This window comes from Lagopus leucura, unplaced genomic scaffold (assembly GCF_019238085.1).
Source record: "Lagopus leucura isolate 7727_CA_CO unplaced genomic scaffold, USGS_WTPT01 Super-Scaffold_100001, whole genome shotgun sequence".
Lineage (NCBI taxonomy): Eukaryota > Metazoa > Chordata > Aves > Galliformes > Phasianidae > Lagopus > Lagopus leucura.
Genome location: NW_024962262.1, coordinates 72,353,600 through 72,423,598, shown reverse-complemented (window position 1 = coordinate 72,423,598; position 69,999 = coordinate 72,353,600). Strand labels below are relative to the sequence as shown.

At 39.0% G+C, this 69,999-nt stretch overlaps 1 protein-coding gene across 1 annotated transcript; it reads right to left on the bottom strand.

Moving 5' to 3' along the window:
- Positions 1-9,303: 9,303 nt before the first annotated feature.
- Positions 9,304-47,083, bottom strand: KCNJ6 (potassium inwardly rectifying channel subfamily J member 6). Its single transcript, XM_042866809.1, has 2 exons — positions 46,156-47,083; positions 9,304-9,629 (listed from the first exon to the last, which is right to left on the bottom strand). The coding sequence occupies exons 1-2, from the start codon at positions 47,081-47,083 to the stop codon at positions 9,304-9,306; spliced, it is 1,254 nt and encodes a 417-aa protein (XP_042722743.1).
- Between the last annotated feature and the right edge of the window lie 22,916 nt (positions 47,084-69,999).

Genomic DNA, 69,999 nt, shown 5'->3' with positions numbered 1-69,999 from the left:
TTATCTAAAAAAAGTACTTTAATCTGTGTTCTTCCATTTGCAAGATTAACTGGAAAAAGAAATGGTAACAGTTCTCTCTCAGGCTCTGGCTCTAGCCATTAATGATTTTAAAATATGATGTTACTTATGGGAAACTGCATAGGCTGTTAAAATGCTGTTATTTGGTGGTTCTGATTACAGTTAAAATATAATATTGATATTAAAAATTAAGATTCCTTGATGATTTTTGTAAAGTGGTGGTACTAGAGAACAGAAAAACAGTTTTAGATAGTTTTATGAGTCAAGTGGACATTGCTGATTCATGTCATAGAGATTTTTAGGCTTATGAATTCGAAAATTCTTGGTTTTGTCTTTATTGTAGTCATGTAAGATTTGTTCTGTGTGGTACAGCATGGGAAATGCTAAGTAGAAGCAACTGGTGAGTCAGCTGCCTACCTGCAGTGCTGGTGACTGGATGGCCAGCAAGCTCAGAGGAAAGTGTTCCGTTTTGAGGGCTCAGCCACAGACTGGGATTTCCAAGAAGAGTGCAGAGTATTTGCTGCCAGGTAGTTGAATTGCCAAGAAGAAATCTTGATAACAAATTCAGAATTTATTATTGCTGAATGCTTCTATAAGGTACCCTAAGGTACTGCTGGAATACCCGGGTATTTCCATCTCTACACTCATGTAACCCTCTCCTTTTCACCCATTGCTTAAGGCTGTCAGCTGTGATGATGTCTTAATCATTAATTTCTTGGACAGCTATTCAGTTATTTCAGGTGGACACCTTCTCAGGCACAGCTCCAGTTTCAGTAAGTTACTTTGTTTTTCAACGTGAATTTGGTGGTAAATATGTACAGAACTTTTCAACTCACCTCCTTCCCTCTGTGTGTATAGATATATATAACAGATATGTATATTTAAGAGCTTTTTGGAGTTCACAACAGATTGAACTGATAATTCATAACCCGATGGATAGAAACTGTAGAGGGAGGAAGGAGATCTGGGAAGAGCTTTTGCAATTCCATATTTGAGATTATCTGAGATTAAAAATTTTTGTTAAGAGTCAGTTAGGGAAGGAAGTTGAGTTTACAATTACCAAATCCCAGGTGGGCCCGTGACATTTTGGTATGAACCCTTCACTAGTCAATTTTTATGGAAATGTTCAGAATGCCATATTGGGAAAAGCTTTATTTTAGCTGTAACGGAGTCATGGTAATAACTGACTCATACTGCAAGGGAAAAGATGATGGCAGCTCACTGCACTGCTAGATATCTCCAGCATGGTTTTATTTTATTTTTAAAAAATCTCTTATCTATTTGTTTTTACAGTAAATAAACTGACATTAATGTGATGATCTGAATTTGTTCATTATCAGCAAAGATGTCCAAAAATTTTTTTTAAACCTATTTCCAGAAAATATCCAGCTGAACAAAACATCTTGTTGCACTATCTGAATGCTTTGCTGTGTTATTTTGGAAAAGCAAGAGGAAGAAACTGTGAAAAGACAATTCTCTTCTGATTTATCAAGAAGTCTTTTTTTAATGTTCATGAGTTTTTTCTATTAAGCAGTTCACTGTATTGATCTAGTTCTAATGAATTCTTTTTGAGAGGTCATTTTTTTATGGCCACAGGTTTTTCGTTTGTTTTTAGCAGATCTGAGTGTTGGCACAGAGAATGAACAATCATTAAAAAAGGAAAAGGAGATTCTTGCTTAAATATTTGAATTTGAGCCACATTTGTCTGCCATTATTCAGGAAAATTTCTTTGCAGTTTTTCTTCCATTTCTTCTCTGGCAAATGAGACACAGCAAAGTTTGACTTTTTAGTAACAGTAATGTAGTAGTAGTAATGTAATAGTTATTGTATTATGTGATCTTGCTGGGATTTTTCATGTTCATTCTGACTTAATGTCTCCTAGGGCTAAAAGCTTTTCTAGAATCAATACCATGGGTACTACCAGCACACAGCTGATTTCTTCCTTGTCGCATAAATAAAGGCCAAAGATCCTAAACAAAGTCTTGAAAATGTGCAGTGCCTTTTGTGCATTGAACATCTTCTCCATTTCTTTCGAATTCAGTAAGTTTAAAAGGAATATTGTCTTTTGCTTGTATAATGCATTTCTAAAGAAGTAAGTGATAAATGTGATTCGAGTGACGAATTTTCTCCCTTGTCTTTTCTCATTATACAGATTTCATTTTGATCATATGAGTAGCTTAAAAAAATATTGAACTTTAAAAGCAGTGGTTTTGGTTATGCATTGCTTTACAAGTGATGTTTTATGATTTTATATATATGTATGTGTCTGAATGAGAAAAAGATGCGTATGTATAAAAAATCAAAAAGTGGCAGGTAGCATCATTTAGTTTTCAACATGTGATTCCTGCCCATTGGCCAAGACTTCTGTTGGGTTTCCTCTGTGTACTTATATGTACTCCTTATACTTATTTGTATTCCTTGCATTCCCTTTCCAGGAACTTTTTGTATTTGCTATGAACATCTTCAGCTTTTTGATAAGCGTTAACTTTCTAAGAACACAGATTATTTTCTGTTCTTCTAAAAATGAGCTCATTAGAAATGAGGAAGAACTGTTGACCTTTCTGCTAAGGGCTGAATTACAACTTTCCCTACAAAAGCTGCAGCATAAGTACAAACTGTGCAGCTTACTTTTCTTGCCTCACTGCTATGCCTTAACAACTTTTCAAGAGATCTGCCTTTGTGAGAGCCATGCTGTACTTTGTCCTTGGTGGTAGTGTCTTCAACACTTCCGGTAGTGCTTCAGTGATCTCTAAGTTTCTTAAGAACATGTGCCTAAAACCTACTGCGAAGTGGAAGGATGTAAATAATGTTCCTGTGGCTCTCTTAAGACTTTGGCATGTATTTGATACTGATGGCACGTCACTGAGATGAAAGACCTTGCCTGGATCCATCATCCCCTAGGGAGCCCAAAAGCTGGAACAAAAGGCAGCACAAAGTTCTCATACACTCATCTCAGCAGATGGCCTCTTTTTTTTCTTTTTTTTTTTCTTTTCCAGAGATGCCTCCTCATTTATGCTGATTTTAGTAAGAACTGATATATGTTCAGCATTGCTGAAAAATACATGTAGAGACTTAAGAAATCTGCTGTAGCTCCCTATCCACTTAAACCAAAAATATTTCTGAGAATATGAAATAACTTCTGTTATGGTCTGAGCTAGATGCATTACCTTGATTTCAAAGTGTAGCAGTTTGTGTTCCCCAAATCCAATTTATTACTGATATTTTCAGATTAGAGATTTCTTAGTAAGGTATCTTAATATTTTTCAGAAAATGTTTATTATTATTATTATTAGTAGTAGTAGTAGTAGTAGTAGTAGTAGTAGTAGTATTTTAATGTGAGTTTTATTTGATTAGAATTATGTTCTTGGGAAGATTTCTTTGGTATTTGATGAACTCTGCTAATGATGCAGTTGTCCAGCTCCACTTCTTCAGCTCAACAGAAGGTTGTGCCTGATGTGGATCAAAGTGGGTCCAAAGAAGTGGATCCAACATTCCATACTGCATTGCCATCCTTCCTGAAATACCACCTCATGCACCACATTGTTTATCCTTTAATACAGATATTTCAGGGAGAAATTTGGGTCTTTCAGGTTTCTATGGTGGGGAAGCAGGCAGGGTGGATGGCTGAGAGGATTTGTGCTCATGTGCCACCCTGTGTTTTTGCCCGAGCTGGAAGAAATTCAGAGGACTCCAGTCCAACAGGCTTGAAAACCACATAGGGGAAACTGGTGAAGTAACAGCTCTCTACCAGTCCTTCCAATTTAAACCTTCCAGAAAAGTTATTGCAGTTGTTTGAGTATTTTGAGGAGACTTCAGTGCAAACGGATAGCAAGATGGTGCTCGTAACTTCCAGAGGGATACCCGAGACCTGTAGCAGAGGATTTGGAGCTCCTGCTGCCTTCTGAAATAATAAGAAGAAAAAGAAGAAAAAAGAAAAAGAAATTGAGGAGGCTTCTCCCAGTTTTACTCCAAGAAAAAAACCTCAAAGCAGCTGGTATTATCTGGAAGTCCTGAATTTATATACTGTGTGGATGACACACGTGTTAGAGGGGATGAAAGAAGAACTGTGGTTTATACTTGTGAATTCGCTTGAAATAGAAAACAGATTTCACACTTGAGATGAAATAGCAAGATACACAGGTCTCTTTGGAATACTATCTTTGTGTATGATTTCTATGTGCTGTCTACATGAAACTGCGTTAGAGCACCGGCGTGTGGGCAATAAATGGAAGAGTGGCAAGTGGTAAAATAAGTACTCTGTTACACTGAGGTTAACACAAGATTAACGTTTCTGAAAATCCAGGGAAGCTGAAAAAATAGGAATGAGTGGAAATAATATTGAACCAAATACGTAAAATGAAATGTACTCTAGAATGTGCAATAACACCCCTTCTCTCCAACAGGCTAATCCTAGAAGTTTAAAATTAACTCAGGAAGCATAAAAGAGAATCATTTATTATAAGTAATAAATAGATTTCCTGTCTTGTCTTTATAAATTGGATGGCAGAATGCTGCTTTCCAAGTAATTTCCAAACAACACGTTTATAAGCTGAAGGAACAAGAGTGTAAGAGAAGCCAATGTTTGTTCTTGTTTACTTAAATCTGATTTATAGGCTAAGTAGTGTCTGAATGAGGTAATGTAGTTTTTAACAGGGCTGATATTCTGAAAAGAAGTGTATTTTGGCAGACAAAAATTACAGTAATAGTAAGAAGTGGATGCTTTTTGGTGAGAATCTGCTGTTAGCTAAAGAAGTGTCCTACCCTCTCATTGTCATATAGACATTACATTTTCAGCTTTAAGCCTCTAATTCACTTCAAGTATTAAGAGCAAATGGTATAAATTCACCATTCAGATCTCAACAAGCCAGAAATCCCACGTTCCCCCTACCTCTGCCAGGAAGGTAGTACATCCATCCATCCCTGTAAGCTCTGCACCCGTCTCACAGTGAAGCTGGCATGACATAAAATGACTTGGCTTTCTTCCACCTCCCAGGAAGGCTGCTCAGGTAAGTGGTGTTCAGAATGCATCAAGCCCAGACCTTGCAGGATTTGGGGTCCCAGGAGACGTGCAAGCTACTTGCATTCAGAAGCATAGACAAAGGCTGTGGTGATGCACTTCTGCGGAGAGTGATTGACTGCTGGACAAGGTGAGAAAAGTGAATTGTGTGCCTCCCCTAGCCTGAGGATTGTACCTTTATCTGCCACACAGCCAGGCATTGTCCTGGTCAATAGGATAGAGCCTCATAGGGAGTGAAGAATTTTCCATTCTTTTGTTTAAAATTTATGAAGGAAGGATTTAAACTTTCTTTGGTCTAGTGAAAGAATTCAAGTATCCATCTGACCTTGGCGTGGGTGTTGGGACTTAGCTGTTATTATTATAGCTAGGTTTGTTTCTTGGGAGACATAGGGCAAAGATTTGAATTTCCCTGTTCTGAAGAAGGCACTGAGTCCAGGTCTTCCTTTTCCTCAGTAGTCTAATGCTACACAGTTGAGCAAAATAGGAACTTGTGCCATGTTACTGAAAAGAAGATAGATGTATTCCCTGTCTTTAGAAGGCCTGAGCTTCTTCTTTACCTGGAGCAGAATATGGGCAACACCAGAACTAGGCACCTCTGTGCACCAAAGCTGGGCATGTAAATCCAGAGCCTGTCATGAGGTAATTTCAAACATTCCATCAAACATTTTCCCTTTTGCAAGCACACTGTACTGCTTGATTTAGCAGCTGCCTGCTGGGGACCTTTCTATGTCATAACACGTCCTTCCTCCACGTGGCAAAAGATTCTCAGAGCTCTGCTAACTCAGGGCTGTGTAGTCTATTCTGCATGTGCTGCATGTCTAGAGACGTACAAGCTTGTAGCAAGGCCATTCACAGAAGCTGACATTTCACTTTGACCATCAAAGTTACATTTCTTGGGATGTCTCACATCAGTGGTTGTAGTTTTGTAGAACAAAGATTTAGGGAGATTGAGAAGAAGTAAGAGATGACTCTGCAGTACTATGCATGAAGTCTGTATGGATATCTGCAGCGTTCTTGTTTGTAGAAGGAACCGAGTGCTAAAGTAGATGGCTACAAGTTCACATTTATCTCTGGAAATTCTTTTGATCCTGCAAATTATGAGATACACTGAGACAAAGACATCAACATGTATGAGTGAAGTATATGGAGATATAATGGATCTCGATAAATTATGCAGCCAATTAAATAAAAATATTGCATTACTTATGTTCCTTAAATGTGATTTGCCAACAATATTCCCATGGGGCACTGATATTTCAGAGTATATTGTTTAGGGTTAGGAGATGAAGTTCTCAGGTTGTTATAATGAAAACGCCACTCAGCATATACGGCTTGAAAATCCATTGTTAATTAACAGCATTCAATTCTTAATTGTCTTTTTACCAATTCAGTTGAAATCATTGACACAAAATACATTGGTAAACTGCTTAATCAATCATTGTAGAAAAATAGAGGTGTTTGATAGGGACATTCTAGTACAAAGTTTATGTGAAGCTTCCTCATTGAAAGCTTTGGAGGCTTCTGTTTTTTTAAGCTTATCTTACAAAAATGAGATTTCATAAACTTTACAGTCCGTGCTACATGAATACCAAAGACAGTAAAATACAGAAAGGGAGAGAGAAAAAGACAAACACATACACCTTAAGCTTGAAGTGCCCTATTCACAAAAATATAGCTTACACATGCGCATGCCCCAGTGGCTTAAAATCTATTTTTTTGTGCTAAAGGACACAAAAAAGGTTTCAATAGGGCCCTGAGCTGCTGTTCTAATTAGCACAAACTTTTCTTAAACTGCAGCAATGAATTACGGAGAGGCCCGGTAATATTCCGAGAGCAAAAAGCAGGTTTATCCTCAGAGGAATGGTTTGCTTTCAGCTCATGCACCTTTTGCCAGGACTCCAGACTGACACACATAGGCTCTTGGCTACCCACGTGCTATCACTAGGTTCTCTGCTGCAGAGCTCCTGTCTTCCAGCAGAGCTTTGAGGTGATCCTGCCTTAGAAGCGCTGGGTGATTACGGATAGGTTGTGGTGGGTCAGCAGGAGGACTTGGCTTGTTCTTTTGTTGGGGCAAATGACCAAGCTTTAAAATGTCTGCAGCAAGTGAGTTACATATCTCATGAAACATCGGTGTAAATAACCCTTACCGAGTTGATCAAATCAGCCGTCCTGGGTGGATGGAACAAAGATCCATTGCTTGTGTAATCCTGCTCTGTGGAAGCCTTTACAAAGGATGCTCAGAGCTGAAGCAAGGCTTCCTATTCAGCCTGCCCTGCCCATCCCCAGTGTGCAAACCTTTACCCTTCCCCTGTTCTTCCTCCTTGGCATTAAGCACAGCGGGAGGACCTGCAGAACCCCATGGATTAGCCACACCTGGTGAAAATTAGCAAGGGGCAGTTGTTTAAGCAAGAAATAGGTATGTACTTGAAGTGAAAGCTATATCACAGTGCAAAATTTCCACCTGCCCACTGAGTTTCTCCTGAGGGTTTTGAGTTTTTTTTTTTGTTTTTTGTTTTCATTTTTTTTAAATTTTCTTCCCATTTTAGTGTAAATGTTTCTATACAAAAGACGCTTTGGACTCCCTTCAATATGTTCCTTCTTTCCAGAGTAGGCAGGTATAAAAGTAAAAAAAAACAAACAACCAAACAAACAACAAATTAAGGCTGCAGCTTCCTTTTCCTTCACTGACAGAAATGTAGTTGCGGATGGGCCTGGAGAAAGCCAAATGAGAGCAACATGACCTGCATTGAGCAGGTGGCACTTAGCACACACAGACCTGGCATGACCCACAGATTGAATGGTTTGGCTCTGCTCTGGATGCAGACATTGCAGCGTGAGCTATGCAAGCTGTCTTTGTCCCGTCAATTCTGAAGTCATTAAGTTGGGGTGTATAGGATTTACAGTGGTTTATGGCAGCCAAGGAGCTGACGTAGGGACCCCCCCTCTCCTTAGCACAGGCGGCAGGATCCGTGTGTTTTGCTGAGAAGCCCTGTTGAAGCCTGTCACCCAAAGATGGCACGCGGTTTGTGACTTTTTGGGACCCACTAAGCACCGGTGCTGCTGGCGAGTGAAATTCTTCCAATGCAGCTTCAGCTGTTTCCTTCCTGGCTGGGTAGCTGCCATCTGCATGCGACAGGCCCACTTGGTTTCCAGTGGCCTGCGCTGTTCGTGCATCGAACCGCTTAATTGAAATCCCATGGTTTGAGTGGGGAGAAGGGAGATGTTTCCCTAGATATTGCACATAAAGGCTGATACCTCTGCATGAAACATGCTTGCTAGATTAGGAGCGCGCAGAGAAATTCTTGTTTGCCACAGTCTAAATTTAGGTCGAACTGCTGAGAAAATACCCAGGAACGATTTGCCTTATTTGTAAACATTTTCACAGTATATCAGTAAGTATGTTACAATTTTTCTACCCTGCCCTCTCCCAGACTTATGGCTTTTTAGAGTCAATAAAATGACCTGTTTGGGAAACAGTGAGGTACTCTAAAATAGCTGCCAGTCTGGTACACTGAAGAAGATGTCATGCACTAAAAGAGCCATAGATATAAGGGGGGAATCAATATGACACTCCGGATATTAGAAGAGAAGTGCTTACTCAAGGGGTAGCTTGTATTTGCATCCCAATGTTTCTAGAACTCATTTTCTAAACCTATATTAATTACACATCTATGTACATTATTTAGAAGTTCTTTACTACAGTACTTTTGTACATGCTTTGTTTATTACTAAATGTAAAGAGAAAGTAATTACATAAGGCATATGTACAGTATCATGTTGGGGCGCAGATCCCTCTGCTCACCATCCTCTTAAAGCTGCAAGGCCCGTTTTACAAAGGCTTGTCATCCAGTTTGCAAAGCTGTCCTGAAATGCATAAAAAAGGCCTGGAGCCAAGGCCCATTGCTTTGATGAGCATCAATTAGTCCTTCCTTTTTATTTACCTTGTTTATATTCTGATGGTTTTTTTTGTTACTTTGAGGAAACCTGGAGGTCTGAACTCAGAGAAGTGCAGAGGAAGCCAGCAGTCGTTACCAGGGTGGGGATGGAGATTCCAGTGTATGTAATGGGTATTGCAGCTTTAACCTACATCTTAACTTAGTCTGTGAAACTCTTGAGTTTGAACTGGGCAGGTAGATATTTCACATCTGAACTATTTATTTTCCCAGAATTAATAATGACAAGAAAGAAAAACAAAAACGTGGAAGAAATAAAAGGGGAACATAAAGGGAAAAGATAAAGAAGGTCATGTGGCCCTTACACCTCTGGTTCTACACTTTGGACTCGTTCTCTAGGTTTGCCACATCACCATTTCTTTCATTTTGGTCTTCTTGATTCTTCTCTTCCTCTTCAGTTTCCAGCTCAGCATGCTGGTCCAGCTTGCTGGAAACAGACCAAGTCAGGGGCAGTTCTGCTCGGCTGGCCATCTCTGCCAGCTCTTTGGCACTGTAAACTGGGGTGTTGGTCTCATATGTTTCATGAAAACTATTGTAGTCAACTTCATAAAATCCATCCTCCAGAGTGAGGACAGGGGTGAAACGATAACCCCACAGGATCTCACTTGTAACATATGAACTTCGAGCTTGGCATGTCATTCCTGTAACAGAGAAGGAAGAAGTGCTGTTATAACGACCCACTGCTTTCCCAAAACCTTGATTATTTTTTCAAATAGGCGGAGAAGTGTATGTAAAATGACACATGCCAGAAAAGCATTAGGCTGGACCTCATATGAGGTTGAGCTTAGAAAGTAATTTTTATAGTGTGCAGCCTTCTTCTATGTGCATGTATAATAGCATGCAGTACATCTGTGACCAAAGTCTTAATGTTTTTTATTAAATGCAGTTCTTCTTCCTGTATTTAATCAGTGAATGACTCGCCCACTGCTGAATCTCAGACTGCTTGTTGAGAATGTGTATGGCTTCCTTTTGTCATCCTTTTGTTCCCTGACAGGTGACTGTTGTAACAAACCCACACCACCACACTCAGCAGTTGCCAAGGCTGAGGAGCTTCTGGAAAAAATTTCTCTGTTGGAGCTAAGTCCTGATCCTGTGATCCACAGGTTGACTTGGTTTCCCAAGGGGTTGGAGCAACCTTTTAATTACGTTGCTTTGACATTTGGGCTGGTGGTCAATGTACAAACATCAGCAAAATTCCTGGGGGACATTGTAATAGTATGTGGGGTTGAATTTAGATTAGTGGGGCTATCTTCTCTGTTACCTTCCTATCACAGCTCTGCTGAACATCACTCTGGCAGCTGCTGTAGTGCAACAGATTGGTAAGGTACCAGATTGCATTAAGAGACATGAAGATAGGCAGCTATTCTGAGTTCAAGGTCTAATTCAGGGTGTCTTTTGGCTGAAAAAAAATCTGGACGTGGTGGGGAGCTGTAACTTGGAGAACATGTCCCATCTGAAGCAGACAACTCAGGGAAGCACAACAATAAAATATTGTTGCTCAGTAATGGAGGAGGAAGCTCAGCAGACTAGGAAGAAAGGAATTCATGAAGCAAATGCATATTCTCAACAAAATGTGTTTACATAGGGAGGATGTGATGGCTTTCCTTTAATTATTTGTACATTATTAGCTATGTATTCCTAAGAAAACCTCAGTTAAGTACTGTATGTCAAATACTTATTAAATACTGATATATAACCTCTGGATAAGTCTTCCACACATCAAATATTTAGAAGGTAAACAACAAAATCTTTCATTTTGTGGGTACAGATGACATTCTATATAGATGGATGTTATTTCTCTACCAACTCCAAACAAGGAGAGTTTCAGGAAGAACAAATGTAGGTAGCTTAATGTTTGGTCTTTTTCAGGACTGTATTGATGGCTCTTGGTAATTCTTCCCTCATCCTCTAGAACCATTTCTTCAAACTCAGGTAACTCATTTCTGACGGGTGAAAGCTGCTGTTCTCAGTACTCAAACTTTTGCATTTATACCATTATATTTACAATATTATTTGCTGGCTTTTTCCACGCTGTGGTACTTCTCCAGAACTTCTCTCCACATTGCAGACACTCAGGAGTGGTGACTAAAGCTTTAGCATGAAATCCACCTCACTTTTACTACTTGCTAGAAAAGTGAACATACTTCTGCTATGCTTACCAATCTTAACTTCTCTTTCCCTGACTGGGCTATTCAGGCCTTTGTTTTTCTTGGTTTTGCAGCACAGGTCATGTTTGCATTTCACTTCTCAAATAACACACGAACAGAAATACAAAGGTCTTACCGTTTTACTGTTCATTTCACAGGTGTGTAGGAAGGAAGGACACCGGATGCCGTATGACAGAATTACGCATAGCGAGATTTCCTGTACGATTTTTAGTCTAAAGGAGATCATCTTCCACACAAAATGACAGAGGAACTTGGCAGCTCACAGAGCACTATACAAGACACAAATGCACTAGATGTGCAGCACCTTCCCAAAGCACCATTTCCTTAACCAGAATAGTTAAGGTTGGAAAAGACCTCTAAGGTCATCTAGTCCAACCATCAACCCATCAACCCATCATTACTATGCCCACTAATAATAACGTCCCTGTGCAGAATTCTGGAATGGATGCAGTGTTTGATAGGACCTCCCTGCCTCAGAGATGGTGGCATCACCAGACTGGAGGTGGAGAGGGCTGGGAGCAGCCAGTACTGATGTATTCCTTCTGTCTCAGATCCATCTCTGGTCTGGCTTCCCACCAGATCCTTTGGCATGATGAGACCATTTACACCTGGATGGGTTGTTCTGAAGGAGTGTGTCATTCCTGACATTCATGTGTTTCTAATTCCTTTTCTGGAGAAATTTAACTTTAAAATGAGCAGAAAATCTGGAGTTTTCATTAAAAAGGCAATAAGATTAAATTAAAAAATACCAAAGTGCCTTCGAAACAGTATTACCTTCCTGCATTCTAACCAAGTACACACTGTTCCTGCTGTTTTGCTTAGGAAACGTTAATTTGACCACTGAAGAAGAAGGGAGCAATTTTCTGCAGAAGTCAAGAAGATTAATCAAAATATGCTTGAGTTACAGTTCATTAAAATCTAGCTGAATTTGAAATTTTGATCCATCTCTGCATTTTAATTTAGTCTCCCATTCCCACAGTGATTTAATACCTGTTCATTTTCCATAGCTAGACAAAATAATTTCAGAGCTGGAATGAAAAAGTCAGGACTTTTGAAGCAAGCAAGTTCAAATCAAGAAAAAGACAAAATCAATCAACGGCTGCGTGCATGTGAAAGTCTTTAAAAGCTTAGATTGCAAATACAAAAAAAGTCTCTAAGTGGACCACAGTGATTCCAGAACAAAGTGTCCCACAGTTGCAGAGACCCTTGAAGTAATTGCCAGTGAATCTGCATGCATCTGGAGGCAGAACAAAGATCTTTCTGAAAGGCTATATTGCATGGGTTTACCAGCTTGTGTCTGTGCTGGCCCAGGGTTCCTTAAACTTGTTCCTTTATCATATACTATCAAATACACACATTTTCATTTTATGTCATCATTTTAAACTTTGCTAAAAAAGAAATGTGAGTCTTATGATTTGCTCTAAATTCTGAAGTTTGTGGATGAGGCAACATCTTGCTTGAGGGTGTTTTAAGACTTTAGGCTTACAAGTACTGCGTGGTTTATTCGGTAAGCATGTGGCTTATGTGTAGCCAAAGATCTGGTGTACAATGGATTTAAAAATAACTGTGATTTGACATTTTGACTACTGTTTCACTTCAACTGGATCCCTTCTGGGAAGATGAAAACTGGATGCAGAGACTCTGGAGCTTCTTAGCTCAGCATTAATTGGACTTCTTCAAAATCAGCACGAAAATTAGGAGATCCAAATAATACATTTTAGATTAATTAAAACTCTAACTGGGAGGAGTGGGCTGTTCAAGCAGGAACACTGCAAACCAGTGAAGATCTTGAGACTGGATGCTCAGGCCCTGCTAAGTCCCCATGTCTGAGGGGTGTCAAGTGAAGCCAGTGTGTCTGATGGTGACTGAAGGACAATCTTGGCTGCATGGGGCAGCTGCCAGCCCCTGCAAATCCTTATGAGGCAGCTCCATGGCCTCCTGCTCCATCTGTCTCTGTTCCCTGGCATGGTAGAAATGCAGAAGCAGGATTAGGTTGCACTGCTGTGGGCTTTATCTTGCACCTGTTCATCTAGCTGCACACTGGACTTTCAACACTCTTTGAGCTGATAAGACTTCTGATGGTTCCCCTTGGCTGTCTCACTTCTCTAAACTCAAATAATTGGCCCTTGTATATGTTGAAACTTTCTCTCAGGTCTTAATAGCAGTGTTTTGGTCCATTTATTTAATGTTTACACTGGCTGCAGCATCATAACTGAGTGTTGTCAGGCAAATTACCTCTGAAGTAAAATTAATAGCCATATTACATCATTATGATGATTATTATTAAATTATGCTTAATGTGCAGTTAGAACCTGGTGAGCTGTAGACACAGTCATAAAAACTGCCATTTTCTTCTGAAAGAATTGCACTGTTGTGGATACCATTCCCATGCTCTCTTATCCCATTTCATGGGTCAGAACTATGCAGAGTGTCACAACTGAAGTTTGGTCCTTTTTACATTATAATGTAAAATTATGGGTTTTGGTGAAGGAAGTTTTTTTTTTCTTTTTTTTCTTTTTTAAGTATACAAGCTAACACTGCAGCATTTTCACAGTTTTGCTTTAACAGGAACAAAAAGATCCTGCTGACAGTGCTGGGATTAGTTCCACATATCTGAAATCAGACATTAGTTACTATTTTGGATAATCCCATTACCATACAGCCAATTCACCTAACATTTCATTTATTCCCTAAATGCTTATTATTTTTATTCATCAGGTGAGGAGCTGAACAGCACGAAACCTTGAGCTGCACTGCAAAGTGAAGAGTATCTTGTGAGCCAAAGGCAGCCTGCTAAGCAACTTTCTGTCCACCTTAAAGTTGACACAGCTGTGGCCACAAGGTATCTGTGCCAGGGTGAGGATGCTCTGTATTTATTATAGACTCATGGAATCATGGAATGGTTTGGGTTGGAAGGGACCTTTAAGATCATCCATTTGCAATCCCTGGCTACTGGCAGGGACACCTCCCTCTAGACCAGGTTGCTCAGAGCCCACCCAGTCTGGCCTCCTGGCCTTGAGTTCTTTCAGAGAGGGGGCATTAATGAATAAGGCTGTAAAGGGCTTGCTCACATCCATAGCATTACATCCAGGCAGCCCGGACAAGAAGTTGGGACTGTGTTCTGGCACCTGACAGATGTTCCTCTCCAGACAGCCTAGGAGAGAAGGCTGAGGTAGATACTTTTTCTCCGAGGTCAGGCTCTGTTACAGGCTGCCCAAGGAGGGGTGGAGTCGCTGTCCCTGAAAGTGTTCAAGAAACATTTAAATGTTGTACTGATGGACATGGTATAGTGGGAAACATTGGATAGGTGGATGGTTGGATTGGATGATCTTAGTGGTCTTTTCCCACCTTGGTAATTCTATGATTCTATGGACCAGCTCAGTTTCTGTGCATCCCATCAGTAATTTTTCTTGCAGCTAGAATGTGAGGTTTTACAAAGCTTATTAGTTGCAAGTGCAGTCTACGAAAATGACAAAATAATTCCCTCAAGCTGTTGCTGATATGAGGGTAAGGTTACAACCCCACCTTTCACTGCCTAGAGTTAATAACAAAATTGATGACACCTCCACATTCATTACTCATAAAGTTGCCCTGTGCAGTTATTTTGAGGTTACAGACTGTTTGTGTTGTCTGCTGCTATTTGGGCTTATGCTTACCACTGTCTTGCAGTGGTATAAAATTTTGGTGTGGTAACCCAGAGTGACTTCATGCCTTTCCTCACAGCACTTTTAATTTAAGATTTCATGATCACTTACACAATGATATGTTGTGTCGTGTACACTTGCCATTAGCTTGTGATGGGAGTAATCAAAAATAAAACACTGTCAAAATGTTAAAGGAAAAAGAATCATAGAGTCAAATACATGTTTGGTCTGAAAAACTGCAGTATTCAGCTCTAGGTCAGCCTACTGCAGATTACCCAAGGGAACAGCCTCCCTCAGCTTTTGTGCTATTTGGGCTAGTTTTCATGACAACAGAACATTTTATTTTCAAATTCTGCTCCTGTGATAAAAAATGACTTGTAAGTTATGTGATTAAATGAAATGGGTGAAGTTGCAATTATTGCAGCCAATTTTTGACTGCATCTTCTTGGCTGATGGTCACAATGTCAAATAGATTGTAAGGTCCAATTTAATGGGGATTTCCTCTGAGGCAGATTTCCTTCTGAACAAGATTGAACCAGATTCAGTCTTTGCATGGGAAGTTTGCATCATGGTTCAGCTTGGAGTGAGATCTCAGCAACAGAGGAGTGGAGCATCCACAGAATACAGTGGGGTGCCCCCATTTCTGTGGTGAGGAGAGTTTTGCTCCTTTACATGAGTAGTGAATTTTGTACAAGGTCTCAGCTGGGAGCTGAGACTTCCAGGTGTGTGTGGAATGTTCCTAGTACATTACCTTCAATCTCTGTTTAGCTGTAACATACTCTTCTGAGTATTACTGTAGAGATTTCAATTTACTTTGTCTAAAAGTTTGTTTGTGCAACAAGAACCTTTTAAAACCAAACACAAACGTTATAAAATTCTCTACTCCTTGAGATTAACTTTTGTAACCTCTATACCAGCACTCATGATGAAACTATTCTGTAGGAGTTATAAAGAAAAAGGGGATTCTGACTCACAGCATCAGAGCCAACTTCTGCACCTTACCTTGTGCACAGGTCAGAAAATGGGTGAATTATGCATAAACACCTTGATGATGGTACTAATATTGAGGTAATTAGATGAATGTGCACCTAATCTATTAAACTGTGGTGTGGCACAATGATTTTCTGTGCTTGAACATTGCTCCTGTGTTTATTAAGTACCGGCAGTGTGCTACAAAGAGAAATTCCTTTATTCTAAATTCTATACGCATTTCATCTTGGATCAGTCAAAGCATCCTGCTTTCATTCTGACTTTTCCAAAATCGATGTTTTAATAGAACATGAATTGGTATAAGATGATCATATTTTAGTCTTTTTCAAAATATTTAAAAAAATGCACATTCTTTTTCTCCCAGTGGGGGATTTCAATATGACTGAGATGATATTTTCCAATGGAAAAATGGTCCACTAGAAATATTTAACTTTGTTAATATTTTCCTTTCAAGAATTACAAAATCATAGGATATCTTGATTTGGAAGGGACCCACAAGGATCAGTGAGTGCATAAAATTTACTTCACTGAATATTTTGTATCTAATTCTTTGCTTTCTGATTACATGTATCTTAGTCTGAGGAAGGTAGAAAAGCTTATCCCAGTCAATCTCCAAATGTGCTGCCAGTTCTAGCTACAGTACCCGTATATATTCTCAATAAACATCTTCTCAGAGACACAGTAAAATTACTATTCAGCCAATATTTAACCTTCATTTAGCTTTATATTCAGGCCATGCCCAGCAAATCAAGCTTCCTGATGTGTATGAATTTAAATCATTTTTTTCAGCTGTGCTTTTTCAAATGGACGATGATTGCTTTTTTTTCCTGCTGACTAAATCTGGGAAATTCAGTATATCAAACAATGCAGCATCTGATCATAGAGAGAAATACATGGCAGAGGTGGCTCTCAGAGTTCTCCCTTCTGCTCTGCCCTCATGAGGCCCCATTTGGGGGCCATTTTGCTCTATTGAGTCCAAGCCTGTGGCCCCAAGCACAAGAACATGTAGAGGTGTTGGGTCCAGAGGAGTGCAACAAAGAAGATGAGAGGGCTGGAGCACCTCTCCTGTGAAGATGCTCCATCCCTGCAGTCGCTCAAGACCAGGTTGGATGGGGCCTGGGCAGTCTGAGCTGGTGGGGGGCAGCCCTGCCCATGGCAGGGGTTGGGGCTGAGTGGGCTTTGAGGTCCCTTCCAACTGAAAACGGTCTATGATTCTATGAGAGAGGTGATCCCAATGAAGCATCATCCCACCAGCATGTTGCGATACCATGCCACAGCTGGTTACCTGCAGCATGGCCTCAGGCTGGGAGGAGCAAAAGGGAGCCTCTCTTAGAACTCTGAGTCCCCTGTTCTCACCTGTCTAAGGGCTCTGTAGGAAAAGCTAGATTTGGATAACAGAAAGATGAAGAAGCCACTGTCTGAGCTGTTGCATTACTCATTTTGGGGAACAAAGAGTAGACTAGCTCAGGTTCCTCACTGTTCTGGAAAGACTCAAAAGCTGAATGAGATCACCTCCTAAACAGCTGGTTCCTGTCTCTCTGCACCTTGCTGAAGAGGTAGAAGATGGAAATGGGAGGGTTGTGAATCCCAGGAAAGAAAATAAAAATGCATCTTCTAACTCTTCAAAATCTAAAATTTCTTAAAACCCCACCCATTTTTGAAAACTCGAGTTTTATGTGCAATTTCATAAAATCTGCTTATTCTCCAAAACATTCAGGCTAATGCTGCAAGCATCCTTCACAGACGCGCTTGAAGCAAGCATCCTGGGCCAATGCTTGAAGGTGGCATTGGGCAGAGATGGATGTTCTGTGGGCTGTCTGATGAGAATGTGGATCCTTGTGCTTTGATCTCAGAAAGTGGGAAAAGCACTGTTTATCTCGGAGCTCTTTCAGTGTGACATCCTTTAAGACATATAAACAGGGAGGCAACACTATGGAAAAATATAGCTCACTGCTATATTCGCTCTATGCTAAACAATGCATAGCCTATGAAACACCCTCAAGGAATGTATATTTAGCACACAATAGTAACTGGGACTGAGAACAGACCGAGACATGTTTGGACATTGCTGAAATCCCACATCACCATTATGCCAACGAATGGCTGGGAAAAATAATAATAACAAAAAAAAAAAAAAAAACCCACAGTAAGAATGATGATTTCTGTGAAAACAACATTTTTATAATGGCCTGTACCTGCTGCATATTTGTGCTGTCATGCCTTCAAGACAAGAATTTTGTTAAAACGCAAGTGAACTTGCTCACCTCTGGCAACACAGACATCTTAAACATAATTTCAGTTTACATGTCTGGATGTATTTTGTTTCTCTTCTTAGAGCGGTACTTAAAAAAGAGTAGAACATCCACTCTTTGCTCTGTGGTAAAGATTAATGACTTAGAGCTTTTTGTAAAAATGTCACATTTTACAGTGGAAATGTTTCTGAACCCAGGATTGCAGACAAAACACTGTGAGCACACAGCGTGGCATGCTGTAAAATGTAGGAAACAAGAAAGATCACTAGCTTTTTGACAGCAAAATATGAGTCACCCACAAAGTATTTGGTGGCTCTTTCTAGATTTGTGGCTAATGGCATTGCTGAAGCCTGGTTTAGCTGTTGTGAAGCAGGAGGAGGAGATGAAAGAAGGTTGGGGTAAATGCATCATTAAAAAAAAAGAAGAAAGAAACGATGTTCTTTCCAAAATCGCTTGGATTTTTGGTAAGCAACAAAATTTGCTGGTAGAATTGACTGGGTGGTTTTGTAACAGTGCATCCTTTTAGGTGGGCTGGAAAATAAGCTAAACTAAACATGGGTAGGTGGTACTTGCTTTTAGCAGAGACAGCTTGAAGAAATCAATTTCCTAAAAATATCTCAGTTTCAGGGATGGTAATTTCAATTTATATTTTACCAGAAAGAGTCCCAAGAGGACTTGTACAGATTCAGAGGTGCTCAGTGGCTTTCAGAAACAAGCTCTGGCTCTTGACAGCACCACTGGAACTGTCACATGTACCGTTTGAGAAAGCCAGATGGGAATGGAGATGTGAGGAACAGAGAGTTGAAAAAGTCCAACCCTGTACTCTGGTTAATAAAAGCACAACTGCTTTCTCATTCTTACAGTAAGTAAGCAAGCAACTAATGAGCTAATGTGACTGCTTCAGGAGGAGGAGGAGAAACACCCGAGTTAGTGTTGTTAATATGGACCTTCAGTTAAAGCAATCAAATAATTGTTTGTGCTATTATTTAGGACAGGTTATCTCCTTTATAAAAATCTTTTAAAGGGAAATTGTTAAATAAATTAAAGTTCAAAATTAACCTGTCGTAATGATGATTTTATATTAAAGTTTAACTTAGTTGTATGGATTCAGTTGTTACATTATCGTAACAAAGGAACCAACCAACCCCTGACTGAAAGCAGCCCAGATTTTTGATGAACTTTTGCTGTTCTTTGCCCTTCTGGCTGTTATGCGAAGAAAATCATCTGTGCTGTTAAAATCCTCCCACTGAATCTCAAGTGAGTTTTGATTTTTTCTATTTTTTCTTCAGTTCATAGGATGAGACTTAAGATAAGTTGATGCTTTCAGGTTAATAATGTCGGATATCTGTCAACTTTAGCAGCATATTTTGAAATTCAGTCCCGAGCAAAAACTGGTTGCCTTAGGGAATGAGATGCAAAATCTTTCACTTCTGAAGCACTGTTTAATATTCAAGTTACGTCAAAACCTGTATTCATATTTTAGCAGTGTGGCATCCTGCCTTGTAATAGGTGCTATTAATGTACCTGCTAGAAGATCAATAATCGTTTTAGAAAAATTAATATTTCATTTGGTTTTAATTGACTTTGGCTTTGTTTGAGATGGCAAGGATGGCCTGAATCAGATCTTTAATTACTGTCTAGAATTTAGCAATGAGTCCAATAAAGGAGGATAGCAGCAGTAAAACTGGGATTTTAGGGAAGCTTTGGTACTACTCTCCTGATACTTTTATTCTGGGAAAAAGAACAGAAACCATAGATTTCAGGCTCTAGGGTTTTCAATCTAGCACTTTCCTCAGTGCCCAAATTCATTTAAAAGGATTTTAAAAAAAGCAGAACCCAGCAAAAGGGTATTTTGCTCCATTCCCTGTTCATGTGTTTTAAATATTTAAACTAATTGTCTCTAAGTGAGGCAGATAGATCAGTCCATGTGCTGTGCCTGATTTTGTGGCAAATATTTCAAACTAATGATGGAGCATGAAAAATTTAGTTTCTTTGACTTTCATACCTCATTTATGGAAGAAACGAAGAATCCTTAGGACTTTCTACCACCACAAAAATTCTCCATAGTCTAAAGAATATTTATCTAAGCTGGTGAGAAATGTTAAGTGTATTAGCACAGAAAAATTACTAGGCTTGAGAAGAGGTGGGTAGAAATGGGGTAAGCTGTCGGATCAAGAAAGGAGAAGATGATATTTGCACCCAAAATTGTGCAGTTCCTAGAGGAGACGTACCTAAGATCCTGCAGGGGAGGATCAAGCACAATGAACAGGCTTTTGAAACACTTTGTCTAATGGCCTGCATAATTTCATATGGTTCTACTGAGGGATTAATTTTTGTTTAACGTTGAGGTTAGGCTTGGTCTTAAGCAAAGATGCTAAGCTTTTTCTATAAGAATAATGGTAGCAAAGCACATCTACAAGGAGTACTTGTCTCAGGATGCTGTGGTGCTGTGTGAAAGCTGATAGGAATGGAGAGGATGGGCTATTGCAGCCCTCCCTGACCACGTGAATGCTTTCTGCTTTACCTCTGTGGATTGTTTCATTCCTCTCTAGCAGTCATGAGGTGGCACTCTCTTACCAGAAGAGATAGCTCACAAGGATTATGCTGTATGCATGTATCTAAATGAAGAAAAACAAGCAATGCCTGGAAGATGTTGTTAAGAGGTTATTGCAGAAGATCTTTTTGAAATGTTTGGGCAGGCAGGCAGTTGACGTACCAGCAGGATGGTGTGTGTTTGTGGCAGGAATCTAGTAGTTGGAGGAGGAATCTTGCTAACTTCTAGTTGAGCTAGAGGTTAGCAGCCTACTCAATTTTCTTCTGACTCCCATATAGATTGGAGGCATTTCTGTGCACCAGCTGCAGACTATATTCTTCTTCATGACAAGCACAATTACACAGTCTCTTTCTTGCAGCTTTTTTTTAACTGCTGCCAGACCACTGCTAATTTGGAGCACTTCACAGATACATGGTTTGTGTAATGAGTGCTTGGCTGAAACTGGACATCCTTCACTCTGATAATGTCTCTCAAAAATGAGCTAGAACAAGCTCTTAGTTTCCGAGGCAAAAGGGAGAAAAAATGTAGCCTGGGCTGGCTAAAGAGCTCCACTGTGATGTCTCGTATGAGTGTTTAACATGAAGTTTTAAAAAATGCATGCTGCAGCAAGTGAAAAACACAAAGCCAGATTCCAGTCTCAGTCAGAAGCAGTTCAAATCAGGAACAGCTTCCACCAAGGTAATGATGTTCCAGACTGCGGACGTGACTCACATCTCCAGTTACAGACATTCATGGGGTCCTTTCTAAGTCCCAAGCAACAAAGCAGATGCTTGTTTGTGAGCCATCAGCCCTGGGTTCCTACTGAGTACCTAAGAAATCTTAGGTACTTAGCCTCCGGGATAGAAAAGAGAAATAGCAATTGGCACAGTCCTTTCGAAAACTTACTGACCCCTTCTCTCCTTCACACTTGCAGTGAACCAGACTTGGGTACTAGGAGAGCACAGGGATGACTTTAAAGTCACTTGTGCTTCCTTTAAAAAATGTATATGTATATCACAAAACCTGGGAGGAAAATGCAAGAGTTTGAAGATAAAGCAGGCTAGAAAAAGGGACATGTGTTAGGGAGTTCAAGAAAGCATAGGAGGAATGCTGGGTCTAACCAGACCTATGCCATGTCCTTCTCTCCCCTCATTCTATGATGAACATTTTTCCTGGATGCCTAATGAAGTACAGTGGAAGTGTCTTCATTTCATACTCCAGGCAGAGCTTTATTTTTTAAAAGAGAGAGAAAAGAAGCAAAGCCCTGCTCCTGGGATGAGTGGTACTTTACTAGTGCCACCTAGACTCCTTTCTCTTGCCTCTCCTCTGAGTACCATTGTGGATCTGGGCCTTGATGTGAGGGTGTGCTCATCACCCCCTCAGGCTAAGCTCCTGACTGTTAAATATGAAGTCAGCTTAGGCAGAATCCCAAAAAGCCCAAACCCAAATATTTCCTGAAGAAGTCACTTAGAACAGGCACAAGCTATGCGTGTATATGCTTAGAGCATTAGATGCTATTTGCTTGGTACAACCAAGATTTGCTGCCTGTGTTTCCTATCAATTTTTAAATCACATTTTTGATTTTAAAAAACTGTGATTTTACTGAAAATGCAGGCCAATGCAAATACAATAAGACAAGTGAAGAATGAAAGATGCCAGTCAATTTGCATTCCAACCTAGAAGCTCAGCAGGTAATGAATTGCTGAGGCTCAAAAATAGTAATAAGTAGTAGCATTTGGATATTATTTCTGTTTATCTCTTATCTGAAAGTCTCAAAGGAAGGGAAAAAGCATTTATTTTGTTTTACAAATGAGGAAACTGAGGCAGAGAGCGGTGACTTGCTCCAGTACCTCCAGGAAGGTACATAGTGAAGAAATACTACTGTAGTGAGAATACATATATTTTGACAGCCATGTGGGGACATGCAGGCTATCTGCTGTCCTTTGATGTGAACCAGGAGGGTTTTTTTGGCTGAAGAACCAATGCAGTTTTCATGAAGAGCTGTTTTGGAACAGCATTCTTTTTCTGATCCTGTTATTTCAGCACAAAGCAAACTTCTGCTCATTTTCAGATTCTCAACAGAGCTCAGAATCTTTTCTAATACCAGTTTTTTCCCCTTTGCTTTAAGCAGAGAAGGGTATAGATGGTAAAACTGGGGAGGTGATTGTTTTGGATACAGAAGCCTGATGAGATGCATCCAGGCAAAGAATGTGAATTCTAAAGTCATAATTCTGGTTCCTCAGCCTTTTTTTTTTTTTTTTGTGCACTGGAATTCTCCCATTCTTTTAATTATGTTTTAAAAAATATTGACTGTCATCAGAATTATGGAGATTTTGCCGGCAGGTGCTATGGTAACATGAGGCTGTGACACTCAAGCACTCACACATACAGATGTGCAGAGATGCATAGAGATACTGATTTTGCAGTTCTCATATACTCAGAGTAACAACTTCTTGATGTGTGAGCCATGGAAACCCTTGGAAATGCTTAATGAGATAGGTTGATTATCATCAAATGAAGATTACTTTTGTCGTATGAGGGGAGGAGAGGAGAATTTAACTGCGAGCAGTGAGAAGACAACAGACATCAGAGAGGCACTGGGAGAGTTACAACATTGTTACAAGATAATAACTAGGAATTGGTGTATAGATCAGGCTATTTAAATCGTATAGTGAGAAGCCACAACAAGCCACCCCAGAACATTGAAATCTGTTATGATGGGATTAAATCAGTTGACAGTGAGTGAAATGCCATTGTGCTGTCATGTCATGGAAGTGTGTGTGTTCAACACATTTAGAAAAGTTTAATGGCATTTCCTCCCTCTTCCCACACTCGCTGCCCCTCCATAAAAACATTTGTAGTGCAGAAAGTTTCACTTCATTTCTAATTTGTGGAAATGCTGTAGCACAACTCATAATTCCTTTTCTGCACAGTTTATTGGGTAGTATTACACAATTGGCTGCAAGAAAGTCCCCGAGTAAATAATAGCTGTTAGCAGTATGCGGTCCAACCATCTTGTAAATGTTCCTATAACCATTGAAAAATTGAAATAATTTGGAACTGTGGCTTTACACATTGTTGCTCTGATTTCACCAGGCATTAAAAAAAACTGTGATACTCTCAAAGGCCACTATAGGGATAGAAGCACAGCTAAACATTTGCTGCTTCCATGACTGGATTTCAGGCCCTATAATTCATGGAGCATTCCTCAAAATTTGATTAAGATTGAAAGTTTTCATTTAACAAATCCCTTTGTGAGCTTGGCCAGGTTGTTTGTGTACTGATGTGTGTCTGCGAGGGAAGAAGAAGCTGATTAACATCTTGTACATGTTCCCAACTGATAATGAAAAAGAGAAATATGATGAAATCCCCTAGTGAACTGACAGCTCTAGCTGTAATATGTGCCTCTGTGCTTATCAGTGGTCCCATTTCTACAGGTTTCCAATCTAAGGTGAAGGTCTGTTCTAAGCTTCACAAAAACCAAAAGTAACTTCTTGCTGCATTTTGGCTTTTGGAATGAAGTGGATTTAAGTCCAGATGGAAGATGATTTCAATGGACTCCATAGGAACGGCACTGTGCTTCAGGATCCCTGATCTTTAGGAATATTATCCAGTTTTTCATGTGACTGCTGAATACCAGGAATATTTGTGAATCAACCTGTCACAATACATAGGCAAGGACAACAAAAAAGCTCATTCAAATGAAATCATCCCAAGATAATGAAGATGTCATGACCTGAGTTGCAAGTATCATAGAATCCTGGAATGATCTAGGTTGGAATAGATCTTCAAGGCCATCAAGTCCAACCATCAACCTGACCCAGTGACTCCGTCACTAAACCATGTCCCTTAGTGCCACGAAAAGGTATAATTCTGCTTCATGAACTTTTGCAATAGCTAGCAACAATATGACAACAGATTTCTATTACGTATGGTGCCACATTCATGCCAGATCAGGCTGGCCTGCTGTTTAGGTTATTGTTGTATCTTGAACTAAATTGCTGTGAGCACTAGCAACAGCATCTCAAAAGAAGGAGCATAATCAGAGCCCTGATTTTGCGCAAGTGCTGAATAATGCTGTAGCTTGCAGCTCTGTTGCTAACAGGAGAAAGATGAAGATTAAGATGGCATCTGCACAGAAAAATTCACTTTGCAGCCTTTTTACATTATCATATTTAAGAGATAAAGTTACAAATATAGCTACTGAGGTATGATGATTTAGAGGAGGGCAGTTTGGATTTGCAAGAAGCTTTAAATGTCTTGTTTTCTCACAACTGTTTCCATCTCCCTTGGTAGCTAATTTTAAAAGTTAATGGACTAGATCCTTCAACATGTTAATTCTGCATTGTACTGCTTCAGTGGTGAGAAAGAGCACTACAGAAATCTTCTCCTGTCACTAGAATTTTTCCCCTGTTCCAAGGAACTGATGGACAGTATGGGTCAGCCCTAAGAAATCATCCTTGAGCCCTGGTACATTTGGAACAAATGCTTCTGGGGAAGAAGTGGGGCAAGAGAGGTAATCATATACCCAATTTGGAGTGACTACTGCCTTGGGACTGTATGCAGGCTGAGAGAGAAAAAACATTTTCGAGGCTACTGATAGAGCAGATAATTCCAGGACTGCACGAGTGCTGAAAGCCTCCAAGCTGTATAGTGCCATGCTACTACTTCTCTAACCAATGTATATTAAATGTGTATCCATGCCATCTTTGACTGCATATTTGGAAGAAGGCAGGAAAAATCGCAACAGATAAATGATTCCTTGCAACTCTTTCCCTCTTTCTCTTAGCTGTGCTCACAAAACAGCAAATACCCACTTGGCACTCTGGCACCTGTCAGTGCTTGACGCATGCTGTACAGGGTTAAGCTCTGGGATCTGGGAAGTTATGTTGATCAGGTGTAGCACCTTCACAACCACTGCGTGGAGTGCTGTATGTTGAACAATCTATCACATCCAGGAATGCATCCACTTAATAACTCTGTGCTTACGTGATTCAACCCATGATTTTTGGAAGGTTTTGTAACGATTCAGGTAAACCAATGGGTGCAGGAGAGATGGTATTCATTAAAACAGCCCTGGCTGAGACAATGTTTGTCAGAAAGAGGAGGCTGGCAGGGAGCAGTAACAACCTTAGCAGGACAGTTTTAATCTTCTCTCTTAAGTCAGTCTGACTCCAGCTCAGGGAGAGATGCTGAAGCGGGGGCTGATTGTATACACAAAGCTGCTCTGTTTGCCTCACTGTTCTGATAGAACACAAGTTCACACTAAAGCAACCTGAGCAAGGCATATACAAAAAGTAACAACAGCAAATAGGCATTCAACTTGGTTACTGTTACAACTTGGTGCCATCATTAAGCCATGCTTAAAACTTACTGCAACTTTATTGTGATGTAATTCTGGGAGTCATAGGAGAAGAGAGGAGAGGAGAGGAGAGGAGAGGAGAGGAGAGGAGAGGAGAGGAGTTCGCTTGAATGTGACCTACAAAGATCAAGTCTAGCTTGAATGAACTCAGTGAAACTAGTCCAAAGCCAGATATATGAACAGGCCTAAAGCACCACTGTTGGTTCTCCTCCATTACAGGTAAATGCAGCATGAGGATAGGACATGCTCCATTAAGCCTATACCCACACACATTTATCTGAGGCAACAACCAACCTGAAGCTAATGATGAGCAGGAATAGTATTGTGTCCTCTAAAATGACTGTGAATCCTCCAATGGTGATGTATGTTGCACAAATGCTATCTGCACATCAACTGGTACGCCTGCCTAGGCCTTGTGTATGTACTATGTGTGCTCAGTAAGTGTAACTACAGGGACATCAGGTGAGTCTTTCATTTTGTGTTTGTCATGCAGACAGCAGAATACGCCACAGAGAAACCAATTTGTGCACTGTCCCTTTCTGTTAAACATCCTGCTGTTTCTTTTGTGAGGAGAGAATCGTACCTCCAGGCTTGCCTGTGCTTGCCTCTGGGAAGTCCATTTCCCTGCACAGAGCATGGGACCTGTCATTTGATCTGTACAGCAAGAATAAAAATGTGCTTATTTTCAAGACACTCACATTGCTTGAGAACAGAGTAACTGTGGACTACTTCCTTCTACAATAAGAATAGTTGAAGTGGAAATTTTCTGTTTTAACAAAAGCAAGAGAACGGGGAATAGACTGCAGAGATGATTGAATATGTTCCTAAAACTCGGTAGTTTTCATTTGAAGAGCAAGGCAAACATTTTTGACCTTGTCTTTTTAATGCAAATGCAGAATAGCAGCCATGGCATCTGACATGTTTCTCTTGATGCAGGGATGGGAATAACCACTTCTGATACATTCCAGTGGTGTTGCATAAAATCATCAGGCACTGAAACAACAGGGATCTGTCTGAGAGTGGGACAAAAACGAACTCCCCGGGTAGAGAGTAATGAGATCGACAAGGAACACTTCTTCCTGGGAAAAGCATTACTTATGAAAGGACTTTTGCTTGCCAGAGCAGTCAGAAAAGACTTGTGTGAAGGGAGACAGCACTACGAAATCTGGATGACAGAATAGCACAGTTGTATGATTCAGCATTTTGAGGTATTCAGCTTGGGTGAACCCCAGATGGATGTGAATCTGTGCCCTGTGAGGTGAATCTGTCGTAAGGGAGGACAGTGGAGGAAGATAAGAAAACTTCAGTTTTCCTGTTGTCTATTATTTTCTATTTCTCTCCTTGTCAGGGAATGACAGATGCCTGCATGTCAAACTGACACACTGTCAAGTGTAATCTTGAGCTGAACGAAGGCTGTAATTTTTTTTAAAGGGATCTGACAGGTTTTGAAACAATGCAGGTTTTAAGACTGAGCCAGGAGGATTTTGTTCATTAATAGTGTAGGTGCTGCTAACACAATTTTCATAAACCTTTCATATTGCAGTGGCTGAAACATCCCTCCATTCACTCTTCCTGCTGATTTCAGAGGTACTGAGTGGAGATGAAAGATCTGGGGGAATGGACAGGTAATGAAGTGAAACTTGAGGGAGGTTGGATTCAGCAAATGAACACTTGTGGTGATTTTATGGCTGCTGAGAGAGCTGTGTGGAAAAGAAGCTGAAGCTCTCACAAAACACATAATTGGTTTGAGATTAATTTTGCAGATCTCAGTTCAACTCACCATCACAAAATTAATAAATTGGTGTCTTTCAACAAAGTCTGTTCTTAAATGTGGGAGTGGGTATAAAACTAGTTACAGCTCAGTAAAGTTGATTAAAGTCCATGATGCTGTTGGCGCAGATACAAAGCTTGAGGTGAAAAGCTGTAGGCCAGAACAGAAGAGATTTTTCACTTACATTTCCTCGGGGATTATTCCAGAATAATTTTACTGTGTCCTGTATGAAAAGCTTGGTAGCTGGGTGGGAATCAAGCATGTGAGTCAGATCAAATTGCTCTTAGCTCTGACAAATCAGGTTCACTTGTACTCTGGTTTGCATACAGGCTGATGGATTGGTGTTATGGAACCTCCGGGAGAAAGCTGGGTTTGTATGCTGCCCATTGTCCTTTAATGTTTAGGTTATAGGTCTTCAGATGAAAGCAATCTGATTAAAATGATGTAGTATTTTTCTGTTCTTCACCCTCAGAGGAATCCTGTTTCTTTCTGCTGTTACCAGGAGTAGATCACTGAGATGACAAAGGGACATAGGCTTCTCTTCTTTGGAGACAGACAAAACCTAATAAATGAAGGCTACTCCTCTCTAGGAAAATCCGACCCTCTGTTAGAAGGGGAGAATCTCTTTTCCATTCCTATTTTAGTAGAACCTACACAATGTTCCTTGTATTAGTAACTTAATAACTTCACTTGAAAATCATGCCTTTTTGATGGCAGTGGAAATAACATGACTTTCAAACAAGTAGAGGAGACTGTCACTGAAGTTGAGCCAGTTATGTGGGAGTCAGATGATTAAGGTAGATATGATGTAGGAGGTAAGAAATACTATAATTTGGAAAAAAAAAATACTGTATTTTGAACAGGTTTAATGTTCTCTTCCAGGAAAGTAGGGATGTTACTAGTAAGTGCATTATCAACATTAGATGCAGGGCTTGATTCTCTTTTGATGTGCCTTCTCTGTAATTGTTAACATCCATACAAATAGCTTCAAAAATGAGTCTAACTTGTTACTCCATAGTACAGCTGTAGTCTAGAGGAACTGTGTGCTCCGATTTTCAGATGTAGAGACAAAGATGCAGAGAATGCAGTGAGAAGGAGTTGCTCTTTCATTCAGATCATACTGGTGTCTGCCTGTCTGTAATGCTAAGGATCTGCTTTCCCATCTGTTCAGATGGTATTTTTTCCACCCCTTGGTCTTGCATTCAGTTACACTGAGCTGGAGAAAGAGGGCTGGAAGTAGAAAACCTGCACTGAAGAGCTAATCAATATGGCATTTGAGATAGATTTAAGGTAATACCTTGTGTTCTGGATGCAATAAAATCTCAGCGTAGTGATTATGCAAATGAAATAAGCCCTTGTAATGGTGTGGTTGGTCTTCTCTCAAAGCCATGTGAATCCTTCTGTTGACTTCAGTAAACTCAGGGTGTTCTCACATTTTAAGGTTCCTTCCAACCTAAGCTATTCTAAGATTCTGTGGTTCATATTGGGAGTTTCTGCATTTAAAATACAAGCAGGTGCCTTTTGAGTAGCAGTTCATAGCATAGCAGCTCAAAACAATGCCATTCTGAACCTTTTTGTTTTTTCGTGTGTGTGTGTCTTGTAAACAAACCTTTTCCACAATAAAACTTTTGATTCTCCTCCTTAGAGGAGAAACTTGAACAATTTGAAGCTGACAGAAAATTAACATAAAATGCTCTTTGCTCTCGATGCTTTACACCACATTTTGGAGTGCAGCTACTTTCTTCCCTCTGAGTTTGCAACGGAGAAGTTCACTGACCCTGATCTGTAGCCTGAATGGTTACAGCTCAGCCTCTGAGCCCACAGGACGTTCTGCTTTAGCGAGTATGTTTTGATTTGCATGAATTCCTCCACTTTTCTCTATCCACAAATGAGCTAGAAGACCTTGCTACACATTTTTCGCTTTGCTTGGGATTTCAGTGATCACATACATTTGAGTAGCCTCTGCTCAGGAATGTCCCTGCTATTTCTTGCACTGTTATAAACTCAGTGTTTTTTAAAAATCCCTCAAGAAAATTTTGTTTTTCTCCTTGTCAGATTACAAATACTTACAGGGTCCCTTTAGCACCAAGCCTTCAGACTCATGATAGAGAAAGCTGAAGCTTTTACAGTGTGGAGTACAGAAGTTTACTACCCCAGCACAGATTTACTTTTACAACTTTTTCTAGAATGAGATTACTGTAATTACAAGGAATATATTGAAAATGCTGTTGCTGCACATTACCACCACTAACTTGGAATATCGTCCTTGTATCAGCATGGTTCATTATTCAGCTGTTGTGTGATGCTAAAGCATTTAATGGTAATGACATTATGCCACATGATAATGTACTGAAACTTATTGTAAATGCTATTAAGGGTTTATGCATTAACCTACAATGTTTACTTTCACAGCATCAGTTATATACTAAATACTAATCTTCTGCCAGTGCACCCACTGGTGCTCAATGCTATTTTCTTCTCCTGTTGTTAAACAGCATACAGGTGTGTTACATATTTTGCCCACTTAAGTAAGTTACATCCATCCTTAAATTAAATATTTGATTATATTAAAATTGTTTTTTCCTTCTGGTATGCACTGTACTGTTGCTGTTTATCTTGCTCCACAGCTTCTGCTCTGAACAGTTTTTCTTGTATTCCCATGTACTGTTTTTACCTGAAAGATATCTGTCTGGAGTGTCCAGTGACAACCTGGTGCAGGCTTTCTCAGGGAAATGAGGATGTTCCTTGTTCAATGGTTTAAAATGAAGCATCCTCAGGATTACACAGTCACCTATGGCTCTGAGAGACACCCCGAGAAGCTGATTCAAGTCATGCTTAGTAGATGACGGCACTACAGCCAGACTCCTCTGTATACACTCCTTTCCCTGCTGGCTCTGGAGTGGGATGGGTGATAAAATGTATCTTGGTCTGCCTGACATCCCCAGAGTCCATGTTAGAAGTGGCCATACTGAACTGCAAAGAAAACCCTGTGTGAGGGCTGAGCAGATATTCGTGCAGTAGAGTGATACCCTACCAGTGCACAGTCAGGAGAAGACTCCAGCAGCCTTGGGACTGCCTGATCTTCTGTGGGGTCCAAATGTGTGATGCCTCCACACCCCCGTGTGGAGCAGCACACATTTCTTGTTGTCCTCATATTCTCACAGTTGCCTGGGGAGAAACACACTGTGCTACCATGGGTCTGGGCTGAGGACAGTGAAGTTCTATTGAATAAACTACTGAGAGGCAAATCAGAACTAGAAAGCTTGACAATTTGAGCCTTTATTTTCATACCGATACTGCTATATCTGGCCTTGCTCAATACCTAAGCTCTTTCCTCTCAGGTTCCAAGTCATCAATCTTTGAGTAAGTGCAGCATGTCAAGGAAACTCTCTGAGCTGGGTGTCTTTTGACATTAATGCACTGAACAGTCTCCTTTGCATCGATCAAACATTCTGAGCAGTAGTTCTTATGTGGCTTAAAGAGCACTGGGTATTTATTTATTTGGTTTTGAGATGTGAATTTTTGATCTGTCTTTATTATCCCAAAGTTTGTGGGCTCTGAGGTAGGCTTGACATAAATAACTGCTGAGACAGCAGAAGGAACAGCACGTACCAGGAGCCAATTTAGTTGAGTGGCTTTCTCATCCTCGGGGTTGGATCTTGATACTTAACTTAAATATTTTATATTTTCAACCACCTATTTTCTATACATACACTTTACCTGTAATAGTGGATAAGATGTGGCTTTGCCATAGGAAGTTAAAGACATCACTTCTAACTGATGCTTAAGTGCCTGTCAAGTGCCAAGAGCCACTTTCCTGTAATTTATCATCAACCACACAGCAGTCTTTCTCAGTCACACAAATCCTCTTCCAGCAGTGCAGCTAGCCTATACTTGCTCACATCTAGATGCTGCTGATATTGCATCACTTGAAATTTTCATTATTGAAAGGTATCCCCCAAACGATACATGTGGACATTTTGTGTGACCTCCATATGGTTTTTTCTATGTCACAATGTTGCATTGCATAGAGCCAGAAGAATATGGGAACAGGAGACCATAGCGCACACTTTCCACTCTGCAGTGCTCAGATGGAAGATGCTGCATGGGTTTATGGATGTAAATGATTGTGATTATTTATTGCTTTTTTTTTTCTTTCTTTCTTTTCTTTTCTTTTCTTTTTTTTTTTTTTTTTTTTTTTTTTTTTTTTTTTTTTTTTTTTTTTTCCCCATGTATTTTATTTTGGTTGCTTTGCAGTCATCAGAAAAAATTATCTGCTGTCATTTCAGCATCACAGATTGGGCTGTTGGGAACACACTGTTAACCAGAGGACTATTTTGAAATGTACATATTGTTTGGCTTGTTGGATCCTTAACAAAAAACAAACAAACAAACAAAAAAAAAAGATAAAAAAAAAAAAAAAAAAAGGAGCAGATGAGGAACAAGGCAATGCTAAAACAACAATGTCAAGGCCTTATATCATAAACAAGTTTTTGTGACCAAGGAACCTCCTGAGCAGGGCTTTATCAGGAAAAAAAGGTTCCATAGAAACTCCTGGAGGTGGTTTGGTTTTATTCTTTATCAATGTTCTTCTGATCTACTTGATAAAATACTTACCTAGTGTAAAGAAAGGTCTTAGGAGAGATCTGATCTCGATCTTGGCTGCCATAAAGAGGATCAGCCTTGAGAGCTGTGTATGTTTATAAGAATCTCTAGCTCTCTGTTCTAGTTCTGTTATAATTTAAATGAAATCATTAGCATGCATTTTTAATGGACCGGCAATATCTGATGAGATTTTGGCTCTTTTTTTTTTTTTTTTTTTTTTTCAACAGATCGTGTACTGAACTGTGTATGGCAGATGGAAAGCTTGGTAGGAGGTAGTTGGGTACATAAGAGAGATAGGGTAAGGTGTACTTTCATGGACCAAGTGTTTTCACATGTAGTAGTGTTTGTATTTACTGTGAACAGTTTGTATGATAAAATATTCAAGATTTGTTCAGGCTGTCTTTGTAGAACAGATTGTTCCACACATATGCAGAAAGAAAAGTGACTGTGGAGAACAGAGTGACTGCAGGATTGTTTCAGTGCAGTGTGCCTGTGGGGAAGATATCCTGTCTGAAAACACCATTCCTCCCATAGGTATGTAGTATTCTCGAGTGTCGTAATGTCCCCTTCTAATAAACCAAATTTCCCATATGGGCACTTAATCTAGATTATAAACATTTATCTGCTTTAAATCTTTCATTTGTCTTTTAATTAGTCTATTAATTGATTCTTCTTTGAGGCCATTAGAGAACTGACAGGCATTGCACAGCTCAATTTATTCCTTTGGGGTCCTAATTCAAAGGCCACCAGAGACTGGGACCTACTCCATGAACTTGGTGAAACAGGCTCAAAACTTGTATAATAAATATTTGATACACATTAGTAAGGGGGATTTCTGCATGGATTTCTATCACTGATGGCTTTTGAATTCTCTTGTACCATTTTATATCTCCTTCAAGTATAAAAGAGTGTAAATGTGGTAAGGTTAAGATTCATTTTGTGTGTTCTTCTGTCTCTGGACTTTTACTAATTAAACAGGGTTTTAAAACTCTATTGCATCTATGTTTAGCCCCTGAAGTGAGAGTCTTAAAGTGGAGTTTGAGTACCATTGTAGTCCTGGAACATAAACATGGAATTTTCTTTGGAATTTTCCTAATTCATTTGCAAGTTGGAAAACTACTACTGGATCTATTTTGTTTTTGAAATGAGTTAGACCTTTGCCTCATGATTCTTTGCTACAGAAAGAAAGAAATGCCAACAATTTCACTGTAAAATTTGGACCAGTTGTTGTTCTTCAGGGAAAGAGATGGAGTAGGCCATTTGTGAATGGTGGACTTGTAATCTTTCCACATCTGCTTCTCTGATGTCTTCCCAAAGGATGATGTCTGTTATTGCTGGCCCTACTTCCTGTCCTTCTTCACACTGCAAATTATGATGGAAGTGCTGCAAATGAATATTTTGCATTGGTCTTTACATACAACTCTCATACTACTTATAGCTTTCATCTCTAAAAGGAATACACTGTGGAAAGGTGTGGAAAAGCTTGAGTTGGTGCAGTAAGAGTGCTCATCATAGGCCAGATCCACAAATGTCACCTGAAAAGCACTGAATGTGATTAATTAGATGCTGGTGAAGTGCAAGACTGCTGTGATGCAAAGACAGATGTTGGTTTTTGCCTTCCCAAGAGATCCTGCTCTTGATCTGTAGTAGGAGAAAGATATTTTCCTCAGACTGCCAAAACTAAACCTCATTCACTTCACAGCTGCGTAGACACAGGTAGTGTGCTCAAGGATTTTTGACCAGACAGAAGTCTGTAACTGACTCGGAACCTTTGGCTTTGAACTCATCTACACTTTTTCACAGCATCTATTATAAACATATTGATAGTTAAAAACTATTATTGTACTTACTAGAAAAAAGAAAGAAAGAAGAGCTCCCACTGTAATTAAAGGACTAATGGAAAAAGAAACTGAAAAAAAAATGAAAGGAACAGGGGGACCTTTCCATTGCGGTGATCTAAGTGTAGTAAGCTAATACTTCTTATCCATCAGTGAACCTTATGTCTAGTTAAAAAATAGTGCCAGTGCAGTTTAATTGGACTGGCTGAGTCTTAAATCTTTTTTGCTATGGTGGTGCCTGGCAGCTCTGCCATAGTCAGATTGATTTTTCTCCTTTAATGGTAAGCTCCTGTCTCTTCAGTTTGCATTTGTCTGCATCAGTCAGAAAGGTGGAATAAAAGTTGTCAAACCTGATGTGCCTTAGGGCTCACCCAAAGATAAATCTTAAACCACTTGACACTGTTGCTAGATACAAGGCTATCTGCTGTGATGATAACAGTGATGATGATAATAACAATAACAACTGTAGATTGGTAGATCTCTTGTATCCCATTTGAATTATACAAAAGCTGTCCAAGGGAGAGAGAAGCAGACAACTGAAGCAAGGTTCGATACTCATCTCTCTCACTGTTTATAGAGGCTGAAAGATGAAAAAGACTCTGGCAAGGGGAATGAAAAAAAATCCAGAAAAAATAAGGAACACTGATTTAGTGCAACCTTTGGGCCATTCTCCAAAGATCAGTTGTCTGATGAAGTGCTGCCTCACAATTTTAAGATGTTCTCTTATAGCAAACCTCCTGGAGCAAAACTTGGTTGCATTGACTGACTGGCTGCTTGACCAAAGCAATGGACTCATAGTCCTTACCCAGTTTTCAGGTATGTAAAACACAATTCTTAAATGGTGACATGGGAGAGCAATTCTTTAGCTGGGCTAATCACTTTTCAAAGCAATCTAGTTCTTCACTCCTATCACATGCTAGTAGAAGCAGACTTTGAGTGCAACAAGCAGTAAATAATTTAGACTGGAAGACATCTGTAGAGTCAACCAGTCCTACATACTGCTTAATGTGTAGCGAAATAGCTCACATTGCTCAGGGCTTATTCAGTCAGGTTATGGGCACCAGCAGGAATGGCAGTTCTATCCTCCTGGGACCCTGCATCAAGGTATGATCAGCCATATGGTAAAAAAGGCTTTTCCTGATGTCTGATCATGTACCCATTAATTCTTGTCTCATCATCCTGGACCTCTGAATCACGCCTGTCTCTATTCTTTCTTTAACCTTTTATTAGGTCTGTTCAGATAGAGGTAAGATTCCCCTGGAGGAAAAGGATCTGTGGGTGCTGGTTGGTACTGGCCTGAACAAGAGCGAGCAGTGAGCCCAAGTAGCCAAGAAGGCCAATGGCATCCTGGTTTGTATAAGAAATAACTCAGCCAGTGGGAGCAGGGAGGTGATTGTTCCTCTGTGCTCGACATGGGTGAAGCTGCACCTCAAGTACGTGTGCAGTTTTGGACCCCTCAGGACAAGAAAGATATTGAGGCCCTGGAGCATGTGGACAGCAAAGCTGTGAGTGGTCTGGAATACAAGCCTTATGTGGACCTGATGAGGAAATTTGAATTGTTGTTCAATCTGGAGAAGAGGAGGCTCTCAGGAGACCTTATTGCCCTTTGCAGCAACCTGAAAGGAGGCTGCAGCAACGTGGCTGCCAGCTTCTTCTCCTGTGTAACTAGCGATAGGACAAGAGGGAACGGCCTTAAGTTGTGCTGGAGTAGGTTCAGGTTGGATATTTGGAAACATTTCTTCTCAGAAAGAGTGGTGAGGCACTGGCACAGGCTTCCCAGGGAAGTGGTGGATTCACCAACTCTGGAGGTTGTCAAGAAATATGGAAATGTGGTAGTTAAGGACATGGTTAGTGGACATGGTAGTGATGGGTCAACAGTTGGACTAAATGATCTTAGAAGTCTTTTCCAACCTCAATGATTCTATGATTCTATATTCTGTACTCAGGCCCCCTGCCCTCTTGGTGGCCCTGTTCTGAACTTGCTTCAGTAAGTCCAAGTCTTTCTTGTACTGGGGCATCTTGAACAGGATGAAGAACACCAGAGATATCGTCCCAAGTGGTAAATACAGGAGTCCAATTGCTTTCCTCAAGCTGATGTGTATACTTTCACTACCACAACCCAGTAAGCAGTGGCCTTGTTTGTAGTAAGGACTTATTTCAATGTGTGTCATTCACCCTTCTAACAGCCTGTGCTAAAAGCTGTAGTTTAATAAATTGCTTAGCACTGTATCTACAGAGACTTTTATTCATTTTACTCCAGTGAATTTAGTACGGTCAGCAACATTCACTGTATGTGTGAACCTGAGCCCATTCACCTCCTGGGGAAACCTGCACCTGAGAGCTGAGGTAGGCAGATGTGTTTGACAGCTTCCTTCCTCATGTGTCTTTTTTTCTCTTTTATACTTGTCATAACTTTGGTGATATCAAGGATGTGCTGGCCTTTTCCAGCTCTTTTTATTAGCAGGTATAAATTCAGTGCCAAATCCTTGGATCTTTGTTTCCCTTAAGTTAATTAGACCATTGCTGTGAGCAATCCTGAAGTAGATGACATGGCTTCAGTGCTCCCTTCCCTTGCTACGACAGAGGGCTGCATTCACCCTGTCATAACTGCATGACACCTGCCCTCCTCTAGTACCCAGTACGTGAGATATAGTGCTAATCAATTCTGTCTTGGGAACCTATTTGTACAGTTCCTGGCTTTGTAACAGTGAACTGCTAGGAAGAGATTGGAAAGCTACAGCCTGGCATCATTTGCAGGACAGGAAATCCCCTGGAGCATATTTTACCCTTCCCACTATTTATTTCTCATCAGCGGAGCTGATCCAAACATTCCCTCTAAATATTGTCATTAACTAAATTTTTCTTGTCTCTCAGAAATCTTAAAGATGTTTCTGATAACCACTGGAAACTTTTTAAAAAATAAATCTCTGATGTTTAATGTGTTTTCATGTTTTGAATGTTTCTTAAATCAAGTTTCTTTATTGGAATGAGTTGTTAGAATGGAATATCTCCAATAATTCTATTTTTATTAGAATCCCATATTTTTAAATGAAAGTATTCCAATCCACAGAAATACCAACGAATGAAAATTGTCCAAACCTAGAAGAACAGAAATCTTGAGAAGCTTTTTGAATTTTTTTTCTTGTAATTGTCTTGGGAATGGCAAGAATGTATAAGCAAGCGTAACCACAACCACATTTTCTCTTTTTCCATCTCTTTTAGCAATGCAGTAGGTCTGGAGAGGGCAGGAGAGGAGTACAAGAAAGGTGAACATGGGTTGCCTGGCAGTCATACATGTTGTCAAAGGAAGAAATGTTTTTCTTTTTTTTTTTTTCAAAATCAGCCCTGCTTGTTCATCAGTCTTTTAGGGCTTTGCAGTTACTACTCTATTCAATTTTGTGTAAACTTTCTGTTGAAGATGAATAACCAATTGGCTTATGTTCATCAGGAATTGATATAAACATCTATAAATTTGGAGAGATCTTGCTGTTGTCAAGAGATGTAATGTAACACATTTATCCTTTGCTATAATTCAGTGAGACTGAAGAGGAGAAAATAACATTATACAGCTGGGAATAAATAGGCACCAAAGGGAAAAGCGAAAATATCTTTTAGAGGTATAGGCAAAAAACAGACTTTGCCAAAATACATCCCAAGGTTTTGAACTACAGGCTACTTAAATATGCTTCATATCTGGAGATCAAACACAAGAGAACAAGGTGATCAACATGAAAGAATCAGTTCATTCCAGAAAAAGTTTCAGGGTTGAGATACTGCCCTGATTCACATCAGCGTGTGCCCAGGATTTCATCATGGTGCTCAACAGCCTTTATTTTCCAGTTGATAACTACCTCAGATGATCAAAAGTAAAACTCAAAAATTAGAAATGATAGTTACACTTTTTCTTTTCCAAATCGCCTGCTTCCATGCTGGCTCCTCATTTACATCATTCCAAGCCCAAATGGCCAATCCAAATAAGCACAAATTAATAGCCATTATCTTTAAATGTGCTCAGAAATGCGGAAGGCTCTTCATAGTTCTGAAACAATTCTTAGGAGTGTTCAGAAATGATGTCTCCACTTTGGAAGCATGGGAGGTGTTCAGTTAGCTAATTCTGCTCTGGGAATTCTTTGACTCAAATAAAATGGCTGCTGTGCACTTTGTCTAACATCTTCCATTTCGTTCAGCAAGTAGAGATCTTTCTGATCAAGATTGTGTGGACATAGGGGACATCAAACACAGTACAGTGCAGTGCATCACATGCATGCTTGGTCCCCTGAGTTATGCACATACATTAGGGTCTGATCTTAGCCTGAAGACCCAAGAACTCCATAGAATTCATAGAATCATAGAATTGTATGACTTGGAAGGGACTCTTAAAGGCTATCTGGTCCAAATCCTCTGCTATGAACAGGGATGCCTACAGCTCCATCAGGTTGCTTAGAACCCCATCCAGCCTGACTTTGAGTGTCTCCAGGGATGGGGCATCCACTGCGTCTCTGGACAACCAGTGCCAGTGCCTCACCACTCTTATTCTAAAAAACTTCTTCTTTATATATAACATCTAAATCTTCCCTCTTTTAGTTTCAAACTATTTCCCTTTGTCCTATCCCAACTGTCCCTGCTGAAAAAGTCTGTCCCTTTCTTTCTCATAGACACCCTTTAGATACAGAAAGACTATTTTTGGATCTCACTGGAGCCTTCTCTTCTCCAGGCTGAACAGCCCCAGTTCTCTCAGCCTGTCCCCATAGGGGAGATGTTTAATCTCTTAGATCATTTTTGTGTCCCTCCTTCAGATGCACTTCAACAGGTCCATATCTCTCCTGTACTGAGAACTACACATCTAGATGCCTTTGCACGTTCCTTGCTTTTCTGTTGAAACGTTGAAATACAGTGTTGCTTGAAGATTTGCTGGAAGTGTCATTGTTAATTGCCCTTCTGCTTGAGATGCAGCAACATGGCCAGTGTTACACCACAGCTTTGTGATCCTGTGATTCCTTTGGCCATGGAGATCATAATTGCTGCAAAGGATAGTGTATGCAGGGCCATGATTAAGAAGTGAGTGCAGAAAAAAAAGTGTGTGTCTATTTCTGCTAGATACTGTCCTAGGAAAGAAACAATGCTGACAGTGGAGGTCTATGAGAGCAGTCACAGCATTGGAAGTGCCCCTTTCCTGTGCCCTAACACAGTTTGCAAGAGTACAATGTACAAAATGAAGCTCTTGTGAAAGTTCGATTCGTGTTCAATGAAGTTATTTTTTTAATAATACCTGATTTGCGTCAAGGATTTATTTATTAACTCAATATAGCAGGGTCTGAAACCTGCCTTTTAGGGAGCTTACTTGTTAGCATCTGACTTACTGCTTGAATCTGAGTATCTAAAGGTTTAGGGATAAGGGAGCAGCTGCTGTTGTGACGAACTGAGCAATGAATTGGTAAGAAAGATATAAAAGAAAGATAATAGGCAGTTATCAAACTGTGTAAAACGTTTGTATACTATCATCATTCAGAGAACAAATCTGTTAGAGAAAATGTGTGATTCCTTTTCCATCCCTGAAATTGATATGTGCACTCACTTCAAATTTCTGTTTTGTTCTAATGAACTCTGTTCCCTCACTTCTTGCCATTTTGCATATTGTTTTGACTCTTACTGTGAAACTGTAACTGCTCCATTTAAGTCTTATGTTTTCCTTCAGGAAAGCTTCCTGATAAGAAACTTTGCGATGAAATTGGAATGATTTTCTATGCCGACATTTAGAGCTCCAGCTCATGACTGCAATACCTTCTGCTAATAGCTCTAACTTTCTGCATTAAAATTAATAATAATGAAAAATACTGGTGGAATTTTAAAAAAAAGTAAATGTGATTAAGGAACGTAAGTGAAAGAGATTTCTTGCAAATGCTAGGGAAGTAGGTAGAGGTGCAGATGAACTTAGATGTCTAAGCCTAACACCTCACACACAAATGATGCCAAAATAGAAATAAAAAATACAGCCTAAAGGCCGAAAAGCTGTTGTGTTCTGACCATTCCTGAAATGGTGATCATGCAGTGTAAATATAAGCCATTTATTCTTAAACCTGTTTAAATTGCATGTCAGTCAATGTATGTTTGTCACATCCTGGAGCACAACAATCTAATCTACTCTAACCAGTTGCCTTGCAGATAGACTTGGGTGTGAGAAATCCTGATTTCTTTTCTGCCTTTCATCTACATCCCCTTAAGAAGTAATTTGAGAGTATAAACATCTCTTCTTTGAAGAGCAATAAAAAATTCTGGTGCAAAACTGTAACCCGAGCAAGGCTTATTTGGAGAGACAGAGAGAGAACAAGGTCTGCTGAGATGTTTTGAAAGGTTAGAACTGCTAACATTCATATCAAAAGGACGTATTTGTTAGGATTGGGCAAGGATAAGGGGTAAATTTTCAATTCAGTAGAGTGAAACCAAAAAGGCAATAAATCAGTCAATCAAAGGGGTTGTAGTGAAGAGTGGGAACGGTTTTATACAATGTTTGTCTGATCAATAGCATCGTTTACTATATAAATAACCATCAGTGTGAACATTTTATTGTTTTCTACACACATTTTCCACAGCTGGCAAGCGTGTTTGTTTATGATGAGCCATTCTGCAAATACTGCTCTCAAGCAGCCCGTGTGTCAGAATTATAAATGCACCCCATCAGAAGTTTATTCATAAAATTATCCATAAAAGCCTGAAGTTCTATGCCTAGCTTTGTAGCTTATTTTCTTGACAGTTATAAATATGCTGATCTTTTGTTTTCTTTCTTCTTTTTCTTCGATAGTGTTTCATGTTTTATTTTTAGGCAGAGGGAATTCCCAGAGTGTCATCTAGTGCACCCTGCTGGCTGGACACAACTTCATCAGGTTTGATGGTCTTTCTGGCTAAAGTACATTGAAATCCTTTATAATACTTTCCTGAGATGAAAAAAGTTATTATTATTATTATTTTGTAATTCAATGCAAATTTAGATGAGAGTTTTAAACCCCACTGTTTACAATTCAGAAACCACATTAACATCAAAGCTATGGGCTGTTTGGGACACTCCTCTTTCTCTCTCTCCTTTTTTGAAAATTCCTCTGAATTTTTCTGTCCCCTCCTGGTTTCTCTCTCATCTCATATATTTCACTTTCCCACTTCACCTCCACATCAAAAACAGACTTCACTTGGAGAAAAAGGGTTAAAATTGTCAAGTCTATTGTAGGAAAGTGGCTGTTAACTTGACATAAAATATGTTAATTGTAGATTTCATAGAATCACAGAATCATAGCACCATTTATGTTAGAAGGAACCTTGAAGATCATGTAGCTCCAACTCCCATGCAATAGGCAGGGACAGCTCCCACTGGACCAGGTCCCTTGTTTTTTCTTTAAATTTGAGAGAAATATATAAATTACTCAGATCCAAACTTTTGTGCATACTGTTTAAGGGAGACAGGGTTCAGGATCTGTGAGCCTCTGTGTTCTGTTTTTCATAGACCAAAGAACAAAATTATTTACTCAAATTCCACTGCAGTAAAACTGCATAGTCTAACAAATATCTTAATTGATCTCCAGGAAAAAAAAAAAAAAAAAAGTGATGGCACTTTAATATAAACCAAGTGTTTTCAATGGCAGATTTCAAATGCTGAGGGATTGAGATTGGTGCATTGGTCTTGTTCTTTTCCGTTAGTAGATTTGCATATAGTGTTGCAGCTCTCCCACAGGGAGGGAAGGGATGCTGGAATCCTGTAGTTTCAATGCCACTGCTGTATTCTGACACTAAAAGATGCAAAAGTACTAAAGATGGAGGTTATTTTTGTTATTGCTGAGTTTTATTGATTCTTGCATCTTCCTTGCACTCTCACCTGCCTTTAGCAAAATGGGAAGCAGAACAGTGGCTGTAAAAGCTGGAAGTAATGGATATGTCCTTTAGATAGAGTGATGTTTGGTTGGACTTTTGCCCCCCCCAATCCTGAAGGATCGTCATTTGCTTCATAATGGCCTGACGTACTTCACAGGGTAGGGCTGTGCAAAGCTAATCTCACTTCACCTTGAGGAGTGGCAGCATGGTCCACCAAAATGAGAAGTGTGAGATACTGCATCTTCAGCTGAGTCACCAACCCTAGTGGTAGGTGTTGCAGTAACATATCTGCTGTGAGCACTACAGAACAAGTTCAGAAACACCATTTCTTTTTTGGGTGCTTGAGAGACGTGTGTTGGTATTAGAAAGGCCATAGGAGTGAACATTTGTGAGAGTGCTATCCTTTGAACACAGAAGGATTGTTGAGTAAAGAAATAAGGAAAACTGCATATTGAAAGGATCAATAACGTTTATAAAACCAGTGTTATTTTCAGTTCTTGCTGATATAATATGAAGAAGTCAGCTTGACATTGTATTTTGTTGGAAGTGCCTTTATGAATCTTCTGCCCTCAAAATTACCCTTATGGTAGAATCAATGTCAATAGTAAAGGTGTAGTGATATTTTCTTGGCTGACATTTCAATATCTGCCTTGGCAGACATATCTACTCCATTCTGTATCTCAAAAAGTATGGTGATGCTTCCAAGGGGAATTTGAGTGTCCTTGATTTGATGTTTCTCCTAAATTTTGATTTGGTTAAAAATTTTCATTTCCTTTCAAAAGATGTGTTATTCTTCATTTCTATTCCTAACATAGTGCAAAGTTTACATGATGCTACATAAGCAGTTATATTTCATACTAGAAGTAGCTGAGCTCTTGAATCCCATTGGGTGGAAACTATTATATAAGGTGATATTTTCTCAATAAAACTTTAAACAGAATAATAGCAATAATTGATAAAAATAATAGCAAATGTTCATATTTAGCAGTTTGTACCATATTACCTCTCATTAAAAGGATAAATGTAAGAGTAGAGAAGCTCTGAAAATTTAGAAAGGATTTTTCTCATGTGGTCAGAATTTGGAGTGACTTTTTCTGATGCACAGAAGATAATGCTGTCCATCTGTGTTTGATGCATGTAAAGTGATATCAGTGATGATGCTGCTATAGCTAAGGACACAGTTTCTTAGCTTCATTGCCACTATTTTTCTATCCTATGTCTTCGAGCAGTACTGGAAGGTACGAACAGTAGTGTGCTGGAGACTTCTGCAGTGAGCAGCTTCTCTTGCTGCTCTCACTGTACATTTGATGTAAGAAGGAAAAGTGAATATATGATGGCCAAAATTTTTTTTCAATATTTGCAAGAATGTAAATTAAAAAACAAAATCTGTTGAGAAAAAAAAAGGAAAATGTCTAGTGATGGTAGAATGTTGGTTTGGTTGCATCTTCAGCAGAAGTAATCCAGTGCATGTGGACTACCACACAAACAGAAACTGTACTAGTAATTATGACATTACTATTCCTGATGATGCAGTTAAGTGATATTATATGATGCCCTCCCCTCATATCTCATACAGCTGCATGCTAAAGAGATGGTCCCAACAGAATGAAATGGAGCAGCTAAAAATGTGGCAGGGTTACACCTTTATCCTGGGCAGCTTCAGCAGGTTTGCAAATAGTTACATCCAGTCTTTCTATTAACTATGAACTTATTCCAGAATTATTCTAGAATTTTAACATTACCTTGTCAGCCCAAACACCCTCACTGGTGGAAGATGATAATGACTGAGTAGAAGATAGGATCAATATATCAACAGAGCAGCAAAGGAGAGAACAGAAGGCTGTGTAAGTGTACTAAGATCAAGAAGTAGGGATTGGAAGGTTAAATAGTGAAAAGCTTGAAGGCTTAAGACAACAAAGCTACATTTGATGTACTGCAGAAGTATACATACAAAGTATACTTTGTTCTGATCTTTTACATTTTTTCAGTGAGATGCTATTTACATAGACTGCTCTGAAAGTAATGCCTCCTAACTATTTCCATGGAAACAACAGCTGTTACAAGGAGCACAATTGCCTTATTTGATAGAGCATATTCTCAGCTACAAATCACTATTTTTCAACACAGCCATCACCACTAGCTATGTGTTTTTGCCAGTGATAAACAAGAGCCTGCATGTCACACTTGAAAAATCTGTGCTGGACGTGACCCTTTGTCGCCACTGGTGAAATGCACCACCCTGCACCACTCCTCACTGTACTCACTTCCACTGTGTGGAAGTGTTCAGAAAATGTCAGTGAATGTCAGTGGGTGCCATTTTTCCCACATGGAGGAATTAAATGGCATGCCTTTGCTTCATATGAATTTCTATGCCAGATGCCATTTTGTCAATCACATGGCTACAAAATTTAATGGGATATTGATTGGAAAATTCAGTCTCTGCTGCCATTCCACCTGCATCCACCTGTGGTTTTGTGGAGCATCATAATAAAATGGGAGGTGTTACTTTCTGAGTAGCCCTCAAATGTTACTATTACTTGCCAATCTTTCCCCCCCCCCCCCCCCCTTTTTTTTTCCTTTAAAAAATAATATTTAAAAAAACATTAAAAAAAAAAAAAAAAAAACCAAAAACCAAAACAACCCACTGTTCTTTTGGATGTCAAGTTCATCTAGCTGCAGTTCAGAAATTTCAGAATGTTTTCAGCTAACAAACAGCAATTTCTTCATCTTCTCATCCAAAGGTGACACAGATGTTTGAAACCTCTATACTCACTGCACATATCAGAAACACTAAACATTTCATTTCCTTGATTCCTCTTCATTGCCATCAACTTTCTGGAAAATGTGGAAGCCGTGCATTTACCTCTTCAGACTCTCTGCCAAGTTCCCTTGAATTATATTTTTCTTCATTTTTGTCTCACACATTTATTACATGGTGACAAATGCAATTTTTTTCTGACACCACATAATAGATGTGTGAAACACACACACATGTTCTGGTAAGAGATTGCTCTTTATTTCCTGGCTCCAGTTGCAAAACATGAGTCAGGGTTAGAAAGGTTGTACTTGTGTCAGAGAAGTGTAATCTGCATCCTCAAACTCTTCTAGCTTTTACAGTAGTAGGGAAAATGGAAAATCTGGTTGTTCTATTTCTCTGCTTGCTATTTTCTTCTACCTGAGCACATCCTTCCTTCATTTTCTAATCACCATTTCCTTGTACTGTTTATGTTTATTCAGTTCAGAATTTGATGCTGTCATTAGCAGGAAAAACATCTCTCCTAAGCCAAGTATACCAGCACTCTGACTGAAGTAGGTGCATCATTTTTAGACAAAACATCCTCCTACTATTCTAGTTTTAATGCAAAGAAGAAACACTGCTAGCCATTTACTGTGAATTCCAAGCGGCATTTTCTCTGTATAGACTGCTATTGATGTTCTGCTGTATAATTATAGTTAATGACCAAACAACCTCTCTACAAGACTTTGGTGACGTTTGTGCCTTATTTATATATACTTGCATTAAGTGTTCTGTACACTTTTGCAGTGTGTAGGAGAGATAAGTGAAATACAAAATCTGATAGATTTTTATGAACTAAAGTGAAACAAGGTCCAAGTTACAAGTTAAAACAAAAGCAGGTAAACAGTGAAGTAAAAAAGAGAAAACTAAACACATCATCATTTCTTACTGGATCCAAACAGGCTTGGAGTTTAATGTGGCAAGCAGTTATTTTGCAGCTACCCATGGGTGATTGGAAGCAGCAGGAACTATGGTACTTCCATGTTAATCATAAACAGAGTTTTGAATTGATATTTTTGTTTCTAAAACATTTTATCCCACAGGGTCCTAGTAGTTGAGTGGCTCCTGCAATAGAATGACAAATAACTGTGTGACATGCTGTAAAAAATTTAGAAAATGAGAAAAACTATCCCATTTTCCAAACAGAGCAGAAACAACACTAATTTCATTAGGCAAGATGGAACAGACAATTAAACTGGGCACGCTTTTAATTTTGAAGCTAACCGGATAACTGATGCCTTTTGCAAATGTATCAACTATTGAAATTATTCCTTTAAACTGAAGCAAAACCACTGATTTTCCTTTCTAATATTAAAGCATTTACTTTACACAAAGTATAAGAAATGTTACCTGTTGCCTCCACCATTCCTTCTAGGATTACAACAATTTCTAGCTCCTCTTTGGGCAACTGGGCTTTGGAAATCTCCCAGAAAGGACTCTGCTGGTTAATTTCATGGCTGATGATCAGTGGTGAAACCAAAAAGAGACGATCATCCCCTGTGTAATAACCTACGTTGATATCTGTCTGGTTGAGCGGTATAAATTCCCCCTCCTTTGTCTGTTTGGATTTGATCAACTTGGCTCGTATTGATGCCTCTACAATGTGTGAATTCCTAAGGTCTCCTACTCGGAACATCAGACATAGCTTTCCGTCCCGCATGGAAATAACTGCATTTGTAGAAAAAACCAAGGTTTCTGCCCTCTTCTTGGGTTGGGATATTTTCACAAACATACAGCCAACCATGAAAGCGTTGACGATAGAACCTAAAACAGACTGAATTAAAAGAAGAACAATTCCCTCGGGACACTTGTCTGTGATGACCCGGTAACCATACCCAATGGTAGTTTCTGTCTCGATTGAGAATAAAAAGGCTGAGACAAACCCATTGAGGTTGCTGACGCATGGAGTCCACGTGCTGTCCCCTATATGATCCATATCTCCTCGCATGTAGGCAATTAGCCACCAGATCATTCCAAAGAAGAGCCAGGTCACTGTGTAAACCATGACAAAAATCAACAAGTTGAACCTCCACTTCAGATCAACTAAAGTAGTGAAGATGTCTGTCAAGTAACGGTAGGTCTCTCTGACATTCCCGTGGTGGACGTTGCATTTTCCATCTTTCCTAACATATCTCTGGATTTTTCTCTTGGCACATTCTTTGTTTAGATTTTTTGGCAGATCCTCTCTAGCTTGTTTGGGTAACTTTGGCTGATGAATAGTGACAGGGCTCTCTATGTCCTGCTCCATTGAGTCTTCTTCCAGTACGTTAGCTGCCATTGAAAGCAAACAAACAAGAAAAAGGCAGACATTATTTTTCTTATTATTTCCCAAAGTTAACACATAACTTCTTCCCATATTGCCAAAATGATATCACTATTAATAAATAAAATTATTGTCCTCATTATTTGCTCACCTATTACATGCATAATGCAGAAGTCAAATGATGTCAAGCATCCTCATTTTATTACTAACTAGAAATACTTTAAAAGCAAATGCTCTTTTTTCTTATCTATCAGGACATCCAATCTACACCCATATTTAAATTCTGCAGGATGTATTCAAATAAATCTTTCTATCCCTCTGTCCTCCTTTACAGTTTAATAAATGAATTTTTTTATGCACCAAGAAAGATCTTCTGGGAGATAGCTGATATAAATGAGGAAATGAGTTTGCTTGAGGGTTTCCGTGAAGATGAGCAGAGAAAATGAGCAATTGTTGAACTATTTTTTTCTCTGAATTGCATTGCTATGGGGAAAGTATTAAAGATGTTTCAGAGGTTTAAAAAAACAAACTTTTTTTTTTTTTTTTTTTTTTTTTTTTTTTTCAGAATGAGCCAGTCCTACTCCTGTTGAAGGAAAGGCAGAATTTCATGTAATATATACCAAATCCAATTCAAGTGCATTTCTACAGAAAATCGGTGTCTCGCTGATACTGAGACAGGGAACTGTGTGTCCTTCTCCCAGCAACGTAAAAGATACAGTGCTTCAGAACATGATTTCATTTGAATTTGTTATGCCTGTGGCCTTTAATTCAAGTGTTCCTTTCTAATGACATCATCCTACAGAGTGTTCCCTATTTAAGTGTCTTATATGAATATAAAAAACAGAAACAACAGTAACTGTCTTTTTTCCCTTTTGCTTCCCAGCCTCTTGAAATAAATAGCTTCATTAGTTTATGAGGTTTAGCTTATATACAAGAAAGCAGAAGAAGAGTGGCCTCCTCCAGGAAGCCAAGGACCTTGAAGAGGTCTAGAATAAGTCTGTCTTTTTATTGGAAAGCCTTCTGCACTCTGAGGCTTCTTTCTATCAGAATTTCTCTTGACTCCAAATTTTTTCATTTTTAGATCCTATCTGATCCAGTAGTCATGTCTCTGGCACTGCACAGGCTTAGGGTCTCCACTTGGCTGTCCTGGGCAATAGACTCAAACCCTTTCAATGACGAGGAGTGGCTGGGGATGTCCCAGACTGGAGAGAGGACTTGCAGAAGGGACTGCTCTGAATATGTAAGTACGGCTTGAGGAATGTTTTGGCCTTTCTCTCTCTCAGCTGTGCGTATTATATGGCAGACTGTAGAATCTCACGGTATCTGTAGATTTTTCAAGACGTGCAGATTCATCTCTGCAGAGAAAGGGCTCTATAAAAGTGTCTTTAGGAGTGACTGAAACACCAAGAGAAAAAAATGGGTTGTAGAGTGGTTGTCTTACATCCTGTCCTGCTTCACTGACAGCCAAGCTTCTGTTCAGTCCCATAGCCTTTTCCACGTTAAAAGTAAGGCTCAAAGGCTGACAGTAGCGTGGAAACATGGAAGCAGTTCTATATTTTAAACACTACACTCCACCCTGTGTCAATTTTTTAGTTTGCTACTGTGTCTTGGGAGCATTATTCAGGCTGATTGTAGTGGCAGCACTTAAAATCGTGTCCCAGACCAGTCAGTTCAGGATGAACTTATCCCAGTTGGTGACAGTGTGCCTACTTGGATTATCACTAATGCTATATAATGTATGACAAAATAAACACAAGAAAAAGGCCTTAAAGGAACCTTGTGAGACAGACTAAAGAAAAAGGCAGAAAATTTGAAGTTAGGGCTTCACGCTTTATGCTTAACTCCAATGTGCCTAAGGATATTTCAGTCCAGAGGAACTATCACACTGCTGCAGTAACAGACCCCTCAGATACTCATGAACAGTCTACAAAAGCTCTGGCTCCTAAGAATTTAATGCAATGTATGTTAGGTGAGCAATGCTGGTTCAATGTGTTTCATTATATTTAATGCATTGTGAATGTTAGTCTTTCCCTTCCCTGCTAGAGCACAAAGATAGGATGCAGGTGTTCCCTGTTGCATTTCAGAATATATCTGCTGCTAAAGGCAGCCATGCCCCAGGCCTTCTCACTGGAACATCTCTTACCAGAAAGTGCGAGGCTTATTAAAAACCTTAACAGGATGGGAAAGGGACACAGGCACTAATTTTATTAGTGTCATCAGGAGAAATCTGAAGGGAGGTAGCTATCCAGGGATAGCTACCTGTCATACAGTGCACCCATCTAGCCTGCTTTGTGTTTGTTTCTTACAGAAATACTCAATGGGAATGAAGCATGTTCTATTCATACAGCAAATTTTTAACAGAGCTTTCAAAACACTTTGTGCTGATGAAGCCCTTGTGCATCATAGCCAGCATTACTTGCCTTTTACAGTGCATGTACTGAGCCACAAGCAGAGCTAAGGGCCATGTTTTCTCAAGCAGCTATAGGTTTTGTAGCAGGAGCAAACTGCTGCTGTGTTCCCAGCACATGGTGGTGGGCTGGCTCTGTCACTGTAAGTGGTTTAACGTGTGAGAATTTTCCTCAGCCTTGGGAGGCGGCACCAGAGCTGGTTCCTGCGTGGATGTGGAAAAAGGCAGCTTTTAACAAGCAGATCCAATGGCTGCATTTAATCTAAGTCTCTTTCAGTATAGCACCTCACTAACACTTGCAGACATTGCAATCTCCCTGGAGGTATTTGGCCGTTTTGTCAACTCTTCAGGCTGTTTCCAGTGCTGTCATTTCTCAACTCCCAGGCAGTCTCAGAGAAGAAAAAATTCGGCAGATTTTGTATTTTTTTCTCTTATGCAAGAGAAAAAAATTTTACACTCTTCCTCGTCCAAATGCCCATATTATAAGACACCAAAAATACCAGTATGGGGAGATATCTAGATTAGAATTATTGCCCAAAACTCACTTGGGCTGAGCTCTCACTTTAGAGTGAACCCGTAGCTCCTGAAATAAGTGATCCAAGGACTCTGCATCTATGTGTTTCCATGGAAATGCTTGAGGAATAAGTTTTAAACACATGGCCAGATCCCTGTTCACCAGTGAGGCTGAGGAGCTGCCACATATTGATGGTGCTTTTTGCCACAAAATGCTTTGACTAATTATATTTTTACTTGATATCAACCCAATTAACTTATGTTGTTTATTTCATGCAATTTTCTTTTTGGTTATATAATGGCTGTCATGGTTCCAGGAACAGGGGAGTGAATAGCAGCTCTCTCACTTGTGAGCTATTTTTACTATCTCTGTTTTTCTTCATGACAAAAATACATACACATTATTAATTTGCACTGAAAAAAAAAGAAATCAGCAACATTTGAACATTTCCCCCTTTCTCAGTAAACATCATGTTTGCTTGAACGCGATGGTCAGGTGTGAATACCATGCCAATTTAGAACATTCTGTTCAAAATACTTGTTCCAATGAGACCTTCAGGCAAATACATAACACATGTATGGGATTTCTGTGACTAGCTTGATTTTCCATCAAATGACAGAAATGACTTCTCCAAAACAAGTCCCTGAATTTGTGTTTCATCATAGCCGTATGTACTGGCTATGTCAGCATATTAAATGTGCCCAGGTCTATTCTTTAGCATGGAAGTTAAATGGAAGGGTACAGCCCGCACTTGTACTGTGTATTCCCATTTGTTTTCAAAGCAGGATAGACTTATACAGTCTGTTCATTGGAAACAGACTATGTTCCATAATGACATAATGACACCTGTAATGTAGGCAGGAACTGTGTATACTCAGTTACGCAGTAGCCAAAACCATGGCAGAGGCTTTCCTTGGAATTTTACCACACTGGCAGCAGGGTGGTTGCCCTCAGGATCAAACATCTTATTTTCTAGTAAAAATGCAACCAATGATAGTGCTCCAGTCTTGTGAGTTTTAGGACAGATTTAGAAAGACACAATTCAGTGTCTCCAAGCACATATTTTTGTTTAGAGTCTGTGGAAAGACATGAATCAACAATAAACTATGAGCTGTGCTTCTGCTTTCATGACCTTAAGTAGTTGTGTACATAACAGGTTGTTATAGTCTCTAAGTCACCATTTTATAATCAAATATGTTTCTTTATATTTTGATAGTCCTTCAGAGATCTTGTCATGGTACTGTACAAGTACAAACCAAATGGAGGCATGCAAAGGACATACTACAAAATAATTTGGTGTTTTAACACAGAATACTGCAAATTGTAACTTGACCCTTTTTTAATAGAATCTGATGTAGGGAATTCAGCGAAAGTTTCACTACAATTTAGTAGGTTGATTTTCTCTTCTAACACAGTTGTGAAGGATTTGTGTGCAAATTTATTAAAATATGACTAATTTCAAAAAATTGGTTGTAACCTACTCATTGCTCTCATGGCATTTATCATACAAATACAAATGTTGTACAGATGTAGTTTTGACTGTCATTTCATAGAATTGTTAAGGTTGGAAATGACCTTTATGACCACTTAGCCCAACTGCCAGCTCATCCCACCATGCCCACTGCCCATGTCCCTCAGTACCACAACTACACGGTTCTTGAAAACCTCCGGGGACGGGGATTCCACCACCTCCCTGGGCAGCCTGTGCCAGTGCTTAACTGCAATTTCTGTCTGCAGGTTGTTCCCCACTTTCCCGTTAGGATGAGTGCAGCTTTTAGATTAAGCAGCTTTTAGATTAAGTAGATGTTTGCATGGGTAAGGTCCAACCCTGTCCTTTTGTGAACTCTCTTCAGCATTCACCATTTATTTGTTGTGATCATAAACTTTCCTGACACTGAACTCACTTATGGAATATTTGATAATGCCAGGTGGATATTTCTGTTCCCCACTACCTCTGGAAGGTTGTTGGTCTTTGACACCAGGGGAAGAAGTTATTGTACTGCACAGTACAAGAGATTTTCTGCAATGCTCAAGGTCCTTTTGTTTCTTTTCTTGTGTAAGATGCGAGGAGAAGTCAGACAGAGGAAGCAGACAGGGAGCTTTTGAAACGCTTTGCCTGAACTCTGGCTTGTTTTATCCACTGTTTCAGAGCTTTGTAGAATCTCACTCTAATGAGCACTGAGGGCACAAGAACAGATACTCTGAGAATAGAGGAGGATTTGCTTGTTTGATTAACTTGGCCCATATCCCTCTCAGTGAGACCAGGTACTGTGAGAAACTGTATATTATCATTATATATATGAGGAGGAAGTCTTATTTACAGAAAAAGAGGAGCTTTTTGTGATCATCTAACAATTGTAAGCAGTCATTATCACAAAATGCAGATTTTCCTCTGAAAATGAGAGAAATTAGGATCTGGTCTTTCACTGTTGAAATCAATGAAAGACTGCCTACTCATTCAGCTGGGAACATTGTCTAGTTCTCATTTGGAAATGTAGAAGCATTCAATAAACACTGACTTGTCAAATTTCTTCAAGTACCAAATTACGTATTTGCTCCCACAGAATCATAAATATAAATTCAGAGAAAACGAGTGTGATTTAAATTTATTTCAGCTGCAGTTTCCAGTAGAAAAGAAATGCAAATTGAAATACATTTATGATTAGAAAAGTGGATGTAAGAATGATGCCTTGCTTTTTCATGCTACCTGCTTCATTATTACATTCTTATCTAATCCAATAAAAATAGTTTCTACTATTTTTATTTCTTTTAAGCCTATACAGTTACAAAGAAAAAAAATCAATCTAGGTAACACTTTGCCTCTGTGCAATATAAACATTTTCATGAAGTTCTGATTCTTGGCCCTTTGAAAATGGAGGATAGAAAATGATGCTTATATGTAAATTTAAAAAAAACACGACTCCATTGTTGGTAAGCATTTGACCTTGTAGATTTTGTTTTGGATTTAAACCAATTTCAACACCGAATTTACCACTAAAGGCTCCAGTATGCTGTTTTTACATCTGCTTTGCTCCATGTAGATTCATTTGCAGCACAAGGGAGGCAAATAATCTATGCTGTATTATATGCGTGGAGAAGTGTAAGAAGGCTACAGACTTTGAACCTGCAAAAATGTCTGGAGATAGCTAATTATCATCATCTTCTCTAAATGGAGAATCTTGAACTAGAATATGAAACTTGTTTACTACCTGAATTCTGAGTGCTTGTGTAAATGTCTGGCATAAAAAATAGGTTTCTAGAATAAGAAGATTTTGCTGTTACATATCTTTGCTCCTCTCTGATTAGTCTAGTTATACATGACTTTTAGCAGACATTTGGCTTTTAGAAAATCTAAAAGCATGTGAAGTTTCCCTGTGGGCAATGGTCATGGCCCCAAGCTGCCAGAGCTCAAGGAGAGTTCGTAGAATATCTCAGACAAAAGGTTTGGATTTTGGGTGGTCCTGTTTGGAGCCAGGAGTTGGACTCAATGATCCCTGTGGGCCCCTAACAGCTCAAGCTTTTCTATGATTCTATGATCTACACAAATTAACCTAACTTTGTTTGACTTCAGCATATATTCTCACCATTGACACACTTATATTTGTGGCAATAATGTCCAGAGCCTTTTCTGGGGTCCCAATTCAGTGCTGTCTAGATACTGTTCTTTAGAGAAGACTCAGTATGGTTGTGGGCTATTGTTGATATTGCACATGTGCTATGGCCTGTGTTATGCCCTTATTCATCAAATTCCTCTTGATGGTACAAATCATCTTTGTCGTAAACTGTATGTTCAACTTATGAATCCCTCTGATTTTATATGGCAGACAATCTATTGTCTTTATCTAGTGCTCAGTATCTTTTATGCTCACCCTTCTCATTTGTGTAACAAGTGAAGTGCAGATAATGGAAAGCTATCAGAAAGCAAAAATCAAGATGACCAGTCACAATAAGTGTACAAAACTGGCATTGAAGTCAGAGACTCTGGCATGCAAATATTCATAGTAACATACAAAAATGTCAGAGGAGTACACGATCGATCTATTTGGAAAAAATCAGACCTCATTTTCTCTTGCTATAGTGTTGTCCTATCTACAGCCAATACAGAAATGACCACCTCAGAAGCTGTATTTCTTTAGGGAAGGTGAGAAAGATAGAAAGAAAGCATTTGTGCTTTTGTGTGGAAAAGCTGCTGCAAGAAGTTAAGCAAGGTCAGTGGCATAGAGAATGTAGATGTCCCTCCCTGAATCATGGCACCATTCATCATCAGAACTCGTATAATTTCTACTGCATGGGGTAAAGCTACTGACAGCTGCTGTAGTAGAGATAATAGGGATCATTAATGATTCTCAGTGCTGACAGGCCTTAATAGCTGCTAATGCTGGCCACATGCTTCCCTTCTGATACCTCTGCATCAGATGCATGTCTCCCTGAATTACTGTAAAATGTCATTGTCTGATGTGCCCCTTGAGAGATTTCTTTTTTGTAGTTACTCAGCTCCAGCTATTTCTGCCAGTTACTATGACAGGTACTAATGCCAAAATTTTTACTTTCCTGTTTCAGCAGTTCTTTAGACATTTACCAAGAAGTCAGTTTTACTTCTGTGAGGTGTACCAGGAATAGGAGAAAGTATACTGACCTGAATATTACCAGTTTAAAACTGTGTTCACATGTTCTAACTGCTGGAAATTGGATAAAAAAAAAATAAAAACTGCATAATATCATAGAATATTTTGGGTAAGACCTTGACCAACAGATTCTGCCCAACATAAGATCAACTTCAAATGTGGATCATAGTTCTCAGGGCCAAGGATGGGAATTTGGGCCTTGTCTCTCTGGGCCTTGTCTCAGTATTGGGGACATTTTTTTTTTTCTTTATGTTCCATTGGGATTTTCCTTACTGAAACTTGTGCCCATTGCTCCTTGGTTTTACTGGTACACCTCTGGGAAGAATCTTGCACCATCTTATCTATAGCTTTTCTTTTGCATCTTGGCTGTTGATTTACTGCTCTGCCTTCCTGAGAGTTCCTGTGAGGGATGATTAAATTCTGTTTTCTCCACGTTTTTTTTCCTGATTATGCTGAAAAAGAACGTCCTCAAGTTTTGTGAGCAGAGATGAGGAGAATTAGTTCCTTCTTCTCATGATCCTTTTTTCTGTTAAAATTTTCCCATTTGAAAATTCTAGAAATAAAAATTAACTGATAAGCTGAACATTTTGTATGCATAATTCTAACTCATTTAATTCTGCACCTTTAATGTCACTAATATCTGCAGATTTCTCTTGGTTGCTCCCAGAAACCTAAGTGTAAATAGGAGCATGGCTGTCCTGTCCAGCCTACAAGCCTATGGATCTGATAAAGTGGATGTAGTTGCCAAGCCAACTCAATCTCCAACATATTCAAAATGTCATGGCTATCAAGTGAAGCCCCTGGTGACTGGAAAAAAGGAAACATCACTCTCATTTTTAAGAAAGGGAGAAAAAAAGATCCAGCATGCCATGGATAGTCTGTACCTCTTGTTTTCAAAGCTGCAGAACAATTTCTGACCTGGTTTTATTTATCACTATAGGTGTAGACAGGATGGTAATGGGTCCAGTTCCTATTCCATGTATGTGAAAAGTTTAGAACTCAGGCAGCTGTTGCTCTGCTCAGTGTCTATTTGTCCAGCTAGGTCACTGGAGTAGAGATTAAGAGAGTCTTGGAAAAGGAGTTGCTGCCATCAGTTTTCCCACTTTCCCGCTGACAGGAGAAGCCAACACTTTTATTTCCCAACTTTTGGAGACAGTGTTCTTTCCTCTTCCTCTTCCTCACACCTTCATTCCTGGGACAGTCAGATACAGTTTTTGCCTGCACTGCTGAGCAACAATGAAACAACTCTGTACCTGAATATTCATACAGCTTCTTGGGCAGGTGTTGGAACCATCTTGACTGCTGCACAGACATACCCTGACAGCTTATTCTGCTTTGATCAATGAGCTATCATAAATATAAGGTATAGGAAGAATGAAGAAGAAATTTTTGTCAGAAAGAAAGAATTTGGTTCAATCAAATTGAGTCAATTTGGTACAGCTATGCTGTACCAGACCAGTGAAGTACATAACTTATGCAATGAAGTAAGCCTTCAGACCAAGCACAAGAATTAATAGTACTTTCCTCCAGAAATGGGCAGAAGACACCATACTATTGATTCAGATTTTGGATTTGATCACCTTAAGAATAGAGGATCTGAAAAGAATTTAAGAGTGCTTATTTTTTTTCTGCAAAGCATCACCTACACTGAGTGAAATCTCAGTTGGTCAAGACAACTTTCTGCTAGGGAGACAACAAGCTATGGGCCATATGTATGTGTGCTATGATACAAAGTGGACTGACTACAACTTTGCCGCTGATTTTGCCTACCAGCATCATTCTGGAGAAGCCAGGCTTTGGGAGCGCATACTGAAAACCATCAGTAAAGATGAGGTGTTTGTGCTAGAATGACTGTCACTTGCAACTTCTGCTTATCCAATACAGACTGTAGAGAACAGAGTGTCTTTGAAGTGCAGATAACTGATTCCCTCTCTTTGTCCTCAAGTTTTCAAAAGAAGAATGAAAACATGTTACACACTTCCTTCCTTAAATAACCTTTTCTTTCTCCTCTCATTTTACATCCAGCTATACCCCAAACAGGCTGCCCTGGGTCACAGACATTGCCTAAGAATTTATTGGTTTTCCTTACTGTTTCATGAAGATACAGAAGAAGCTGGAATGATGGGAAAAAAGTGAAACAGACAGGAATGTATTTTGCTTTTTATTTGGTAATAGAGATGTCTTGCTCAATAATTTCTCTGCAGGCAAGGGAAGACTTAAGTGGCTTTTGCTTCTAGGCAACGTGCTTCATAACAGGAAGGTGCTCCTCAAAAAATCGGACAGGATTTTAATTTAGCTTTATGGCACACCTAAGAAAAATAATTACTAAGATCATTCTCACAAGCTCTTTGCAACTGCAGCTCTCTCCTGGTGGTGATTTGGTGGATATATGCAGCTTATTTGTTGGTTAAGGTGAGTGATGTTGTTCATATGGCCTAACATACAAACTCAAACTCTAGCATCCAAGCATTGCCACATTAAAAATGTCTTCGGTACCTGCCACTCTTGCAGTCTGATAAAATTAAAGATTAATTGAGGTAAATTGAGATAAACTCAATTTATATGAACAGTTGCCATGTTCTTTCTGTTTCTTACTGCAGTTGATACCAGGGCTCAATCTGCTTTCTGTAAGTCAAATAATAAAGCCGTCACTGCCTGCATCGTCTTTCTCTGGTGAAGTCTCAGTGACAAACAAAGACCTAGTTTCTCGTGATTGACTTCACATTTCCACTCTGTGCAGTTTATAGTCTGCAGAGAAGAAACAACTGAGAAGTAGGACTGGAAGCAATACTTAAAAAGACACTAAAAAAAGTACTTTTCTTAGAAAACTTCTTAATTTCAACTGGATAAAAGTTTTGTTTCAGGTTGTAGTGTTTTGAAAACCTAGAATCAGTGTGTGCAGAATAGTACTTTAGAAATGTTTTCTATGGAAATGACCCATATCCACTGCTCTGTCTGGCCTCTTCCCGACCACCTTTGAAAATCTGGCTGGTATTTAGGTTTTTAGATTTCCTTTAGGTCATCAGTTAGATTCTGAAAGATAAGCATAGTAATTTTTGAAAAAGTGTATGGAGGTCTCAGAAGTTCTTGTCAGAGCCATGAAAACAGACTGAATTAACCATGTTATCAGATGCAAAAAAATTTGTATGGGAAGGATTTATTTATTTATTTTTCCTATGTGAAATTGCTTTCCTAACTACCCTTTCACAGTTGTTCATTTTTTTCAAGTAACTATTTCCCACAATCTCACTGTGAACTATCTTCAAAAACATTGCTCCTCCTCTTTGCGCAGGCGAAAGGGATGCACACTTTTGTTTTCATGCAGTAAGAGTGCAGCCACAGATTGCATCTGCCTTATCTCCATGTTTGGTAGAAAATTTCCATGTTCAGCAAGATTAGTTTAGATCGGAGTTGATGGCTTTGCCTACGAAGAAAACTGAGTACAAAAAATAGATCTGACTCAACATCATATACCTTTTTTTTTTTTTTAAGTTATTTAGTTGAATCAGAGCAAAAGATTGAATGAAGGTATGTTTGATTTGAGTTGAGACTTTTCTTAGTTTTGTTTATTTTGAAAGAAAAGCCACATGCAGTTGCTGTTATGCATCAGCTCTACAGGATTTTTTACCCATTTACATATGAATTTGTTAAAAAATATATTTAGGCTACAATCTCAGACCCAATGTGACTGAAAGTACAAGTCAAAAACACACAAAAAATTATGTTTCCATGTCAACAAATAGCAATTTTTTTGTGTTGGAGTAATAGTTCTGTGGTGCCTAAACTACCATTTACTATTTTATTTGATTTAAGCTACATAATAAAATACAAAGGTGTATAAACTTGCTTGAAAAAGGAATCAAAGAAGTTGGTGTGAAATTGTCGTAACAGCTATAATTGCTATTTTTTTTCTACATGGTAATATGTAACAAAAAGGAATCATAAGCCCTGAAATATTTTCTAAGTTGAATTCAATTTGGCCAATGGGATTTTACAAAATATTCTATGATTGAAAAGATATTTTTATATAAAATATAAATATAGATAAAGATATAATTTCAGACTTTTGAAATTACAATATTTTGTATCTGAAATACTTAAGTGAAAAAACATTTCAGAAACAGTTTTAGAATTCAGATTTTCACTCCTTTTTCACAGTAACATTTTACCTTGCTTTAGGCAAAAAACAAGGCTGTTCAAAAGGATTAAATAAATAACCTTAAGACAGGGGAATTATATGGAAGATTTTGTAATGCCTGTTTTGGATTAGGAAAGGCTTCACTATGCTTTTGTTCGTTTATTTTTGTTTGTTTTTCCTCCTCTTATTTTGTTAAAAAAAAAAAAAAAGGTACTTTAAAGAATTAAGAACTTTTTGATTTGCTCTTAGTTTTTCACATTAATTTTCTTCCAGTTTGACTGAAAACTACCCATGCCTCACCAGGACTGCATAAGTCATTAGATCATCTGTTTCCTCCCTTAAAAGTGATGTACTTTGAGAGTAAATTGAACCTTCCTGAACAAACAGAATGAGTTGACAGTGCTGGGTTCTCCTGCAGTTCCAGCTGGCTGGATCACTTCATCCAGTTTCTGTAAATCTGTTAAGGAACCTTAACAGCATTTGATTCTGGACGGCTGAATTCAGAGTTTAATAGAAAAATCAAACTGGATTTAAATTTTCTTTCCAGAGTATGCATGAGTCTTTCTAGAATGGGCTGAACCAATATTATTTTTTTTAATACTGGATGTTTTAGATGGTACATTAGCCTTCTGCTAATAAAGCCCATCTATCTTCGCTGGAGACAGCGAAGCTCAGTTTGACACAAATAATTCAAAGCTTTCAAACCTTTCAGATGTCTTGAGAGAAAAAGAGTAGTTCTGCTTTTCACACATTCCCTGATTTGCACAGAGAAAAATTCTGCCTATGAAATATACGAGCTTTCTTTCAGGGATTTGCTCATAGACATCAGAAATGCATGTGGCTCTTGTTAGTCCTACTACATGAAGCAATACATTGGAATAAAATGTGAATTCTGTCTTTTGTAGTCAGGTACATGTAGCTGGACTCACTTAAAGAAATAGTAGATAAAGAAGCTGACCTTTTTAAGAAAAAGGAGCTCCATGCAGTAAACAAATGTATTGAGCCCATGGAAGAGAGCTTTTAATAAATGAATAGATTGGTAACAAGAACACACTTCTGGCACCTCCAAAAGCAAAATTAAATGGAAAAGTGAGATGGTAAAAATAGAGCTTGGCTGCTTCAGAAATGTTTTCTATGCATAAAATGAGCAGAACATTTACAAACAAATGAGCTTGTGTGTTGGAAAGATTTCTGGTTTCTTCTGCTTAGGGCTAACTCAAAGCCCATTTGTGAGGCTGAGGCCAGTGGCAGAAGGGTAAAATTTTGCTAGGAGGGAGGCAATAGTTTAGCTGCCCACTGGGAGTTCCCCCAGCAGTTCCAGCACCACAAGAGCCCAGCTGGCTGACCTGAAGGATGTGATCAATGCTTTTATAGTGATAGTAGGCACAAGGGAGGACTTTAAGAGCAGAGCATGTTAAGTGGGGGAAGTATGTATGGATTAATTTTTAATGAAATAAAAAAGGCTTTAAAGGCCCTTCCCCAGAAGTCCAATTCTGTTGTCCTGCTATGAGTGCCAGTATGGGAACACCAGAGGACACACATGTGTGGGAAAGGTAAATGAGGAGTTCATAAGAAATGTATAGATGCTAAGGAAGATATTTTATTTCTATACTGATAGGATTGTTTTCTTGTTCATGAAAATACCATAAATGGGTAACATCGAAGGCAATTGGGCCTTACTTCACTGCAATAAGATGATCTCTGAGTTCAAATACAGTCTTAGACTTATTTTTTTCCTAGCCTTGCTAGTTTCCAAGGAGATCTAACCATGTAGATTGTCTGCAAAGGTGGTAATTAGCCAGCAATGAACAAGGTGGACACAAAGCACTTCTTGGCAAAAATCAAAATTTCAGAGTAGTTCCTTTTTAATGACTAGTATGCAGAAGCAATCTGATCAGTTCATTTCAGATTTTGAAAAATATCCTTATTTATCTTCACGATATGGTTTTTACACAACTGTCTTTTAGATCAATGGCTGAACTGAAAAAAAAGGAAAATGTCCTCAGACTGATTTTGCGGGGATATTTTTTCACAATATTTGGCAATTAAAAATAGGATCTGATGAATTAGTATGCCTGCCTATAAATAATAACTGTTAGGATTTATAACCGAGTGTTCAGAAAAACGAGAAGAGACACAGGGCAAGGAGGAGAAAAGACAGATGCCATCCATGAAGCATCTCCCTTTTGTTTTTGTATGTAGACACGAGCACTACATGGGGTGAGAAGTCTTGGATTTGTTTCTGAGTGAGGCAGAGACAGGTTTTGCACCTGGATTGTCCCTTCTGCCTGGTGCCTACTACAGGTGCCTGGAGTGAGGTAGGGTGAAGAAGAAATAAGGAAGGTATTCCTAACTTCTTGGGAATCCCAGTACCATTTCTCTACTGATCTAATCCACAAGTATAGTAATGATTCTATATACGATATCCATATCCATATCCACTTCACTACTTGGGAAAAAAGTTTAAAAAAGTAGGTGAAAAATATTTAGCCAGTTTCAACCCATATGTAGCGATTTTAAGCTAGAATAATTAAAACATCATTTGTTCAGTCAATAAGCCATTAACAATAAAAAACACCTCATAACCTCATCAATGTGATTTTCAGGCACATTTAGGGTAATGCTTAAAGAGAAGCTCTGGAAGAAAAGTCCTTTGAAAAATGAACTGTGGAAGTATCAGTCTAGCTGAGAGTTATCCAGACATATTGTGTGAGCAGAAAAGTGGAAAATCTGCCATTGTACTGAGACCTTGTCATTTTTGAAAGTTTTATCATTATTATTATAACTTTTATAAGGGTTGGATTAAGATTTTGAGCTTGTCTCTGTCTTTCACAACTCCCATATATCCCAATACGGACCTTATTTGTGTTAACCAATGTGTATTTATTTCTATCTACACCAAATGTGTGGGAGTCATGTGTGAAACGAATAATGAAGACCTGAGATACTTGGAATACAAAGCAGTGAGTATGCATTCAAGAAGAGTGGGGGAGATGCACAGGGACCTTTTCTCATCTGTATACAAACAATTTTTTTCCTGTCAGATACTGAGCTCTGAAATGATGACTAAACCCTTTATTTTGGGGCTGTTACTCCTCCTCCAGCTTGCACAACTGGTACTTAACTCTGGAAAGCTGGTACATGAAGCTGCGTTGGAAGATCTTTTTTTAAGGTTCTTCCCCAAGTAGGCAACAGGGAGCAGCAGCAGAGCAAGCATTTCCTTCTGCCTGATGTCTGTGTCTGTCAAGCAGACGGAAGATAGCCCCCAGCTTACTGCTTTCCTCTGAAGCCCAAGAGAGCAGTGAGTTTGTAAATCAGCATTCCCAGAGGAAACTGAAGTAATCAGCAGCTTGAAAAGAAGGTGGAAAAAGCAGTATATGCCCCAGCCACAGCCAGCATCTCTTGGTGGGAGGGGTCCAGGGAATGAGCAGATAGAATTTAACTATTGGGAAGGAGGCCTGGATAAGGGCGGTATAGTAATGCCAGTAATATAAAAATAGAGATAATGTGGCACATAGACCTTCAGAAAAAGCCAGGAAATGTATAATAACTGCACAGTGGTATTAACTTGTGTAGGAACAGAAGAAACTGCAACCCCTTTTCCCTCTTAACTTGCACTGAGCCAATGTCCTGATGTGCCACACAACTGTCCCCCAGCACACAGCAGGCACTACATCTTTTTTGTGATGAAGTATTTATTACCAGAGTCTTATGCAGAGCAAGCTCTGCTAGCAACATCTGGCAAGCCATTAATAACAGCTGACTGTGATAAATGTCTGTTAGTTACAACTGATTTCAGCTTTTCCTGGCTGACCTGAGCATAGGCAATCAGAGCGTAATACTATTCACATGCAAATTAAGAACAAGTTCCTACTGCAGGGATGCTGTGGCTAAATGGGCAAACCTCTTGTTTTTCATTTGTGATCAATTTTAACAAATTGACTGACTTGTTTGCTTTCACCTTCCCTCTCTTGCAATTACCTTGATTATTTGTTTTTATATTTAGCATTAGTGGATGCATTGTCTCTGGTAAAGCCTCCTCGTCAAATCAATGAAGAAGTGCTTCTTCTCTTATCCTGCCTGTCTTCTCAGTACTGTTTAACATAATATACTGATGTTATGGAGCCCAGACAAAATCAATAAGAGCTAAAAAATGCAGCTAGACATGTAAGTAAGTGTAATTGTTGGAGGCAGTAGTGTATAATGTTATTGCCACACTGGTGGGGGAAAGGCAGCACACAGTGATCTTCACAAAATGCTCCCTTTCTTTGGCAGGCTGGATGCATTTAATTATCTGTGGTATTATCTTAGGAACATTAATGCGAAGAACGGCAGCCTGGAATTCCCCTGGGAGAGCTTATAGCTCAGGTCAGAATTGCAGGGTGAAATTCCAGAGGCTGTACTGTGCTGGGCTTCAGGTTTAGTGGTTTTAAAGGACATTTTTGGACTTTTAATTAAAAGGAGTCCCAGCATTTATTCTTTTCCACCTCCTCATAAAGCTGTTATTGTTATCACTCTTTCTGTTCCATTCTCTTTCTACTTAAAATGAAACTGTTGGCCTTTGGTCAAGAAACTTTGAGCTGTGGAATAAGCCTGTGTTCACATGCAGGAAGGTCTACTTCTGGCTGTAATTTGTGAGTAAAGCCAGGGCCAGTGATTGTGCAATATGAGATCTATGACCCATCAAGGTACTTGAGGCTGTACTCAGCACTAGCCTCAATTCACATGCTACACAAGCTAGGTCTCAGATCCTTGCCAGTATGGGATGAATCTCCCCTGGAGGCTCTGTACTCCTGGCATCTCCGTGCTTTTATCCAAGTGGCTCTTGCTGAAGTGGGTCTGGTTCTTTCACTACTGACGTAAAGGGGTTTTGCACGGACAGATGGGAGCCAGCAATTGTCAGAAAGGATGAGCTGAGGTTTGAGCTATAACACTCCTGGTTTGGGAGAGTGATTTCTTTTTCTTTTACAAAGCACAACTGCAGAGGAGATAGAATGTAAAAGCTGTTTCTGTAATGTGGTAAACTCCACAACAGATTATTTTCCACAGCTAAGTCTCTGCCAAGCTCCCTGCTGGAGGTTATCCAGGTGCCAGTAGCTGCTCCTGGTCTCACTGTGACTTCTAATTTCAAACAGTGTATTTGAGGGCCAGGGAGGTTTGCAGAGAAGAAGGTGTGGGAAGCTACTCTCCTACAGGAGTGATGCATGTGGGGGGATATATACAATGGAAGGACTCAGCAGGAGACAAACATCTTATTAAACAGTGAGAGTGATTTTCTGTATCCAGTTGGCTTGTTCACAAATGAAGGCTACAGGGAAATAAATGGAATGAAAATGTGGGCTTTCTGGTTGTACTCTGAAACACTTGCAGCACTTCACTTCTTCCATATGGACTCAGAAGCACCCATGCTTCTAATTTCTGATCATTGCCCCTCTTCAAAGTCCATGAAGTAACTTTCATGGTGCAAACCAAAGGGAAATGCAATTGAGGAAGGATGGCTTACTGTTGATGTAAGTACTTCAGTACTCAAAAGAGGATAAGCATTTACGTCCTGTTTTTACCATGGATACAAGTAAAAAGATCAGGTTACCAATATTCCTGGTGATTATAATGCTATAGAGTCTTGAGCATATATGTTTTTAGATATGTAAAAGTAACTGATTCAGTAGTTTCACTAATTTTAATGGACATGTTTATGTTTGTTTGTATGTTCATTTTATAGATCAACTGTAAAAGACAATCTTCCTGCTAGTTGCAAATTCTAAAGAAACCATTTGCATGGAAAGGGATATTTGAACTATTGGATGTATAGCAAATATTTTGTTTTTCTCCAGAGCCTTGGAAACACCAGTGTGTGAGAAGCATCCTAATCCTTCTAGTTGACTAACATTCTTTCACTGTCTTCCTGTTGTGGTGGAGTATACTAGCTACTTGGAATGCAAAAGTGAGAAGCTCTGAAAAAAGGAGACTGTCTGTTATAAATGGAAGGTTTCAAAGAGGGAAAAACCCTAAGTTTAATAGAGGTGGGAGATAATAATACGTTCATTGCAATGAAAAAAAGCACCAAAGTATTCCCAGATTGTGTGCTGGGATTTGTTTTTTTTATTTCTTTTCACTAGGCTTTTCATCTTCAATAACATTTCTGTCTAAAATAAAAGAGAAATACAATTGATTTCCAGGTTGCACTGGGATGCCTCTATATGTACAGACAATCTAGGTGCTCTAATTTTCTTTTCTCATGTCAGTTTTTCTTTGCATTTTTATAGCTCCTTTTGATTTTTAGAGCTTTGTAGCACAGGTTTTAGTTACTGGAATAGTGGAAATCAATACTATCTTTGTATCTTGTATTTTCATGGTCTTTTCTGAGTCATGCACTATTCTCATGTTTCCAGCAGAGTTGTCAAGGTGCCAGTCAGACTAATGTAGTTTATCAGAACAAGTACCCTGAACACTTTGAGTTACCAGACGTTGAACTCTCCTCACCAAACATGCTAAGTAATCTAGCAACTATTGACCTTTGTACATGTGGGTAGAAAAGGATAGCTTTGAAAAACTTAAATCTCTGGGTTGTAGAGGGTGTTAATCATGGAGGATAAATGAATAGCAACCAATGAGAAATTCGAGAAGTCACAGCTGAGATATTGGTCTGCCTTTTCAAATACAGTTTACCATCCAGATGCTGTCTAAACAATGTCTTTCAGCAGTCAGTATCTAGCATTAATGTAATTATTCATGCCAAGGTGGTTGTTAACACTATCAGTATTACCTCTTATTTCTATTGTACAATCTGTCAGCCTGCCATAGCATTTAAGATGAGGGAGTTTGCAGCTTTACATCAAATCTTAGCCTAGTGTGCACACTATAAATTCAGTCAGCTACTCTCAGGCATACTCTTTGAAATAACTCCTTTTCGATAAAAAAAAGAAAAGAAAAATCTCCTTTCCCTAATGCAAGCTCCATTTTTTCCTTCTTTTTCTTCTTTCTTCATCTTCAATATTTTTTAAATTGAGCTCTCCCCTGCAAAAGTTCCAACAGTAAGGATACCTTCCTGACTGAACGTAAACAAGACATCACTGAACTAAAAGAGGGGAGATTTAGATTAGATGTCAGGGAAATTTTTTTACCAAGGGAGAAGAAGATATCTGAACACAAAACTGACTGGAATCAAAAAAGCTGAAAATCTCACTGGAGAAATGGAAAATTGGAGCGCTTGGATTTTTGTTGTGCTGTGATTTCATTCCATAGAAAACTGATGCAATGGAAAACTTGTGACCTACTTAAATTGCTCTGAAAGTAATGCATCCTTTTTATTTCCATGGAAACTACAATAGCTACAAAAAGCATAGTAATACTATTTGATAGAGCAAATTCTCAGGTACAAAACACTATGTTTCAATGTAGGCACCACGTTAACTCTGTATTTCCACCTGTGACGAATGGGAATCTGTATGCTGAACACAATAAAAATCTGCTTGGCCACCTGGAATGTGGCTTGTCTTTCGTGTTGCTATTACTACTGCTGAAATGCGCCACCCACAGCCTCACTGCACTCACATCCACTGTTTAGTATCCATCAATGTTTAGCAAGCGTTGACAAATGTCAATGGGTGTGGTCTTTTCCACATGGAGTAGTTCAGTGACACACCTTTGCTTCATGAGCACTTCCATGCCTGATGCCATTTTGTCCCCTCTTCTTTTCTTTTGCCGTCTGTCACATGGCAACAAAATTCCAATAGATATTGGTGGGAAGGTTCAGCCTCTACTGCCATTTCACCAACATCTGTCTCTGATGTAATGGGCCAACATAGTAAAATAGGAAGCATTATTTCTGGAGCAGCCCTTATATTTTGCAGTTTTGAAGCCTACTGTAAAGAAAGAGGAGATATATGAAAACTCAGAAAACTGTATCCAAAAAAGATGCTAAGAAGAGAAGTAGGAGTCCTAGGTCACGTAGTAGGTAAGGGTTCAACAGGTTCACCTGCTACGAAGCACTTATTCAAAACTGCACTTGGCCATGTAGTTGCTATTGGGAAACAGACAAGAGTCAAATTTCTCAAGAGTAGAATTTTTGGGGCAAGGAACAAAGTCTTATGGTCTGAAAATTTTTTGACCTAAAACTGAAGGTTCCCTTGAGTATCACCAGTTTTTCCTTTACAGATCCCATGCATCTTCCTTCTCAAAGAGTATTTAACATTTTTTAAAGCTTTGTTTCAGGTGACTTTAGAGAAATCGAACTTCTCCTATTGTGAAATTACAGAGTTAAACGTTTTGACATCACTACGATTTGATTAACTGTGACTATTTTTACTTCAAATTCAGATTGCTATTTTTTAAACAAGAATATTTAATCCTTAAAGTTTTGTGTTTTCAAGCACATCCAATGCTCATCTTCTATTACAATTTCCAGCACTACCAGATCAAGTTATCTATATAGGTCTATAAACACATTCACTGTAGAGCATGGAAAGTGGTTTTCATGGTTTTCATGGTAAAAGGTAAGATTATTCCTGGGAATAACTGTATGTTTTTGTTGTTAAACCAAAACCTCATCCTACCACTTTGTATTCATTTCTTTTAATTCTTGAATTGGAAGGAAGTACTTGGAAGAAGGAGTCAGTCCAATTACAGTTTCTCCTGTCTAAGGAAAATACAGAGCTTTCTCCAGCTAGAAAATTGAGCGTTAGTATGAATTTAATTATTACACTCTGCTCTCAGAAGCATTCCGTCTGCAGAACACCCTGGCAGACCTCTTCTTTTAAGAAGTCTTTACGCTTCCCTGTTTTTCACATTTGATGTTAAAGTTGTATCACCGAATCTGAAGGTTGTGTACAGGTACTTACTTTTCAGGTAGATCAAATCTACACTGTATCTTTGTTTTTCATTTTGCCCTTCCAGAGGCTTAAGATAATCAGTTGCACTAAAATTGATTACATATGTGGTGTATTGCCTTCTGCTTGTGTTTTCACGTCTGCTCTGGCTGACTATCTCCTGTCCCCTCTAGTGGCTGGACGGTGAAAACAGCCTACCTGTAATCCATGTATTTGATGCTTATTTTCTATTTTTTAGAGTAAACTTCTCATATTGGATCTTTGCTGAGACTCTTTGCCCATGTGTGAAACTTACAGCTGATAAGAAAATACCAAATTGGAAAATAGATACGCAACTGGGCAAGAGATATGCCATTTAAGATGCTGTTTATTCACCAAGGTGCTAGAGTTCCTCCAGTAGTACATCAGAAGAAGGAAGTCAATTTCTTGTGAACAATTTGATATTTTATTTTCTTCATTTTCTATTCACAACAACTCATGACTTCTTGGCTTTCAGGCTGGAAAGCTTTTGACAAATATTTCTGGGATTTTTCTTCCCATTCCATTTTTTTCTTGATGAATTGGTCCTAGAGAGTTTGCTGCTAATATTCAATATGTTGCATCTGACATCTGGGCTCTGTTCTCCAGCTGGGAGTATTCATATAAATCTCATGACATTTTTGCTGTTCCTGAATTGGAGGGATGGAACAACACATGGAAGCTCTGAATTTGCCATTGGGGCTGTCAGTGCAGCTGAGAGCCCTGAGCTAGTGCACTCATACAGTTCTGAGCAGTGCCCTGTTGCACAGGGACATCAGCCCAACTCCCAAACCTCAATTCCCATGTCTCAAATCAGTGTACTAGTGCAGTGCCATGCCTGAACTCCTAACCCTGGCACTGTGCTGTGAGAGATTAGGTTATTGCAAGATACTTGTTCTACTGCAGTTAGCCTTAATCCTGTTGCGTTTGCCATTTTGTTAAGATGGATGAAGTCTCAGCCTCTAGGAAGTGCTTTGAGAATGCTATCATCGCACGGCTGTTGTGAGCCTTATCTAATACAGCTTTCCTGGCATGGATATTCAATTCATTTGACGTATAGTGGAGATTTTTCTGGTAAGTGTCTGCATAGTCTTTATATTTAAATAATTAGTCCATTTGCTTTTAACATACTTTAGCCTCAGGATGCTGTTTAGGAAAAAAAAGTCTCTCTAAATATCAGAAGCTAATGCTTACAGGCTATTAAAAGGAAAAAACAAGCCAACCGTGAATTTGTGGTAACCATTGATTAAGAAAAGCGTGCACAACACAATTTCAAATGGATTGTTCAGTACTCAGGCATTCCTTGCTGCCTTTCTGTGCTTTCTAATTCTGGGAAGATTAAATAAGATGCTAATAAATCACATCAAAAATTTCTACCTGGTGTTTGCAAGTTCTAAAGGACAATATAAAGAGTGCTGTGCATTAGTTTTATGAATGGTAGCAACTGGCTATGTTTTGTAGACCTTAATTCATGTCTGCATTGCCCAAGAACCATGTTGTTTACATCCTCATACTACAAGCTGAATCTTGCAAGTAAAATCTAACAAGTTGACTCAAAGTTTAATTTAAACAATACTTTTAGTAGCAGTACTTTATAAAAGCATCTTAACAATGGATTTTTTTCCTAGCATATAAAAACCCAGAAACATAGAAAGAGATAAAGTAGAAAGACATCTAGCAGCAAAATCGGGTAAGTTCATTTGCCTTTTTACTCTTTTATTTTTTCTAAAAAGTGTCTAAATTTTTTTTTTTTTCTTTTAGTGGTTTATAGTGACAAATAATGAAGTTGTGTCTGTTCTGAATGCTGAACAAATGCCAATGTGATCAATTCCCAGTTTAATTAAGTTTAAAGGAACTTATTACATTTAGGTTTTTCATCTCGATAAAATAAGTGAAAATAAGTTTTCAGGAGCACTTTGCTTTTGCTACTTCTCAGACTCCTAGTCTGACTTAAGTCACAGACACCTGAATAACCTGTCTAGACCTTGATATCTGTCTACTGATATCTAGTACCTGATAAAACCCTGTCTAGACTTTGAATTTCAGTCATTTAATGATATGCATTAGGTGGATGACTGCAAAATCTTGATTTGCAAGATTTACTTCTAAGCATGCTTGGCTTGCATCTGAAATAAGTATTTTATTAGATATTCAGTCACCATCAAGGAGCATTCTTAAATTTTAGCATGAGCTCAGAGTAAAAACAAAGTTACAGGATTTTGAAATTGCTACTCTACAAAAGTGAGATTAAATGCTTTCAATCATGTCTTTGCCTTTGTTACCCCGTTGTCTAAAAATGGAAGAAACCTAACCTTCTTTGAAGTAGGTATTGCCATGCACTGGATCTTGGCAGCCCTGTGTAATTCACTTAGGATTGCTATCAATACACACACTTAAAATA

Coding starts and splice junctions, on each gene's coding strand:
- KCNJ6 (XM_042866809.1), bottom strand. CDS start 47,083: ATGGCAGCTAACGTACTGGAAGAAGACTCAATGGAGCAGGACATAGAG. Junction 9,630..46,155: donor AGGAATGGTGGAGGCAACAG/GTAACATTTCTT, acceptor TCTCTGTTACAG/GAATGACATGCCAAGCTCGA.